This window comes from Oncorhynchus kisutch, linkage group LG4 (genome assembly GCF_002021735.2).
Source record: "Oncorhynchus kisutch isolate 150728-3 linkage group LG4, Okis_V2, whole genome shotgun sequence".
Classification (NCBI taxonomy): domain Eukaryota; kingdom Metazoa; phylum Chordata; class Actinopteri; order Salmoniformes; family Salmonidae; genus Oncorhynchus; species Oncorhynchus kisutch.
Genome location: NC_034177.2, coordinates 17,275,918 through 17,341,252, shown reverse-complemented (window position 1 = coordinate 17,341,252; position 65,335 = coordinate 17,275,918). Strand labels below are relative to the sequence as shown.

The window sequence follows — 65,335 nt, the reverse complement described above, 5'->3', positions numbered from 1 at the left end:
GCTGACGACCCTCCCAACTCCGCTCACCGGCATCCTAATAAGGAAACAAGAACAAAGAGAGAATACGGCAGACAGAGTGGGAGGGTCGTCACAGGAGCGAGAGATTCAGTGATGAGATTTCTTCCTCTTGCTTAGAAATCAAGATTTCCATCTTCATCACCTGAGTTCTCTCATCATTCATTTGGTCAGCGACTTCAATGAGTTCTGCTGATTTGTCATCCAACTTAGTCATTGTGTTCATCAATTGATTGTCTTTGGTCTGCAGCGTTTTGAGTAGAACCGTGTTACTCTGAGTAACGTTCAACAAAACTGCCTGCATGTTATCAAATTGCGCGCTCCTGTTTGTAGATAACTCAACAGATTTATCTAGTTTGGAGTGGACAACATCATATTTAGTTTTGGCTAAATCGAGTTGTTCCTGGAGACGACGATTTTGTTGAAGAGTTTGTGCTCGTTCATCGTCATAAGTATTTGCAATTACTTTTAATTGTTCAGATTTCAAACGCAGTTCCTCAACTAGCAGAATGTTTTCATTTCCAGCTTTTGTCAGTAGTTGCTCAGTTCTCTCCACCTGTCCCCTCATGTTAGCCATGTCTGGCACGTGCTTCAGCTGTGCACTGTGGTATTGGACCGATGCCACATTTTTATGGCGATACATCGGTGCAAAAGTGGGGAGAACCGTCACAAAGCCTGTGTTTGATGGTTGATTTTGGAGAGCGTTCGCAATTTCGGCTGTTTTTTTCGCTAACGGTATAATTAGGGTTGGTATCGCTGCTGAGGTCAGAGATCAATCCTTTTATGGGTGGAGGTTCACTAATTAGCGGAGGAGTGGTGACCACCTCCTTTGATAGTTTGCTAACTCAACGGCTAGGAGCTATCACTTCTGTAGTGAATAAGAGTTCAAAGTTCATACCATTCGCAACCAAAGCTCACGCTGATGTTGGCTACGTTCTGTAGTTATTATCTGAACCATTCTGACATCGGACCGTCGTCCTCACATCCTCGGAACAGGAAGTTCTATTGTCATCAAGGGCTTATATAGGAAGGGAGAGGAGGGCGTGTTTGAAAAGTTTTATAGCCCATGTCCCTTCACAGAGCGGGCCACTGATTGAGCAGCCCTATCTTATGAAAATCCAAATCTCTCATTTTAGAAGCTAAAATCACATTTCATCCCATCACAAATAATTTCATATTCAAACATTTAAATTGAACAACAATTCCATATGTGAATCCGATAACTCTGATGTGTAGACTTTCCACTGTAGAGTTTGTCATCTTATCATTGATGAGAATGTCTTAGATGACAACGGAACTGACATTATATTCATTAAGTACCACCGCATATGTTCAATTGTTCGGATTACCAGAATATAGTTAATTTCCCCCCACCTACTGATGTTCCCAGTGTTCTCTATGTTAACCAAGGGTGTTGCAAATGTAACCTCAGTAGGGTAGAGAGAGGAAAATGGGGGAAGAGGTATTTATGACTGTCATAAACCTAACCCCCAGGCCAACGTCATGACACCACCTTTGGCCTATGATTAAAAACAATATATGCCTTTGGGGACAGAATGACCTCCGTCGGTAGTATGAAGGTTAATGAACAACAGTAAATGTCCTGTTTAATGAGTTCTTGGAAAGCCTTAGAGAGCACTATGACCATCAAGGCATTTAGAAAACAAAGGACTTAAAAAAACATGTTTGTTTCCAACAAACTCTACAACACATACAGATGGTAAAAGTTTTTTGATTGATGTCTGGACTGGAACATGACTTGAGTGAGTCACCTACATACTTGTGGTTTGAAAATGCAAATTACATTTACAAAAGTAGTGTAAGAGAAGCAGTGGTGGAAAAAGCACTCAATTGTCATTCTTGAGTAAAAGTAAAGATACCTTAATAGAAAATGACTCAAGTAAAAGTGAAAGTCACCCAGTAAAATATTACTTGAGTAAAAGTCTAAAAGTATTTGTATTTTAAATATACTTAACTGTCAAAAGTAAATGGAATTGCTAAAATGTACTTAAGTATCAAAAGTAAAAGTATAAACAATTTCAAATTCCTTATATTAAGCAAACCAGGCAGCACAATTGATTTATTTATATTTTTATTGATGGATAGCCGGGGGCACATTCCAAAACTCAGACATAATTTACAAACAAAGCATTTGTGTTTAGTGAGTCCGTCAGATCAGAGGCAGTAGGGATGACCAGGGATGTTCTCTTGATAATTGTGTGAATTGGACTGTCAAAATTTTCCTGTCAAAATGTAACGAGTACTTTAGGGTGTCAGGGAAAATGTAAGAATTAAATAATGTGGAAGGACCACCAGAGGGCAGGCTGGGCTCACGGATAGTAGCCCAGGTTCACGGATAGTAGCCGAGCCAGAAATGTGAGTCAAGGTGATCAGAGGCAATTAAGCACAGCTGACGGCACTTGTTATGTTCTGTTAATTACTGATGTCCCCTTTAAGGCGGGAGCACCCTTGGTCATGCGCAGTGTTGTTCTATGTTATTCTGGTACTAACTAGTTTGAGTAAATGTGAAGCTCCAGTTCAATTACTTGTATTCAGAGTCTTTCTTATTACATAAATAAGTACTAAGTGTTAAGACACTACAATGGCGACGAGGATGATTACCTGCAGTGTGCATCACGAATACAGATGGAGTTCGTAGGAAGAGAGGAAGATTTTGACCCTGTAGCACAACAGCTAGCAAGCAGTGAAGACGAGGGGAGAGCTGACGAGAACGAGGCGGCAGATCAAAGACCCGTGGAGCCGGAGGTAAAGAGAATGGCTAGCATCGGGAAAATCGATGTGTTTGATGACACGCAAGAAAACTGGGAAACTTACATTGAACGACTGGAACAGTACTTCATTGCAAACGACATTGCTGATAACAAAAGAGTACCAGCGTTGTTGAGTTTAATTGGCCCAAAAACATACAGTTTGCTAAGAGATCTGGCTGTCCCTCTGAAGCCCTCAAATAAAACATTCACAGAGATTGTGGAGATATTGCAAAATCACCTATCACCTAAACCACTCCTCATCGCGGAACGTTTTCGGTTCCACAAGAGAGATCAGAATGAGGGGGAGGGTGTTAGTACATATGTAGCAGTGTTGAAGAAACTGTCTGAACATTGCCAGTTGGGAGAGAACCTAAATGACACATTAAGGGATAGATTTGTTTGTGGACTGAAACATGAACACATTCAAAAACGTTTGCTCACAGAATCAGAGCTCACGTTTGCAAAGGCTGTTGAAATTGCTGTGGCTATGGAAATCGCGACTAAAGATGCAATTGAGTTGCAAAGTAAAAGAAGTACTGACCTGTCACAAATTTCCCTGCACAAGTTTTCACGCAGTCGACAGCGCCCCCGTGTGGCCGAAAAATGCAACAGGTGTGACAGAGATGGTCACAGACCAGAGGACTGCCGTTTCAAAGACGAAATATGTCACAAATGCAGTAGAAGGGGGCACATTCAAAGAGCATGCAAAGCTAAATTCAGTCACAACAGGAAAATTAAAGGGTCTGTGAAATTAAAGGGTCTCTCATCCAAGGTGGCATAGCAGTTCAGATGTCTTTTGTCCTCGTCTTGTCGTGTCCTGTATATATATATATTAACAACTTTTTCACATACATTTTATTTTTATTTTCCATCAACTCATCTTCAAAACACTCTCCTGCAACCCGCCTCACCAATGTATATTTATAAAAAAGTATTATTTACCTCAGATCTGTAATCCTCCAAGAAGCTAGCCAGAAACTCCAAGAAGCTAGCCTGAAACTAGCCAGAAGCTAATCCAGAAGCTAGTTCAGAAGCTAGTTAGCTCCTTTACTGGCAAATCGTTAATATTCAGCTAACCACGGTTTGTGGTCATCAGCTATCCTTTAGCTCGAAAATCTATCGCCAGTTCTGTACGGCGCAGCGCGGCTCGGAACGGAACATACCGGACCAATTTTTCTCTCCATGTCCCTGGACATTCATACCCGGATCTCACAGCTAGCTAGCTGCTATCCGTGTGACCATCGGCCTTCGTCGATTCCGGAGCAAACATCAATTATTCCGGAGCTAGCAAGCTCCGTCAATCACTCCTGAGTTCCATCAATCACACCTGGGCTGCAGTCACCTATCCGGACCCGTTTTACTGCCTTCGCGGAGCCCCACCGGGCCTTCACAACTGGACTGCCGACGTTATCTACCCGAAGGAGTTATTCGGCCGGCTCCTCCGTCGCGACGTTACCTGAACGCCCATCTGCGGCCTGCTAACCGTTAGCTGTCTTACCGGCTGCTATCTGAATAGACAATCGGACAATTTTTTTATTATTATTTTTTTTAAATTATTTTTTAAATTATTATTATTATCTTTTCTTCTTGGGCCTCTATAACTATATCTATTGTTTTTATTTTTGTTGTTGTTGTGTGATTTGGATTAATCCCCTCTACCACACGGAACCCCACTAATCTACTGACGGAACGTAAGGGGTGGCTAACAGACCTCCATCCTATGCTAGCTTGCTACCGATGCCCTGGCTAGCTGTCTAAATCACCAACCAACCTCTCCACTCACCGGACCCTTTTGATCACTCGACTAAGCATGCCTATCCTTAATGTCAATATGTCTTGTCCATTTCTGTTCTGGTTAGTGTTTATTGGCTTATTTCACTGTAGAGCCTCTAGTCCTGCTCACTATACCTTATCCAACCTATTAGTTCCACCACCCACACATGCAATGACATCTCCTGGTTTCAACGATGTTTCTAGAGACAATATCTCTCTCTTCATCACTCAATACCTAGGTTTACCTCCACTGTATTCACATCCTACCATACATTTGTCTGTACATTATACCTTGATGCTATTTTATCGCCCCCAGAAACCTCCTTTTACTCTATGTTCCAGACGTTCTAGACGACCAATTCTCATAGCTTTTAGCCGTACCCTTATTCTACTCCTCCTATGTTCCTCTGGCGATGTAGAGGTGAATCCAGGCCCTGCAGTGCCTAGCTCCACTCCTATTCCCCAGGCGCTCTCTTTTGACGACTTCTGTAACCGTAATAGCCTTGGTTTCATGCATGTTAACATTAGAAGCCTCCTCCCTAAGTTTGTTCTATTCACTGCTTTAGCACACTCTGCCAACCCGGATGTTCTAGCTGTGTCTGAATCCTGGCTTAGGAAGACCACCAAAAATTCTGAAGTTTTAATTCCAAACTACAACATTTTCAGACAAGATAGAACTGCCAAAGGGGGCGGTGTTGCAATCTACTGCAAAGATAGCCTGCAGAGTTCTGTCCTACTATCCAGGTCTGTACCCAAACAATTTGAACTTCTACTTTTAAAAATCCACCTCTCTAAAAACAAGTCTCTCACCGTTGCCGCCTGCTATAGACCACCCTCTGCCCCCAGCTGTGCTCTGGACACCATATGTGAACTGATTGCCCCCCATCTATCTTCAGAGTTCGTGCTGCTAGGCGACCTAAACTGGAACATGCTTAACACCCCAGCCATCCTACAATCTAAACTTGATGCCCTCAATCTCACACAAATAATCAATGAACCTACCAGGTACCTCCCCAAAACCTTAAACACGGGCACCCTCATAGATATCATCCTAACCAACTTCCCCTCTAAATACACCTCTGCTGTCTTCAACCAAGATCTCAGCGATCACTGCCTCATTGCCTGCATCCGTAATGGGTCAGCGGTCAAACGACCTCCACTCATCACTGTAAAACGCTCCCTGAAACACTTCTGCGAGCAGGCCTTTCTAATCGACCTGGCCGGGGTATCCTGGAAGGATATTGATCTCATCCCGTCAGTAGAGGATGCCTGGATATTTTTTTTAACCATCTTAAATAAACATGCCCCATTCAAGAAATTTAGAACCAGGAACAGATATAGCCCTTGGTTCTCCCCAGACCTGACTGCCCTTAACCAACACAAAAACATCCTATGGCGTTCTGCATTAGCATCGAACAGCCCCCGTGATATGCAGCTGTTCAGGGAAGCTAGAAATCATTATACACAGGCAGTTAGAAAAGCCAAGGCTAGCTTTTTCAAGCAGAAATTTGCTTCCTGCAACACTAACTCAAAAAAGTTCTGGGACACTGTAAAGTCCATGGAGAATAAGAACACCTCCTCCCAGCTGCCCACTGCACTGAAGATAGGAAACACTGTCACCACTGATAAATCCACCATAATTGAGAATTTCAATAAGCATTTTTCTACGGCTGGCCATGCTTTCCACCTGGCTACTCCTACCCCGGACAACAGCACTGCACCCCCAACAGCAACTCGCCCAAGCCTTCCCCATTTCTCCTTCTCCCAAATCCATTCAGCTGATGTTCTGAAAGAGCTGCAAAATCTGGACCCCTACAAATCAGCCGGGCTAGACAATCTGGACCCTTTCTTTCTAAAATTATCTGCCGAAATTGTTGCCACCCCTATTACTAGCCTGTTCAACCTCTCTTTCGTGTCGTCTGAGATTCCCAAAGATTGGAAAGCAGCTGCGGTCATCCCCCTCTTCAAAGGGGGGGACACTCTTGACCCAAACTGCTACAGACCTATATCTATCCTACCGTGCCTTTCTAAGGTCTTCGAAAGCCAAGTCAACAAACAGATTACCGACCATTTCGAATCTCACCATACCTTCTCTGCTATGCAATCTGGTTTCAGAGCTGGTCATGGGTGCACCTCAGCCACGCTCAAGGTCCTAAACGATATCTTAACCGCCATCGATAAGAAACATTACTGTGCAGCCGTATTCATTGATCTGGCCAAGGCTTTCGACTCTGTCAATCACCATATCCTCATCGGCAGACTCGACAGCCTTGGTTTCTCAAATGATTGCCTCGCCTGGTTCACCAACTACTTCTCTGATAGAGTTCAGTGTGTCAAGTCGGAGGGTCTGCTGTCCGGACCTCTGGCAGTCTCTATGGGGGTGCCACAGGGTTCAATTCTTGGACCGACTCTCTTCTCTGTATACATCAATGAGGTCGCTCTTGCTGCTGGTGAGTCCCTGAACCACCTCTACGCAGACGACACCATTCTGTATACTTCCGGCCCTTCTTTGGACACTGTGTTAACAACCCTCCAGGCAAGCTTCAATGCCATACAACTCTCCTTCCGTGGCCTCCAATTGCTCTTAAATACAAGTAAAACTAAATGCATGCTCTTCAACCGATCGCTACCTGCACCTACCCGCCTGTCCAACATCACTACTCTGGACGGCTCTGACTTAGAATACGTGGACAACTACAAATACTTAGGTGTCTGGTTAGACTGTAAACTCTCCTTCCAGACCCATATCAAACATCTCCAATCCAAAGTTAAATCTAGAATTGGCTTCCTATTTCGCAACAAAGCATCCTTCACTCATGCTGCCAAACATACCCTTGTAAAACTGACCATCCTACCAATCCTCGACTTTGGCGATGTCATTTACAAAATAGCCTCCAATACCCTACTCAACAAATTGGATGCAGTCTATCACAGTGCAATCCGTTTTATCACCAAAGCCCCATATACTACCCACCATTGCGACCTGTACGCTCTCGTTGGCTGGCCCTCGCTTCATACTCGTCGCCAAACCCACTGGCTCCATGTCATCTACAAGACCCTGCTAGGTAAAGTCCCCCCTTATCTCAGCTCGCTGGTCACCATAGCATCTCCCACCTGTAGCACACGCTCCAGCAGGTATATCTCTCTAGTCACCCCCAAGACCAATTCTTTCTTTGGCCGCCTCTCCTTCCAGTTCTCTGCTGCCAATGACTGGAACGAACTACAAAAATCTCTGAAACTGGAAACACTTATCTCCCTCACTAGCTTTAAGCACCAACTGTCAGAGCAGCTCACAGATTACTGCACCTGTACATAGCCCACCTATAATTTAGCCCAAACAACTACCTCTTTCCCAACTGTATTTAATTTTTATTTATTTATTTATTTTGCTCCTTTGCACCCCATTATTTTTTTATTTCTACTTTGCACATTCTTCCATTGCAAAACTACCATTCCAGTATTTTACTTGCTATATTGTATTTACTTTGCCATCATGGCCTTTTTTTGCCTTTACCTCCCTTCTCACCTCATTTGCTCACATTGTATATAGACTTGTTTATACTGCATTATTGACTGTATGTTTGTTTTTACTCCATGTGTAACTCTGTGTCGTTTTATCTGTCGAACTGCTTTGCTTTATCTTGGCCAGGTCGCAATTGTAAATGAGAACTTGTTCTCAACTTGCCTACCTGGTTAAATAAAGGTAAAATAAATAAAATAAATAAAATGCACTAGCAGAGAACAGTGGCAGTGATTCAGATGAACGATTAATTGGTACAATGGAGTTAAACACAGTGACTTCTCCCAGCAGTAGCATAATATGGGTGACACCAGATATCGAAGGCAAACCCCTCAAAATGGAGCTGGACACAGGATCTGCAGTGTCTATAATTTCCACTACTGTCTACAATGAGCACTTTAAGGCTATCAAGCTGAAGAACACAAATGTGTTGCTGAAGACATACTCAGGAGAGAGATTGAGCCCAATGGGGGCGTTGCAAGTCAGAGTGCATTATGGGGGGCAAACACAGCAGTTACAGCTGTATGTGGTGCCTGGAACTGGCCCCCCATTATTTGGCAGGGAATGGCTTTCAAAAATAAAGCTGAATTGGTGTGATTTGAAAATGCTCCACACGTTCCAGTCCAAAGAGAAAGGCACAGACCAAACACTGGAACACTTGCGGAAGAAATACAACACAGTTTTCAGTGATCAGATGGGAACAGTAAAAGGCTTCACAGCAAAACTTGTACTAAGAGATGACGCAACCCCAAAATTCTGCAAAGACAGATCTGTTCCATACTCCCTGAGACCAAAGGTGGATGCGGAAATCGATCGCTTGCAGGATACAGGGATCCTGACGAAAGTGGACAGAAGCAAATGGGCCACACCCATAGTTCCTATTGTGAAGAAAGACAGGTCTGGTAGAATGTGTGGGGACTTCAAGGTAACTGTGAATCCAATGTTGCATGTGGACTAATACCCCCTACCACGTCTGGATGACATCTTTGCTGCACTAGCTGGTGGGAAACACTTCAGTAAAATCGATCTGAAACAGGCTTACCTGCAGCTACCGGTTGAAGAGAGTTCCAAACAGTACCTGACAATAAACACACAAAAAGGTCTATACAGGTATAACCGCCTGGTTTTTGGCATTGCATCAGCCCCAGCCATTTGGCAACGAACTATTGACCAGATTTTGCAAGGAATCCCAGGAACCCAGTGTATCCTGGATGACATGATCATAACAGGACGCACCGACAAAGAGCACCTGGCTAACCTGGAAGAGGTCCTGAAAAGACTGAAAGAGTATGGTCTACAGGCAAACTTAAAGAAGTGTGAGTTCTTCAAAGACAAGATTGTCTTCTGTGGACATGAGATTGACTGCAATGGATTGCACAAAACACAGGACAAAATCGAGGCAGTGGTACAGGCACCACGACCACAAAATATCACAGAAGTGAGATCTTTCACGGGACTGATCAATTACTACAGAAGATTCCTCCCAAACCTTTCAGCAGTACTCCAGCCTCTAAATCATCTCCTGGAAAAGAATAGGACATGGCGGTGGACAGAGCAGTGTGAAAATGCATTTCTGGAGGCAAAACGGCTCATAACATCTGAACAGGTCCTGATGCATTACGACCCGGAAATGCCAGTGAAGTTGGCTTGTGATGCGTCCCCTTATGGATTAGGGGCGGTCCTTTCACACACACTGAAAGATGGGTCAGAGAGGCCAGTTGCATTTGCGTCACGAACATTGAATGATGCAGAGAAAAACTACTCACAAATCGACAAAGAAGCACTGGCACTAGTGTGGGGCGTCAAGAAATTCCACCCATACCTATATGGCAAGCGTTTCACACTGGTTACAGATCACCAGCCATTGCTTTCCATTTTCAGTCCAAAGAAAGGCATTCCGGCAATGACAGCAGCCAGGTTACAGCGATATGCCCTGTTCCTTGCCAGTCATATGTATGACATTGAGTTTAAGCCGTCATCCCTCCACACAAATGCAGATGGATTATCCAGACTGCCGTGTACAAGAGAAAGACAAAGGAGGGTGGATGCAGTGGACATGTTCCATACCGCTCAGCTTGAGGCCCTACCAGTCACAAGCACAATTATCAAACAGGAGACAAGGAAAGATGTGACCTTGTCAAAAGTGTACACCTACACCATGTCAGGATGGCCAGCTACTGGCAGAAAGGAGCTGACTCCGTATTTCCAGCGGAGAAATGAAATTACAACGTACCAAGGATGTTTGATGTGGGGAATGAGAGTCATGATACCCCAGAAATGCCAGCATCTAGTCTTGCAGCAACTACATGAAGGTCATGTTGGAATTGTCAAAATGAAGCTGCTCGCAAGGAGCCACTTCTGGTGGAACTGTAGTGGATGTTTGGAAACCCTTCACATGCCTGCTCCTGTCCCAGTCCACCCATGGGAATGGCCCACAGAGCCATGGCAGAGAATTCATGTGGACTACGCTGGTCCCTTTGAAAAGCACATGTTTCTGGTTATAGTTGATGCCCATTCCAAATGGCCAGAGGTGTTTTGCACTGACTCCTCCACCTCAGCTCAGACGATAGAGTGTCTCAGAACAACGTTTGCACGCTTCGGTTTGCCACTGCAGCTGGTAAGTGACAACGCGCAAGCTTTTGTAAGTGACGAGTTTACAAGATTCATGTCAGTAAATGGAATCAAACACTCAACCTCAGCTCCGTACCACCCTGCCACCAATGGGCTGGCAGAGCGCTTTGTGCAAACCCTAAAGCAAGGACTCCGTGCAGCAAAACAAGACGAAGGGACTTTGCAAACAAAACTGGCCAAGTTCCTGGCCTCCTACCGAAACACCCCACATGCCACGAAAAATGAAAGCCCAGCCGCACTGATGTTCGGGAGGCCTCTCCGCACACAGCTGGACATCATGAAGCCAAACAGGCGTAATGAAGTCCTGGACAAACAAGCCAAGATGCTCTCCGGTGGCCGGGAGCGCCATCTCCAAACAGGACAGGAAGTGATGGTGCGAGACTACAGAAGAGGAGGGAAATGGACAAGAGGGACCGTACACACACAAACGGGACCCAGAACTTACCAGGTTCAAGTGAGCCCAGACATAATGTGGCGGCATCACATTAACCAAATGCATTCCAAGGAAAACAGCACAACAATCGAGAGAGAACAGGCACAGATGTAGAGATCCTGAGAGTGACACACAGGGAACTGTAGAGGACGGTGGGGCAGTAGAGAGACCCCAGGCTGAAAGAAGGGAACGTGTTGATGAAGGTGCTGCTATAGCAGACGCTATAATGGAACAAGCACACACTGAGGATGTTCAGGAGCCTCCAGACAATCTGAGGCGCTACCCAGAACGAAGGCACCGTCCACCAGACAGACTAGACTTATAAACAAACAAACAAAAACGAACTGTTCAAGTTCAAATTAAAACATGCAAAATAACTACAACAAGTTCTGGGAAATGTTTCAGTTGTGGTTTGGTAAAAGTAACTCTGATTGTATAATAGAAGGAATGTTATGTTCTGTTAATTACTGATGTCCCCTTTAAGGCGGGAGCACCCTTGGTCATGCGCAGTGTTGTTCTATGTTATTCTGGTACTAACTAGTTTGAGTAAATGTGAAGCTCCAGTTCAATTACTTGTATTCAGAGTCTTTCTTATTACATAAATAAGTACTAAGTGTTAAGACACTACAGCACTAATGACCGATTCTCTTTCCCCTACAAGAGAGAGGAGGGAACCGTCAGTGAAGGAGGAAAAAGAAAGAAAAGAGTGTTTGCTCCTCTAAAGGGGAAGACGTACCTTTCGGAAGGAGAAAAGAAGACAAACTACCTCTGGGGGATGGCCACTACGAGAGGGGAGCTATCCACGAGCTAACCATTAAGACAGTGACAAATCCGTGATTTATGTCCTAGTTTAAAGACACTCGTCTTGTGTTCCTTTTTGCGTGTAAAGAAGAAGATTTATGTTTTCCGTGGGAGATCATCATTGATTGTGTTGGAGTGTTTGAGTTGAAAGAAATCCCTCAATAGAGAACTTTGTTCAATTAAAACCTGACAAAGATGTTGGTTCCCAAATGAGGAACAGCCCCCCCACCGTCAGCTGGAACGGTGGCGCACGGAATGCAAAAATATTCTTAGAAATATTTTACCTCCACACATTAACATGTCCAATAGCTCAAATGAAAGATAAACAACTTGTTTATCTATCCAGCAAGTCAGATTTCTAAAATGTTTTGCGGTGAAAACATAGCACATATTTATGTCAAACCACCACCGAATACACACCGAAGACACAGCTAATTTCCATAGCCAAATTGAACAAAATATGCAATCACCAAACGCAGGATTAAAAGAAAAATAATTTCACTAACCTTTTGAAATCTTCATCAGATGACAGTAATATAACATGTTACACAGTACATTTGTTTTTTTCAATAATATGCCATAAATATCCATAAATCTCTGTTTACAATGACGCATTGTTAAAAAAATGTTACTCAAATGTCTGGAGAAATGACGATGGCTTCTGCACACGCCGTCAGCTAACATGGAATACACAACATAAACTTTGACTAAATATGCATGTTCTACATATATATAGAAAGATACACTTCTTCTAAATGCAATCGCTGTGTTACATTTATTTTTAACTTTACAGATTTCGTTCACTAGGCTATAATGTGAGTCGGCGCTCAGGAATGAGCATTTTGGCTCCTCTATCTCGGAGTCCACAGAAACCCAAATTTAACACATAAATGTTCCCTTACCTTTGCTGTTCTTCCATCAGAAGACCTGGAAGGGTTTATACTTACCAAAAATAGCTTTAGTTTTGAAGTCTGTGTCTTTCGGTTATCAAACACGACATATTTTGGTTGAAATGCAGCCAAAAAGTAAAGTTAGTTCGCACCAAAACGTCAAAATTACATATTATATGTCGACTAAACTTGTCAAACTTGGTTCAGAACACAGCGTTAGCATGCTATATAGCTTCACCGCAATTCTCAGGACAAAGAGAAACACACGCATCGTTTAATCAATCTTGAAAGAAAGACACCACAGGAGCAGAATGCGCGTGAGAGTAACCTGTTTTCCCCGCGCGACCGAAAGGTTTCGGCCTGTCATTACTCTCGTGAGCGTGCCATTCACACAATGAGAAGCCCCATTGAAAGCGGACACCGCGCTGAAGGCATAGGAACTGTTCCCAGGACTGTAGGTGCTTGGGAAGGGTGGGGGCGATGACGTCAAAGTTGGGCCAACTTTTTGGATGACAAGAGAGAGTTTGGGAGAATGAGTGCCCTGAGAGTTCTGCTTTACTTACAGACATAATTTAAACGGTTTTAGAAGCATTAGAGTGTTTTCTATTCAATAATAATTTTTAATTGCATATATTAGCAATTTTTGACAGATTTTTTTTCTGTTTACCATGGGCACGCAATCACCCCAAAGGGGGCAGCAATCAGCCCTATCCCCAACAGGTTTTAAGAAAACCTACTCCTGACTCATTTATTCCACCTTTCCGCTTTAGAGTAACACCAAATTACTTGGTCCGCTCACAATAAGTACATTATTTTCTTCAGGAATGTAGTGAAGTAAAAGTTGGCAAAAATATAAATAGTCAAGTAAAGTACACATACCCCAAAAAACTACATAAGTACAGTGGTGGAAAAAGTACCCAACTGTCATACTTGAGTAAAAGTAAAGATACCTTATTAGAAAATGACTCAAGTAAAAGTGAGTCACCCAGGAAATGACTACTTGAGTAAAAGTCTAAAAGCATTTGGTTTTAAATATACCTAAGTATCACGAGTAAAAGTATGAATAATTAAAAATTCCTTGTATTAATAAGCAAACCAGACGGTACAATTTTCTTGTTTTTTAAATTTCCGGATAGCAAGGGGCATGCTCCAACAGTCAGACATTATTTACAAATGATGAATTTGTGTTTAGTGAGTGCACCAGATCAGAGGCAGTAAGAATGACCATGGAGGTTCAGTTGATAAGTGTGTGAATTGGACCATTTTCTGTCCTGCTAAGCATTCAAAACGTAACTTTTAGATGTCAGGGAAAATGTAAGGAGTAAAAATGTCATTAGTTTCTTTAGGAATGAAGTAAAATTAAAATTTGTCAAAAATATAAATAGTAAAGTGAAGTACAGAAACCCCCAAAAACTACTTTATTTTTACTTAAGTACAAATACTTTAAAGTACTACTTAAGCAGTTGTGTAAAATATTTTACACTTTACACCACTGAAGGGAAGTCCTTTATAAAAGGCTTATTTGTTTTGATTTTCACATCTTGCGTATGCTGTTGACTGTCCAAGTTGTGCTGCATTTAATATCCTAATGATCTATGACTATCAATAAGTGAATTAGGCCATTACATAGAACACAGTATCTGATAAATTGCTCCATATCAGTGTGAGAGTGCTTTGTACTTGGACATCAATAACGGAACAGGAACAATGATTAGTAAGGGAACAGGAATATATACATTCTTTACAACAATTATTAAAAATAAATCAATACCACCAATTCAATTTGCAACAAAAACATTGTTACACAGGAGCTAATCCTGGCCTACGTGAAAAGTAGGGCCGAGCACATTGACGTGGCTGTAGTGAAGCAGGTCGAGAGTTCCTTGGTGTCCACATCACCTACGATCTATCATGGTCCAAACACACCAAGACAGTCGTGAAGAGGGCACGACAAAAGCTTTTCCCCCTCAGGAGACTGAAAAGATTTGGCATGGGTCCCCAGATCCTCAAAAGGTTCTACAGCTGCACCATCAAGAGCATCCTGCCAGTTGCATCACCGCCTGGTATGGCAACTGCTCGGCATCTGACAGTAAGGCGCTACAGAGCGTAATGCATAAGGCCCAGTACATCACTGGGGCCAAGCTTCCTGCAATCCAGGACCTATATAATAGGCAGTGTCAGAGGAAAGCCCATAAAATTGTCAGTGACTCCAGTCATCCAAGTCATAGACTGTTTTCTCTACTGCCGCACGGCAAGCGTACCGGAGCACCAAGTCTAGGACCAAAAGGCTCCTTAACAGCTTCTACCCCCAAGCCATAAGACTGCTGGCCATTGACCCCCCCCCCCCCAGCTATCTGTTTTGCAGATAGCTGCTACTCGCTGTTTATTATCTATGCATAGTGACTTCACCCTTACCTACATGTACAAATTACCTCTAACCTGTACCCCCACACACTGACTCGGTACCGGTACCCCCTGTATATAGCCTCGTTATTGTTATGTTATTGTGTTACTTTTTATTATTTTTTACTATAGTTTATTTGTTAAGTATTTTTCTTAACTCTTCTTGAACTGCACTGTTGGTTAAGGGCTCGTAAGTATGCATTTCACAGTAAGGTCTATACTTGTATTCGGCGCATGTGACAAATAAAGTTTGATTTGATTGATTTGATTTGACAAATAATTCCTTGTCTAACGTTTTTATTTTGAAGTCGACCACAAACATTTCCTGCCCAATCGTCACACAGCTAGCAATGAGGAAGCGGCCCAGAAGTGGCCGGAACATTGAATCGGCTCGGAATCGGGTGTTGGACTCGGCGCGGAATCAAAATGAATGATTGCCCAGAATTGGCCCAAGTACATCGGGCCGTTTCCGTTTACTGGAATTCAGCTGATTTTGCCGGCATCTTACCAGAATCCCCCCAGAAGCGGCCCGATGCAAAGTTAAATAAATGTATTCAAAATTACACGATTTAGTAAAATATACATACAAATTATACCGATCCACAAAAAAAAACATTTTGTGTCAGAGGAAACACCATACACTTGATGGGACAAGGACATCCCGGCCGGCCAAACCCTCCCCTAACTCGGACGACACCGGGGAAGTTTTCCGTCATCTCATGGATCTCCCGGTCACGACCGGCACGAGTCTCGAACCAGCATCTGTGATACATTGTCTTAGACCGCTCCGCCACTCAGGAGGCTCCATCCACAAAGTTTTTAATGCTTATCAATTTCCTTGCACAAAGTATCAAAATATTAAAATACTACACAGGACATTTAAATGTTAATTGTATTTTTTGATCACAGAAACAATGAGAAAATATGGAAAATAAATAATGAAATGTTAATTATATAAAGCCGCCCATGTAATCATCCACTGTGCAAGTTGGGCAGGATTGTTCTGAGTTTAGCGGGTGGTGGGGGATTCCTGAGGCATTGTAGTTACACAAGTGAAAAATGTTAAGAAAATTATTAATCAAGAATGTGTTGTGTATCGTTTACTTTAATAATAATGCCAGCTGTCAAATATAGATAGATCCTGTCGTGGAAATTTCCTCTATTTACCAAATCATGAGCGCAAACCACACACAAGTCAGAGTTAGTTATCAAAGTCCATCTTTAATTATATCAGCTCTATCACAATCCTGTGACTCTCAGATAAATTCAGTGTCTCTCAAATGAATTCTCTGAGAGCCCCCTTACAATGCAACTGAGTTCCTTTAATAGCAAAGAACACACATAGTCAGACAGCATAGACATAATTCATCGTTCAGCTTTGTCTTCTTTCCCAAACCCCAGAACCATAAACCAATCCTCCAAATCAACAGGCATATATCAAATTGTCATTTATATACAACCCACTCAAAATACAACCTCCTGGACAAACTCACAGAGAGGAGAATGAGGATATAGGTTAAGATAGAAACAACATAAAAGGGAGCATAGAATGATTCCAGACACTGCAACCCTTCTTTCTCCACTGGGAAAAGGGTAGGGAGTGAAAGATATGTTTACACATGATGATACTTTGACCTCTCCCCTCTCAGCGGCCCATGCAACTTAGTTTTGACATAGAACAGATAACTGCAACCTCACCACAGAATTACACAAAAATACCATTCTGATGAGAAGTAACTTACACACATTTGATGAATATTAAACATCTTACAAATGTTACCAACAAATTCTGATCCTTCCACGACAATCCATCATTGTCCAAACATCCACAGAAATACAGAACTTGGAAAGATACCGCCTACTGTACGTCAGTTCCCTTTCTACACTTATAGTACACTTAATCTATTCTCAATATGGGGAGGTACATTATGTAGCCTAGTGGTTAGAGCGTTGGGCCAGTAACCAAATGGTTGCTGAATCAAATCCCTGTGCTGACAAAAATCTGTCGTTCTACCCCTGAGCAGAATGACAGTTAACCCACTTCCCCGGGCACTGCCGATTAAGGCAGCCCCCCGCACCTCTCTGATTCAGAGGGGTTGGGGTAAATGTGGAAGACACATTTCAGTTGAACAAATCAAATCAAATTTGTCACATACACATGGTTAGCAGATGTTAATGCGAGTGTAGCGAAATGCTTGTGCTTCTAGTTCTGACAATGCAGTAATAACCAACAAGTAATCTAACTGACTAAGTATCCCCCTTTGCCAATACAGTATCAGGCACTTGTAATAACAGAATGTTGTTTGTATGCTTCCAAAAGTTATTTTATTTAACTAGGCAAGTGCGTTAAGAACAGATTTTTATTTACAATGACAGCCTACCGGGGAACAGTGGGTTAACTGCCTTGTTCAGGGGCAGAACAACAGATTCTTACCTCGTCAGCTCAGGGATTCAATCCAGCAACCTTTCGTTTACTGGCCCAATGCTCTAACCACTAGGTTACCTGCTGTCCCATGTCTCTACTTGGTTTATGTAATAATAGTATTACTTTCATACTATAAATGTTAAAATGTGTGGCTACAGCTGAAGTACTGAAGAGAAAAGGATGACAGATTCTGAGTAGGCTCCCGAGTGGCGCAGCGGTATCACATCCAGCCTTGAGTCCTATAGGGCAGCGCATAATTTGCCCAGCGTCATCTGGGTTTGGCTGGGGTAGGCTGTCATTGTAAATAAGAACTGACTTGCCTGGTTAAATAAAATATGAATTCATGAAATCCATTGTTTATGGTGATCTGCAGTGGAAATTATTGTGAAATATGGCTTATTTGTGGTCCGGTGGGTTTATGAACAATAAAAATATATACTTTATAAACATATACATATACTCAATAATATTTACCTCAATTACTTAACAACAATCGCCAGAATGAGCTAAAGCCATACACATGGCAAAAATCAAAGATGCATTTTATTTTATTAGCGTTTGATATAGAATCAATATCATATATATTTTTTCATATGCATGTTTTCATTTATTAAATAGAAAGAAGTGATACTGACTTAAAACAGTACATTATATAAACTTTGATCATTTCTATGTACATACACAGAAGAAGCAATCAATCCCATAATTTACATCTTAAAATGAGTCTGTATTTACAAAAACAAAAACAACTTTCAGACATCACACATGTTTGAAAAAAAAGACTGGAAAAACAAACCTCAACAGGCAACTGATTTCAACAGGACAGATGGCTAAAGAGAACCTTGCGAATTACTACATCTCAAGTTAGGTTCATGTATTCCGTGCCACATAATATATATCTGATGAGGCAGAAATCTGTGTACTAAAATGATTTCCCTGTAATAACAAGGATCGTAAGTGTCCACGTTTTGGGAGGGGACATGAAGTCCAGCAGTCCTGACTCCGAAATGGGACTCTGGCCCAAGACCAGCCTTTTCCAGACACATTCCCATGTAGACATCATCAATTGGCAAAATGGGAATGGTATGGGTCATTTTGTAAATGACCATAGCTGTGTTTCCAGAGAGCAGGAAGCCCCCTCCCCCACAGTAAGGGGGATATGAGTCTGACTCTTGAACCTGGACTGGGACATAGTATTTGCTCCCTGACTCTCTAATGGGTCCTACATAGCGGATTAGATGACCTGCAAAAAGGTGCTTGTCACCATCATTGTCTTTTAGACTCTGAAGGTATTCCACCATGTTATCTGTGTTGGCGAAGATATCATCGTCACCGTTGAGGAGAAATCGGGCCTGGCGGCAGTTCTTGTCCATCCATTCTAAGAACAAAATCTGCTTCAGGGTGAGGTTGAAGAAGGAGTCGTTGAAGTCCCACTGTAAGATGTCATTATGCTCACGGTTCTCCAGTCGTAGAAGCTTATTTAGCTTGCGCTTCTCAAAGCCTGTGCCTGTTGTTCCCGAGAGAAAAATCCTGTGAATCCAGACTCCATTCTGCAGTCTCTCCTTGGCCCAGGTTTTCCGTAGTACCTCACGGCGGTCATAATTCGCAGGTGAGCTTTTTATGACCAGCAGAAGAAAGACGTCACCAGACTTGTGAGGGCCTCCACATTTATCAGGTACATCCAGCAGCATTGGGAAGTGGCGGCAGTGACGATAGAAAAGGAAGTCTTGGATGTGAACTGGCAGAGAGGAAAATCCTGACACATTGGCCGCAGACTCATTCCGTTCACAATGGCCCCAGGTAGAAACACCTGCGCTCTCACTGGTTGGTTTCTGAGGTCTGTTTTGATAGGTTGATTCCCTCCTGTTTATCTGGAAATGGTTTGAGGGTTTTTTAGGACGAATGTCCTCTTTAATAAAAATTATGACCAAGCACAGAATGCTGATCACAAGTAAAGCTGTTGACTCAAGCAAACGAGACGACCTTCTCATTTTTGTTGCTCTGTAATGAGAAAAACAAGGCATTAAAGGTACAAAATGGGCCAGAGATTAAGTGCCCTCTGTAATTACTGGAACAGTGACACATTTTGTTGTTGTTTTGGCTCAGTACTCCAGCACTCTGACTATGAGGTTAAATTGCAGACTGGCAGAAAACTTGTTTAACAACATTTTAGCGTCCTGTAGTCACCTCTTCACTGTTGATGTTGAGACTGGTGTTTTGAAGGTACTATTTAATGAAGCTGCCAGTTGAGGAATTGTGAGGCGTCTGTTTCTCAAACTAGACACTATAATGTAGTTGTCCTCTTGCTCAATTGTGCACTGGGGCCTCCCACTCCTCTTTCTATGCTGGTTAGAGCCCGTTTGCGCTGTTCTGTGAAGGGAGTAGTACACATCATTGTATGTAATCTTCAGTGTCTTGACAATTTCTCGCATGGAATACCCTTCATTTCTCAGAACAAGAATAGACTGACGAGTTTCAGAAGAAAGTTATTTATTTCTGGCCATTTTGAGCCTGTAATCGAACCTACAAATGCTGATGCTGCAGATACTCAACTAGTCTAAAGGCCAGTTTTATTGCTTCTTTAATCAGACCGACAGATTTCAGCTGTGCTAACATAATTGCAAAAGGGTTGTCTAATCATCAATTAGCCTTTTAAAATTATAAACTTGGACTAGCTAACAATGTGGCATTGGAACAAAGGAGTGACGGTTGCTGATAATCGGACTCTGTACTCCTATGTAGATATTCCATAAAGAATGAGCCATTTCCAGCTACATTAGTCATTTACAACATTAACAATGTCTACACTGTATTTCTGATCAATATGATGTTATTTTAATGGACAAAAAAATGTGCTTTTTTTTTCAAAAACAAGGACATTTCTAAGTGATCCCAAACTTTTGAATGGTAGTGTATGTAAATTGTAAAGTATTTTTCGTTATGTGTCGGATCCCAGTGGCATCAGCTAATGGGGATATGTATACCCGTACATTTTCCCTGACACCAAAAAGTGTCAAATATCCACAGTAGCCTACATGACCACTGTTAAAACTATCTTAAAGTGGGTACAGCCTCAGTGTTCACAGTAAACGCACGCCGGAAGTTGCATTGAATTTTCACAACTTTCAAGTTTGCACTCCTCAGCCCCGAAATTTGCTCAGTGATAAAAAAATGTTAACCGAACCAAATCTAAACCAATCATTGACATCTAGGTTTCGCAAGATTGGACAGCACAGTACAGTAGCGCACACTAGAGTACAGTACCCTACTTAAGTTTTTTTATTTTACTAGGCAAGTCAGTTAAGAACAAATGTCTTATATGATGGCCTAGGAACAGTGGGTTAACTGCCTGTTCAGGGGCAGAATGACAGATTTGTACCTTGTCAGCTCGGGGGTTTGAACTTATATCCTTCCGTTTACTAGTCCAATGGTCTAACCACTAGGCTACGCTACCCCGTACTTTAAAGTACTCTACTGAACTGTACTCTACTGAATTAAACTATACTCCTCTACTGAATTAAACTCTACTGTATAGTACCGTACTGCACTATACTCTAAATTGAACTATTCTGTACCCTACTGTACTGTACTTTACTGTACTCTAATGAATTAAACTGTACTGTACCGTACTGTACTCTTCTGTGTTTTACTGTGCTGTACTAAACTGTGACGTGATGTTCAAACTTGTGAAACATAGCCTAGACTTCTATGATTCGTACAGATTTGGATATGGTCTGCACCGACCAAATTTGTACTTGTTTTGGGGCCGAGCTCATTGGAATAATACCCAGCATGCTTTGCAAGTGTTTGTTTTTACATTTACATCAGCAGACACTTTTATCCAGAGTGACTTAAAGTCAATGCATTCAACTTAGGTAGATAAACCACAACATATCGCAGTCATAGTTGAAGTGGTCTGCTGGTTTATTCTGTACATTAAAAGTATTTTAAACATCATTGCTGCTAGTTTCAAAGCAATTCAAAAATCTAGCATAAGTGCATGTAATAGGAGAAATAACAAATATTTTGTTGCAATCTTCAGTTGGCTATTCTTTCATATTAAGAGGCGTGAAAAAGTATGCTTGTGATATAATGCTTACTTCATTGAGAATATATAGCAGTTGAAATTTGGCCATACAATCAATGGCTGAAAAATACGTATTTTCAATATCCGGGAAAATAAATATTTTCAATGTACAGAAAATAGTTCATTTTGTATGTCCATATAAGACATATTTACGACTTCCAGAAAATATGTCTTCTAACCTTTCATTCAGCACCTGAGACACAATTGATGTCAACGTCCGGAAAATACGTATAAAAGTCATTACATGCATACTTTGTGCTGTTGAAATAGGTCTGGGATTTCAAAGACTAGATGTTGACAGACAAAATAAGTCTACACACCCACTGTTCAAGTACTTGTAGAACTACAATTATTACAAATACATAATAAGCTACTGACCAATTTGAGTGAGTCAGAGTTCCTGTTTTGGTGAAGGTTTTTCCTTCATTGACAATAACAGGATAAGAGTGTCCCAGTAGATAATGCACAATCTGAAAATACGCCCGTTTTAAGACCACCAGAGACTGTGGTAATTCGCTGTTATAATACATTTTAGTGAATTTATAGGTTAACACTTTCTTATAATAACCACATTTGCCTTTGCCACAGTAATAAAACAAACGTCTCATACACGAGTAGCTATTGCGCTGTTAATTCATCAAGTTTTCTCTGGGTAGCCTAAGGATCTGCATGACTTATTATAATTGTATTGGACCGTCCAAAAGCAGTTTATTTGTTTGTTCGCATGTATAATTTTGAACTGGCACAAATAATTACTTTTTCGAGATTATTAGGCTATTAGACGAATATAAAATATGCCTACAAACGAACAAATATGGAATCTGTATTTCTAGTATGATAAACTTACAGTATAAAACCCATTCATAGTCATAGAAAAGCATATCTCCATATTTCCAGTGCACATTAAAGTCGTTGTCTATTACCTTTTCTGCCTGCGTCCTATTGTCAGAACGGCTGGAACATGTGTGTCCTTTGCTCAGGAAATCAGTTTAAAAATACACTTGCTCGTGAGCGCTAGGTGTTATAAGTGCACTTGCTCCTGAGCATTGGCCTCTATCTGCCAGTTAGATTTTATGTTGCTGCTTTGAGCGCTTTCGTCAACCAAAGTCCCAACCTATGAGAAATGTTGTGTATTAATTAATTAACATCAATTTGTGATAAACTGAATAATGATATACATCAATTAATGATATACTGTGTAACGTAAACTCACGTAAACTCGTACATCGCCTTGGTCCGTACAATTGCCCTTATTTTAGTGCCACAAAAACGTAATACCTCCAGATCAACTGTAATGTCAATACCATTGTAAAGGACAATTTCTCCCCTTTCCAACAGAATGAATTACATGACCTAAACGCTGCCCGTTTCTGCATAATTTAAGCATGCAATGAGCCCCGTCTGGTCGGGTGGGGAATGTCTTGTTTTGCACACTTTGTACAAAATAATAAAATGCAGTACTATAGGATATTTCTTAACGTAGGTGTTTATTAGCTAGCTATAACTGGCATGTTCACGTATCGCCAACCAGGATCAAACTGACCATGACCATGTGTCCAGCATGGATCTTTGTCAAAATCTCTTCTCTGAGACTGGTAGGAATAATGATTTCCTCTCCTTTGAAAATTATTCCGTTGATCTGTGATAGTTCATCACGATGGTTCCGGGATTCTGAGACGCTCTGAGGGCATTTTCTCCTCTCCTCAGGCCATCCATCCTGTATGACTTTCCTCAGCTGTGCGAGTTGCGAATCCTTTTCTGTTTCTGCTTGGATCTCCTTCAGTTTTGTGTCACTAACTGGTAAGTTGCTATACACAGTGTGCACTTGCATGTCCATGCCTTCACTGAGGCTGCTGTCCTTATAGGTAAGAAACTTCCTGGGGAGTGTGTCTGCAACAGGGATGTCTTTGCCTGGACAGTGAGTGATTGTGAAGTCGTATTTATGTAGTTGAAGGATCATTCTCTGTAGCCTTGGCAGGGCTGCGGCCTGTGGTTTCCTCATAATTGACTCAAGGGGCTTGTGGTCGGATTCCACGATGACTTGTCATCCATATATGTACTGATGGAAACGTTTACATCCGAACAGAATGGCGTAGAGCTCCTTTTCGATTTGAGCGTAGTTGATTTCACAGTCTGTGAGAGATTTGGAAGCGTAGCCGATGGGCTTTCCTTCTTGCAGTAGCACTGCACCTAGTCCATACTTCGACGTGTCCACTTGTAGTTCTGAGCTCTTTGTTGGGATCGTAGTAGGCAAGGATTGGTCCTGGTTCTCTCGTGATCAAGTCTTTCACATTCTGGAAAACAATGTCGTGTTGCTTGTCCCAGAGAAACTCACTGGACTGCTTTAGCAGTTGGCGCAGGGGTGCATTAGCATTGGAGAGGCTGGGTGCAAACTTGGCCAAGTAGTTGACTATGCCAAGCACTGTTTCCAGCTTTGCACGGTTCTTTGGTGGCTCCATTTCTTTTATGGCTAAGATCTTCTGTGCATCTGGCTTGATTCCAGTCGCTGTGAGAAGATGTCCGAAGTAGCTGACCTCTGTAGCACCGACTGTGCTCTTCTCGGGGTTGAGCCGGACTCCTCTCTCGCGGGACCTTTGCAGCATCGCGCAGAGGTTTTTGTCGTGCTCCTCTTTGGTTCGACCATAGACAAGGATGTCGTCCACAATTGCCACAACTCCGTCGAGGCCTTCGTACACTTCGTCAATCTTTCGCTGAAACTGGTCTTGGGCTGAGATAATCCCAAAAGGCAGGTGACATGTAGCGTCCAAACAGTGTGTTGAATGTTGTGAGCTTAGATGACTCTTCTGTGAGCTTGATAGCCCAGTAGCCTGATAGCCCAGTAGTCCATGACACTGAAGTAGTGTGCTCCCTCTAGCTTGTGTGTGATGCCATCTAGCATCGGTGAAGGATAATGGGGGCTTTTGATAGCCTTGTTCAAGTCTCTTGGGTCTAGACATACTCGGAGCTTGCCTGTGCGTGGTTTCTCCACCACCACTAACGCGTTTACCCAGTCAGTCGGTTCTGTAACCTTGGTGACTATGTCAGATTGCTCCATGCTCTCCAACTCTTTCTTCAGACAGGCACTGAGAGCAAGGGGAATCTTTCTTGGTGGTTAGACCACAGGGGTTGCGTCTGGGTCAAGGTGAATGGTACATTCTCCTGGGAATAATCCTATTCCTGTAAAAACATCAGCAAACTCCTCCAGTACATTGTCTGTCTCTACTGGTGCTGTCACTGATAAAACTAGCTTGATGAGGTCCATGTCTAAACATGCTTTAAGACCTAGCACTGCAGGTGCTCTAGTGTCAACAACATAAAAGTCCAACATCATGTCACTTTCTTTGTATTTGCATTTGAAAGTGCATGTGCCTTTTACTGGGAGCTGTCCAACACCATAATCAGTCAGTCTGCACGTGGTCGGCTGTAGCTCGCATTCAGATGTCAAGCTGTGGTACTTATTCAGAGGAATAATGTTTACTTGTGCACCAGTGTCTAGTTTGAACTTTAGCTTTGTGCCTTGTGTTTCTATCTCAATGTCAGCAAAGGCTTGCTCTGTCTCTGATATTTGACTTTTCTGCGTCACTGAATTAATAAACAGTTCATCAGCGTTTGACTCTTTGATTGACCATTTCATCTTCACTCACGGTGTGTACTGTTTTTCCACAGTAAGCTCTGCACACTTTTGCAAAGTGATTCAATTTTTGTGAGGATTGAAAATATGCTTGGCCTATCATGAGGGTGTCTGTGTATGTTAAAAGCAACATTTTGCAACATGGTGTAACTAGCGGAAAGGCTGTGGCTGGCCTTGGGTGTAGGCAGCTATCATGAATTGTTGGGGGCACATACAGAACGTAGGGTAGGGAACAAACAGTATTTTGTTAGATAACAGGAGCCAGGTGTGTGATAACTGTATTGAGTGCATGAGCGCATAGATATTCTACACAACTACAACGACTGACCGCTGAAGTGTCTAGGGGGCTGGGACCAGCTTGTGTGCCAACAATCAATGATAGGCTGATTGTAGTCTCTAATCTGTGACAGGCCGGCTCGGAAGCAAGAACTACTTCTGTCAGAGTATATTATAATATCTTTGTCAGGAACAAGTCAGTTCTCTGTTCTACCCTGCGTGGTGTTACAGCGAACCCGTATATACAAATATTGCATTTACTACGTATTGCTTAGCTAATAAAAGGTACATAGTATACAATCGGTGACTCAATGTCATATTTATCCTGATACCAGATTCGATTGACGCAACACTTAACATTTTCCACATTTAGTACACTGTTTTCCCTTAGCTGGGCAATTTCCTTGTTCGCCATGCACTTTGTATCCACAATATCCACATGTTTTGGGGCATTTTGAGTCTGTGTCGCAAAATGCGCTCTCTGTGCACCAGAGGTGTGCTATGATGTCTGCCTGACTGCGCACTGCTTGTTCACATGATGCGCACGTGCTGCCTCGCAAAATGTTTTTCATCTAAGCCTGTGCTAGCTCGTGAGATCTGGCTATGTCGATAGCTTTGTCCAGCGTTACCTCAGACCCAACATTCAAAAGTTTCTCTCTCACTCGCGGTGAGTGTATTCCAAATACAATACGGTCCCTGACCATCTCATCCTTGTTTGCATAATCACAGTCTTTCACGAGCAAACGCAGCTCTGTCACAAACTGTTCAAAAGACTCGCTAGCTCCCTGTACTTTCTCATGGAATTTGTACCTAACGAAAATCGTTTTGCTCTTCGGAGCAACATATGCTTCAAAATGATCGTAGTATATTTTCAGTACCTTTGATTCAGCCTCGGTAAGTGTCCATGCGTTGTAAATATCTTACCCTTTTTCACCGATCCAGAGGAGCAGGTAGCTGCACTTTTCCTCTTCTCCTCTGTCCTTCAGAGTACCCGTGAAATATGCTGTTTGTACTTACTCCATGCATCGGGTAAGTTTGCAGACTCCCAGTCCATTCGAGGTGACCTTAGTTCCTTTGTTTTGTTTTTGTTTTAGTATGGTCAGGGCGTGAGTTGGGGTGGGCAGTCTGTTCTTTTTTCGATAATTTGGGATTTCTGTGTGTCGCCTGGTATGGTTCTCAATCAGAGGCAGCTGTCAATCGTTGTTCCTGATTGAGAACCATACTTAGGTAGCCTGGTTTCACCTTTGAGATGTGGGTGATTTATTTTCTGTTCTGTGTTTTGTGTATTCACCGTACAGGACTGTTTCGTTCATTGACGCTTTATTTGCTTTGTTCTTTAGTGTTCTGAGTTAAAGACAACTGTTACAGAATCACCCACCACAACCGGACCAAGCAGCGTGGTACCCAGGAGCAGCGGGTTCAAGACTCTTGGACTTGGGAGGAGATCTTGGATGGCAAGGGACCCTGGGTACAGCCGGGAGAATATCGGCACCCCAAGGCAGAGCGGCATTATGAGGAGCTAGCAAGGCAGCGCGGCTGGGAAGAGAGGCAGCCCCAAAACTTTATTGGGGCGGGGGCACACAGGGAGTGTGGCGAAGTCAGGTAGGAGACCTGCGCCAACTCCCTGTGCTACTCCACCGTGGAGAGAGGTGGACCGGGCAGGCACCGTGTTATGCCGTGAGGCGCACGGTGTCCCCAGTGCGCAGGCATAGCCCGGTGCGTTACATCGCAGCGCCTCGTATCGGCCGGGCTAGAGTGGGCATCGAGCCAGGTAACATGAAGCCGGCTCAGCGCATCTGGTCTCCAGTGCGTCTCCTCGAGCCGGGGTACATGGCACCAGCCCTATGCATGGTGTCCCCGGTTCGCCAGCACAGCCCAGTGCAGTCTATTCCACCTCGCCGCACTGGCCTGGCTACGGGGAGTATCCAGCCAGGTAGGGTTGTGCAGGCTCAGTGCTCGAGACCTCCAGTGCGCCTCCACGGTCTGGTCTATCCGGTGCCTCTTCCACTCACCAGGCCTCCTGTGGCAGCCCCCCGCACCAGGCTGGCTCTCCGTCTCCTCCCTACAAGTGCTCCCGCCTGTCCTGAGCTGCCAGAGTCTCCCGTCTGTCCTGAGCTAGCAGAGTCTCCCGTCTGTCCTGAGCTGCCAGAGTCTCCCGTTCAGGACAGACGGAATCGCTTTTCACTCCGCAGCTGCCTCTTGTCCCTACAGGTGCTCCCGCCTATCCTGAGCTGCCAGAGTCTCCCGTCTGTCCTGAGCTGCCAGAGTCGCCCGTCTGTCCTGAGTTGCCAGAGACGCCCGTCAGTTAGAAGCTGCCAGAGCCGCCCGTCAGTCAGGAGCTGCCGGAATCAAGCGTCACTCCGGCGCTGCCGGAATCGCTTTTCACTCCGCAGCTGCCTCTCATCCCTACAGGTGCTCCCGTCTGTCCTGAGCTGCCAGAGTCGCCCGTCTGTCCTGAGCTGCCAGAGTCGCCCGTCTGTCCTGAGCTGCCAGAGTCGCCCGTCTTTACTGAGCTGCCAGAGTCGCCCGTCTGTCCTGAGCTGCCAGAGTCGCTCGTCTGTCCTGAGCTGCCAGAGTCGCCCGTCTGTCCTGAGCTGCCAGAGTCGCCCGTCTGTCCTGAGCTGGCAGAGTCGCCCGTCTGTCCTGAGCTGCCAGAGTCGCCCGTCTGTCCTGAGCTGCCAGAGTCGCCCGTCTGTCCTGAGCTGCCAGAGTCTCCCGTCTGTCCTGAGCTGCCAGAGTCTCCCATCTGTCCTGAGCTGCCTGAATCACCCTTCACTCCGGAGCTGCCCGAGTCTCCCGTCTGTCCGGTGCTGCCGGAATCTCCCGTCCATTCGGGACCCGTTGCTAGGGTGCCCAGTCCGAGGTCGGCGGCGAAGGTCGCCGCTCTAAAGAGGCCACAGAGGCGGGTTAAGAGGCGGACAAAGACTATGGTGGAGTGGGGTCCACATACTTAGGTAGCCTGGTTTCTCCTTTGAGTTGTGGGTGATTATTTTCTGTTCTGTGTTTTGTGTATTCACCGTACAGGACTGTTTCGTTTCGTTCGTTGTCGCTTTATTGTTTTGTTCTTTAGTGTTCTGAGTTATAATAAATATCATGACCACGAGACCAAGTTGAGACTCTGGACAAGGCGGATAAGGTATAGTAAAGGCCGTTTATTCAAGAGTAATGATATCTGGCAAAGCGTGCTGCACGGCCCCGTTCGTCTAGCTCTTAGGGAACTATCGGAAGAAGAGGCCTGAAACATGATGTGCAGTTCATTTTATACATTGAAATGACGTAGGTAGATTCTGGTAGTCCTGGCTTCTGGTAGGTTGCTTGTAGGTGATAGACAGTCCCCTCCAGCCTGGTGTCAGTATCCCATTGGTTCTCGACAGAGTTCTTTGTCTTTGGAGCCCATCCCGAAGGGGGTTTGAGTGTGTATGTGTTTAGGAGTTTCAGTGTGTATGTTATCTTATTACACGCTGCCCATTGGTCCTCCGATCCTTCCTACTACTCCTCCTCGTCAAAGGGGAGGAAGACAACCGTTACAGACACCATGTCTTGTTTTGCACAATTTGTACAAAATAATAAAATGCAGTACTACAGTATATTTCTTAACGTAGCTCTTTATTAGCTAGCTATAACTGGCATATTCACGTATCGCCAACCAGGATCAAACTGACCATGACCTAACCATTTGGGTGGTCTTAACTAATCATAGCACAGTATTATATGACGGTAAAATGCATCCAATTACAATTCAGTATGTTTACAGTATGAGTATTAAAGGGAAGCGAAACTAATGCGTGATAGTAAACAGCGGCGAAGTAAACAGCGGCTTTGAGAATGATGATGGCATGCAATGATGATGGAAAAAAATGACTAGGTCACCCCCCCTTACCCCCGTCACTGTCCATTTCTTGTTTTTAAAGGATGATAGAATTGCTACACCTGGTGGAGAGAGATTGTAAGACAGAAATAGTTGCTTTATGCTTGCTGTACGTTACGACATGACACGTCAAGATGTAACGGAGGGTCAGTTTTTTTAACTTTTCTCCAATACTATAGAGCCATTACCATGTCGATCAACGCTTGAATAGAAACCTAGTTCACACCCCCGATTTTGATGTCAACACAGTCGCTACAGTCCCATTAGTTTTCTTTGTAGCCTCGTTTGAATGTTGCGGTTGCGCACATTTGTAAGGAATGGGGTGAGTTTACGTTATTTTATATAATTATATAATTTATAAAATATCCCATGAGCTTAGTTTAACTGTTGTACCCCATCAGAACACAAAATATAAGCTTGTTTTACTGTCGATGATTTAGAGTATATGAGAATGCATATTAATTTATTGAATATAATACGTGTTTAGCCATGTCCACTAGTCTAGGTACGACAAAACAAGGGCCTGTAGGACCTGTCTTGTTGATTGTGTTGTGAAGAAGGCAGAGCAGCGTTTTTTATGGACTGACTTCTCCCCATTTTAGCTAATAGGTAACGTACACATTCATTACAATCTGGGATACCACCAGTATTGGTAGTTACCCAGTCAGTGAGGTTGACCTACAGTATATCTGTAAACTCAACCAAGTTAACACAGATGGTACACTTTTTGGGGGCAAGTGCTAGCAAAAACAGTAGGCAGGTTTCCATTGACCCAGGTTTTTTTTTTTTAACCTGTCTAGGACACAGGTTCCGCTAACGGAACCCCCCCCAACATTGCGCTGAAAAGGCAGCGCGGGAAATTCAAAAATGTTTTTTTTTTTTATATTCAACTTTCACACATGAACTTTTTATGGCTGGGGGGCAGTATTGAGTAGCTTGGATGAATAAGGTTCCCAATGTAAACGGCCTACTCCTCAGTCTCAGTTGCTAATATATGTATATTGTTATTAGTGTTGGATAGAAAACACTCTAAAGTTTCTAAAACTGTTTGAATGATGTATGTGAGTATAACAGAACTCTTATGACAAGCAAAATCCCGAGGAGAAATCAAAACAGGAATTGAGATATCTGGGCTTTGTATGTATTCACCAGAGTCCCCAATGAAATCCCCTTGAGATATGATGTTGCACTGACTAGGGGTTCCACTAATGTCAACCATCAATAGAAATTATAATGAGGCTTCTATGTTGTTGTGGGAGTGAATGAGAGCAGAATATATCAGCTGTCCATCAAGCAGCCATTTTGTGATTGCGCTTTTTCCTCATGGTACCCACTTGCGTTCCATGGCTCATGAAGATGAGAAGGAATACTCCGGTTGGAACTTTATTGAAGCTATATGTTAATAACATCCTAATGATTGATTCTGGTTTCTTCAACCGGTAATATCACTTTTTGAAGTTTTTGTCCGATATAACGCTGACCAGAATTAGCGTTTGGATATGTATACCAAACGCTCTAACAAAAGAAGATATTTGGACATAAATAACGGACCTTTTCGAACAAAACAAACATTTATTGTGGACCTGGGATTCCTGGAGTGCTTTCTGATATAGATCATCAAAGGTAAGGGAATTTTTATCATGTAATTTCTTGTTTATGTTGAAGCCATCTTTGCAGCTGTGGTGTTTTTAAATTGAGCTCCGTCTCAGGTTATTGCATGCATTTCTTTTTCCGTAAAGTTTTTTTTAAATCTGACGCAGCGGTTGCATTAAGGAGAGGGATATCTATAATTCCATGTGTATAACTATATTATCATCTACATTTATGATGAGTATTTCTGTTGAATGATGTGGCTATGCAAAATCACTTGATGTTTTTGGAACTGGTGACTCTAACGCGCCAATGTAAACTCAGATTTTTTAAATATAAATATGAACTTTATCAAACAAAACATGCATGTATTGTGTAACATGAAGTCATATGAGTGTCATCTGATGAAGATAATTCAAGGTTAGTGACTAATTCTATCTTTATTTCTGTTTTCTGTGAATGCTATATTTTGCTGGAAAATGGTTGTGCTTATTGTGGTTTGGTGGAGACCTAACATAATCGTTTGTAGTACTTTCGCTGAAAAGCCTATTTGAAATCGGACACTTTGGTGGGATTAACAACGAAAATGGATTTAAAATTATATAAGACATGTATGTTTTAGGAATTGTAATTATGAGATTTCTGTGGTTTGAATTTTGGCGCCCTCTATTTTCACTGGTAGTTATCATATTGATCCTGGTACCGGGATTGCAGCCATAACAAGTTAACAAGTCCAATACAGCAAATTAAATATAAACATCTTGTTAATCTATACATCGTGTCCAATTTTTTAAATGTTTTACAGCGAAAACACAACATATATTTATGTTTGATCACCACCAAATCCCAAAAAACACAGCCATTTTTCCCAGCCAAATATGGTCACAAAAGCAGAATTAGAGATAAAATGAATCACTAACCTTTGATAATCTTCATCAGATGACACTCATATGACATCATGTTACACGATACATTTATGTTGTGTTCGGTAATATGCATATTTATATCCACAAATCTCGGTTTACATTGGCGCCATGTTCAGAAATGCCTCCAAAATATCCGGAGTAATTACAGAGAGCTACATCAGATAACAGAAATACTCATCATAAACTTTGACGAAAGATACATGTTTTACATATAATTAAAGATACACTGGTTCTTAATAAAACCGCTGTCTCAGATTTTTTATGAAAAAAGCATACCATGCAATTATCTGAGACAGCGCTCAGACGTAAATATATTTCTCCGCCATGTTGGAGTCAACAGAAATACGAAATTACATCATAAATATTCCCTTACCTTTGATCTTTCATCAGAATGCAGTGCAAGGAATCCTAGTTCCGCAATAAATCGTTGTTTTGTTCCATAATGTCCATTACTAGTGTCCAATTAGCTACTTTTGCTAGCACGTTTAGTTCACATTTCCAAAAGCTGGCGCTGGTCCAGGCAAACTCGGATGAAAACTTCAAAAAGTTATATTCCAGGTCGAATAAACTGGTCAAACTAAGTAGAGAATCAATCTCCAGGATGTTATTATCATATGTCCAATAACGTTCCAACCGGAGCATTCGTTTTTGTCTACAGAGTAATGGAACGTAAGGCGATATAATGACTAATGACTACTATGGGCACGCAATTCATCCAAAGTGAAAATGCTGCCCCTATCCCTAAAAGGTTGCCTAGTTAAATAAAGGTATAAATACAAATTGAATCTGCAAAATCGGCCCCAAAAAATACCAATTTCCATTTAAACTTGAAATCGGCCCTAATTAATCGGCCATTCCGATTAATCGGTCGACCTCTAGTGAGTACTTTATGACCTGAGAGCATTGACGAGGCAAATGGGTAAAGCAGATTTAATTTCTGACAAATGGTGCTTTTTTGTTGTTGTAAAACATCTTGTAAGAATAGGAAAAACCCTACCCAAAAGAGTACCTTGTGCATCCAGTTTCCTTTCAACCAACACCACCTCCACCCCACACACACACAATGGCTCCGGAGGAGATGGCTGACGTCTTTACAGCCTCCTAACCAATTGTGCTATTGAATGTGTGTGTGTGTTCGCGTTATTTGTATCTTATTTTGTGCATAATGTTTCTGTCACTGTCTCTTATGACCCGAAGAGCTTCTGGATATCAGGACAGCGATTTACTCACCTCGTACTGGACAAAGATTTTTTTCTTTAATGAGTCGGACTTGAAGGATTTACTTCAGACACCCGACAAGGCCCTAATCCCCGTCATTCACATGAGAAAGAGACAGTGATATTGGGGACGTAGGTCGAGGTGCCTTGTATGGATCTGACAGCAAGTGTGTAATTTGCCTCCACCATCAGTCCTATTAGCCAACATACAATCATTGGATAACAAAATAGACAAGCTATGATCACCCTACCAACTGGACATTAAAAACGATAATGCTGTGGCTGAACGATGATATGGATAACATACAGCTGGCAGGGTTTTACGCTGCATTTGCAAGATAGAACGGCTGCCTCAGGTAAGACAAGGGGTGGCGGTCTGTGTATATTTGTAAACAGCTGGTTAAGGAGGTCTCAAGGTTTTGCTCGCCTGAGGTTAGAGGTCTACCGATTATGATTTTTCAACGCCGATACAGATTTAATGCTTGAAGCATTGCGAAGAGCTGCTGGCAAAAATACGGAAGTGCTGTTTGAATGAATGCTTACGAGACTGCTGCTGCTCAGTCAGACTGCTCTATCAAATATAATTATAACCTAATAACACAAAGAAATACGAGCCTTAGGTCATTAATATGGTAAAATCCGGAAACTATAATTTCGAAAATAAGACGTATTCTTTCAGTGAAATATGGAACCGTTCCGTATTTCATCTAACGGATGGCATCCCTAAGTCTAAATATTGCTGTTACATTGTACAACCTTCAATGTTATGTCATAATTATGTACAATTCTGGCAAATTAATTACGGCCTTTGTTAGGAATAAATGGACGCAAGTTCGCAATGAGCCATGCGGCCAAACTGCTGCATATACCCTGACTGCTTCCACAGAACGCAAGAGAAGTGACAATTTCCCTAGTTATAAGAAATTAATGTAAGCAGGCAATATTAACTAAATATGCAGGTTTAAAAATATATACTTGTGTATTGATTTTAAAGAAAGGCATTGTTTATGGATCCCTCTGCCCCCAGCTGTGCTCTGGACACCATATGTGAACTGATTGCCCCCCATTTATCTTCAGAGCTCGTGCTGCTAGGTGACCTAAACTGGAACATACTTTTAACACCCCAGCCATCCTACAATCTAAGCTTGATGCCCTCAATCTCACACAAATGATCAATGAACCTACAAGGAACCACCCCAAAGCCGTAAACACGGGCAGCCTCATAGATATCATCCTAACCAACTTGCCATCTAAATACACCTCTGCTGTTTTCAACCAAGATCTCAGCGATCACTGCCTCATTGCCTGCATACGTAATTGGTCAGCGGTCAAACAACCTCCACTCATCACTGTCAAACGCTCTCTGAATCACTTCAGCGAGCAGGCCTTTCTAATCGACCTGGCCGGGGTATCCTGGAAGGATCCTGGAAGGATATTGATCTAAAAAAATGCCTTCCTCATCATCTTAAATAAGCATGCCCCAGTCAAGAAATGTAGAACCAGGAACAGATATAGCCCTTGGTTCTCTCCAGACCTGACTGCCCTTAACCAACACAAAAACATCCTATGGCGTTCTGCATTAGCATCGAACGGAAGCTAGAAACCAATATACACAGGCAGTTAGAAAAGCGAAGGCTAGCTTTTTCAAGCAAAAATTTGCTTCCTGCAACACTAACTCAAAAACGGTCTGGGACACTGTAAAGTTAATGGAGAATAAGACCACCTCCTCCCAGCTGCCCTCTGCACTGAGAATAGGAAACACTGTCACCACCGATAAATCCACTATAATTGAGAATTTCAATAAGCATTTTTTCTACGGCTGGCCATGCTTTCCACCTGGCTATCCCTACCCCGGTCAACAGCACTGCACCCCCCACAGCAACTCGCCCAAGCCTTCCCCATTTCTCCTTCTCCCAAATCCAGTCAGCTGATGTTCTGAAAGAGCTGCAAAATCTGGACCCCTACAAATCAGCCGGGCTAGACAATCTGGACCCTTTCTTTCTAAAAGATCTGCCAAAATTGTTGCCACCCCTTTTACTAGCCTGTTCAACCTCTCTTTCGTGTCGTCTGAGATTCCCAAAGATCGGAAAGCAGCTGCGGTCATCCCCCTCTTCAAAGGGGGACACACTCTATACCCAAACTGCTACAGACCTATATCTATCCTACCCTGCCTTTCTAAGGTCTTCGAAAGCCAAGTCAACAAACAGATTACCGACCATTTCGAATCCCACTATACCTTCTCCGCTATGCAATCTGGTATCAGAGCTGGTCATGGCTGCACCTCAGCCACGCTCAAGGTCCTAAACGATATCTTAACTGCCATCGATAAGAAACGATACTGCAGCCGTATTCATTGACCTGGCCAAGGCTTTCGACTCTGTCAATCACCACATCCTCATCGGCAGACTCGACAGCCTTGGTTTCTCAAATGATTGCCTCGCCTGGTTCACCAACTACTTCTCTGAGTTCAGCGTGTCAAATCGGAGGGCCTGTTGTCCGGGCCTCTGGCGGTTCCTATGGGGGTGCCACAGGGTTCAATTCTTGGACCGACTCTCTTCTCTGTATACATCAATGATGTTGCTCTTGCTGCTGGTGATTCTCTGATCCACCTCTACGCAGACGACACCATTCTGTATACTTCTGGCCCTTCTTTGGCCACTGTGTTAACAATCCTCCAGACGAGCTTCAATGCCATACAACTCTCCTTCCGTGGCCTCCAATTACTCTTAAACACAAGTAAAACTAAATGCATGCTCTTCAACCGATCGCTGCCGGCCCGTCTAACATCACTACTCTGGATGGTTCTGACTTAGAATATGTGGACAACTACAAATACCCAGGTGTCTGGTTAGACTGTAAACTCTCCTTCCAGACTCGCATCAAACATCTCCAATCCAAAGTTAAATCTAGAATTGGCTTCCTATTTCACAACAAAGCATCCTTCACTCATGCTGCCAAACATACCCTTGTAAAACTGACTATCCTACCGATCCTCGACTTCGGCGATGTTATTTACAAAATAGCCTCCAACACTCTCCTCAGCAAATTGGATGCAGTCTATCACAGATGGCACATCTGTTTTGTCACCAAAGCCCCATATACTACCCACCACTGCGACCTGTACGCCTTCTTTGGCTGGCCCTCGCTTCATACTCATCGCCAAACCCACTGGCTCCAGGTCATCTACAAGACCCTGCTAGGTAAAGTCCCACCTTATCTCAGCTTGCTGGTCACCATAGCAGCACCCACCTGTAGCACGCGCTCCAGCGGGTATATCTCTATGGTCACCCCCAAAACCAATTCTTCCTTTTGCCGCCTCTCCTTCCAGTTCTCTGCTGCCAATGACTGGAACGAACTACAAAAATCTCTGAAACTGTAAACACTTATCTCCCTCACTAGCTTTAAGCACCAGCTGTCAGAGCAGCTCACAGATTACTGCACCTGTACCTATTCCCATCTATAATTTACCAATGCTGGCACGAAGACCGCACTCAATGAGCTGTTTAAGGACATAAGCAAACAGGAAACGCTCATCCTGAGACTGCGCTCCTAGTGGCCAGGGACTTTAATGCAGGGTAACTTACATCCGTTTTACCTCATTTCTTCATTTCTGCATGTAACTATGCAACCAAAGGAAGAAAAAAAAAATCAACCACCTTTGCTCCACACACAGAGACTCGTACAAAGCTCTCCCTCGCCCTCCATTTGCCAAATCTGACCATAATTCTATCTTCCTGTTTACAAGCATATACTAAAGCAGGAAGCACCAGTGACTCCGGTCAATAAAGAAGTGATCAGATGACGCAGGTGCTAAGCTACAGGACTGTTTTGCTAGCACAGACTGGAATATGTTCCGGGATTCTTCCGATGGCATTGAGGAGTACACCACATCAGTCACTGGCTTCATCAATAAGTACATCGATGACGTCGTCCCCACAGTGACCGTACATACATACCCATAAGCCATGGATTACAGGCTACTGAGCTAAAGGGTAGAGCTGACACTTTCAAGGAGCGGGACGCTAACCCGGAAGCCTAAAAGAATGCCCGCTATGCCCTCCGACGAACCATCAAAGAGTCAATACTGAACTAAGATTGAATTGTACTACACCGGCTCTGATGCTCGTCGGATGTGGCAGGGCTGGCAAACCATAAGACTTCCAAGGGAAGCACAGCCACGAGCTGCCCAGTGATACGAGCCAAATGACTTATGTGCTCGCCTCGAGGCTAGCAACACTGAAGCATGCACATGAGTGTCAGCTGTTCCCGACCCGTAGCACTCACGCCTGTAGCCACTAAGAGCTCTGAAAGGTTGGTCATGGCTCACGTCAACATCATTATCCCAGAAACCCTAGACCCACTCCAATTTGCATACCGCCCCAACAGATCCACAGATGATGCAATCTCTATTCCACTCCACACTGCCCTTCACCACCTGGACAAAAGGAATACCTATGTGAGAATGCTATTCATTGACTACAGCTCAGTATTCAACACCATAGTGCTCTCAAAGCTTCTCACTAAGCTAAGGATCCTGGGACTAAACACCTCCCTCTGCAATTGAATCCTGGACTTCCTGATGGGCCGCCCCCAGGTGGTAAGGTTAGGCAACAACACGTCTGCCACGCTGATTCTCAACACGGGGGCCCCTCAGGGATGCATGCTCAGTCCCCTCCTGTACTCCGTTCACTCACGACTGCATGGCCTGGCACGACTCCAACACCAAGTTTGCCGATGACACAACAGTGGTAGGCCTGATCACTGACAACAATGATATAGCCAGTAGGGAGGAGGTCAGAGACCTGGCAGGATAACAACCTCTCCCTGAACGTGATCAAGACAAAAGGGATGATTGTGGACTACAGGGAAAGAGCACGAGCACGCCCCCATTCTCATCAACGGGTCTGTTGTGGAGCAGGCTGAGAGCTTCAAGTTCCTTGAGGTGTCCACATCACCAGCAAACTATCATGGTCCAAATACACCAAGACAGTTGTGAAGAGGGCACAACAAAGCCTATCCCCCCCTCAGATCCTCAAAGTTCTACAGCTGCACCATCGAGAGACTGGTTACATCACCGACTGGTATGGTAACTGCTCGGCCTCTGACCGCAGGGCACTACAGAGGGCATTCACATAGGAATGTTATTTATGGATCTTTCATTCTCGTGGTAAACAAGTCTGTGCGCTATTTCTTTTTTCCCCCCTTTTGCTCCCCAATTTCGTGGTATCCAATTGTTTTAGTAGCTACAACTACGGGCTCGGGAGGGACAAAGGTTGAAAGTCATGCATCCTCTGATACACAACCCAACCAAGCCGCACTGCTTCTTTACACAGCGCCATCTAACCCGGAAGCCAGTCGCACCAATGTGTCAGAGGAAGCACAACCAACCTTGGCCCGGCCCGCCACAGGAGTCGCTGGTGCACGATGAGACAAGGATTTCCCTACCAGCCAAGCCCTCCATAACCCGGACGACGCTAGGCCAATTGTGCGTCACCCCACGGACCTCCCGGTCGCGGCCGGTTACGACAGAGCCTGGGCGCGAACCCAGAGCCTCTGCTGGCGCTGCAGTACAGCGCCCTTAACCACTGCGCCACCCGAGGGGCCCCTTCTGTGCGCTATTTCTATGCTTCCTGTTCCTTTATATTCAATTTTGTTGACCAGCTGAAAATACAGTAATTTTGGTTATGGAAAAGATTTCAGTGGCTTAGATGTTACATTGATTCTCTACACAATGAATGCTTGTTTTGTCACAAACTGAAATTAGGTGAACTTTTGTTATTGACCAAATACTTATTTTCCACCATAATTTGCTGATAAATTCATAAAAAATCCTACAATGTGATTTTCTGGATTTTTTTTCCCTCATTTTGTCTGTCATAGTTGAAGTGTAAAATGTAAAATGTATATATATATGTGTATGTTTTTTTTTTAGATTAGAAAAAATGTAGAGGGGTGAGGAGGGTCTATGTTGTACACTGCTTTATGGCAAAGCTCCAGATCCCTATCAATGTGTGAAAGACAGGGTGCAGGACAGGAGCCAGTGCGCCCCCCCCCCTCCCATGGCAAGAACTGAAAATGTTTTGTCTAGCAATAATCAACAACCACAGAGGGAAAAATGACTTACTACGACTGATGTGGTTGTCTCCCCTAGCTTTTTAAGAGTGTCTGCTAAATAACTGAAATGTAAACGTTAATACACTCTGAAGTGTGGTATTCTGGATGTTGCCAAATGTTTGTTCACTGCTCTCTCACTTCTCTATCAGGGACATGTATACTGGAGTGAACAGGCCACCCACTCAATCTGTAGTGCTGACAAGCACAATGGCAGCCTCTTCAGAGTCATCCTGCCCAATAATGCTTTCCCTGGTGCCTTGGTTCTCGTTCACCCAGTTCTTCAACCAAAAGGTTTGTCTTTCAGCCCATGGAGTGAACTGTGTGATGTTTCCAAGCCACAAATGCTTAGTCAACCGCAGTTTGTCATGTTATTTGACTGCTTGTATATCACTTATGTTTCCAGGCTCTGCTGTATGTGGAAATACCAGTAGAGTTTGTCCATATGAGTGTGTGCCATACCTTTTCTCTGGAACAGGCTCTCCCAGCTTCACCTGCGTTTCTCCAACAGGTGATGGTGAGTATGCGGAAGTGGAATGAAGGGTGGTTATTAACTAAAGGTTCAGTGCAGCAGTTTTTATCCCAATAAAATCATTTTTGGGTAACAATTAAGTTCCTTACTGTGTTTTTTGTTTTTAATAAATGGTCAAAAAGAAACATGGCTTATTAGCAAAGGGCAATTTCTCAATCCAGAATGTTTCTATGACTGTCTGGCAGTGGTCTAAGTCAGGTGGGGAAAACTGAAAATTAGCTGTGGATCATAGCTTTCACCTAGAGCAGGTGGGAAGAGCAGGTGCTCCAAATGTTTTGTACACTCTGCGCATATTGCTTATGAAGCGCTTTGAGATTTATTTTATAAAGGCACTAATTTACTTTATTATTGTGTGTACAACATCTAGTATAACAATTGGCTCTTGTTCGAGGTTAGTAACAATGGCAAAACATGAGCAGTACAAAACATTTTCCATTTAGTATATTTTATACAATATATTTCATTGCAGAATTGTTATTTTTCGTGTTTATGTAGATGTTTCTCACCCACTTCCAGACCCAGCGGTGTCTGATACAACCTATGCTGGAATCCTTTCACTTATAGGTGGGTTTTTAGCAATTAATCCAACATATTTAGATCTCTTATGGTGTATGTATATATCTCATCTGTGGAACTGTACAAAAGATCATATCGATCAGATGTAAGGAAAGATTCAAATGATATGTGATATAAATGTGTCAGTGCCTTATGGTTTATATAGACACAGCAGCTGTTTATATGCAAAACAACTGTAACCCTTTATTTTAATTTTAAGGTACACATTGGCCACTCATTTGTAGTTTATCAGTCTATATAAGTAGCTAATACACATTTTACAGTGCCTTTGTAAATTATTCAGACTCCTGACTTTTTCCACATTTTGTTACATTACAGCCTTATTCTATAATTGATTAAATCGTTTTTTTCTCAATTTATTCTTTAAAATATATATATATATTTTTTACAAATGTAATTCAAATAAACTGATATCCCATTTACATAGATATTCAGACCCTTCACTCAGTACTTTGTTGGCACACCTGTATTTGGGGAGTTTCTCCCATTCTTCTCTGCAGATCATCTCAAGCTTAGGGTCGTTGTTCTATTGGAAGGTGAACCTTCGCCCCAGTCTGAGGTCCTGAGCGCTCTGAAGCAGGTTTTAATCAAGGATCTCTCTGTACTTTGCTCTGTTCATCTTTGCTTCGATCCTGACTAGTCTCTCAGTCCCTGCCGCTGAAAAACATCCCCACAGCATGATGCTACCACCACCATGCTTCACTGTCGTGACGCTTGGCATTCAGGCCAAAGACTTCAATCTTGGTTTCATCAGACCAGAGAATCTTGTTTCTCATGGTCTGAGAGTCTTTCGGTTCCTTTTGGCAAACTCCAAGCGTCTGCCATGTGCCTTTTACTGAGGAGTGGCTTCTGTCTGGCCACTACTATAAAGGCCTGATTGGTGGAGTGCTGCTGAGATGGTAGTCCTTCTGGAAGTTTCACCCATCTCCACAGAGGAGCTCTGTCAGTGACATACCACTGCCAAAGGCTGTAATTGCTGCCAAAGGTGCTTCAACAAAGTACTGAGTAAAGTGTCTGAATACTTATATAAATGTGATTTCAATTTTTCATTCTTAATAAATTTGCCAAAATCTCTGAACTAGTTTTGTCTTTGTCATTATGGGGTATTGTGTGTAGATTGAGGGGGGGGGAGGACGACGACTATTTAATCAATTTTAGAATAAGGCTTTAATATAACAAAATGTGGAAAAAGTAAAGGTCTGAATACTTTCCGATTGCACTGTACACATTTTGTATCTGAACTTTTTGACAACCAAGGTAACATTTTCTGAAGGCTACATCATTGACCCTTTGAACCGAAACTGCCGTTAGTGCCGTTAGTGACATGATACAGCGCACTGGCTGGCTCGTGTGTGTGTGTGGTGTGGCAATGCACTACCATTTTGAGTGCAGCACGTTGGCAGTACTTGCTGTGACTTGTTGTGCAATGCAGCGCATCATGGGCCAAAAATGAATTTACAATACAAATCATTGCGTGGCCAGATAGAAATGTCACGGGCCGAGTTCTACATTGAGACAGCATACTTAGTCTGTTTCTTATAATAAAGAAATGTACACACCAAACAAAAATATAAACGCAACATGTAAAGTGTTGGTCACATGTTTCATAAGCTGAAATAAAATATCCCAGAAAATATCCCAGAAATGTTTCAGAAATGTTTATGCATGTTTCATATGCATAAAAAGCTTATTTGTCTTCACAAATTTATTTACATCCCTGTTAGTGAGAATTTCTCCTTTGCCAAGATAATTCATCCACCTGCCAGGTGTGGCATATGAAGAAGCTTATTAAATAGCATGATCATTACTCAATACACCTTGTGCTGGGGACAATGAAAGGCCACTCTAAAATATGCAGTTTTGTCACACAATGCCACAGATGTCTCAAATTTTGAGTGAGCATGCATTTGGCATGCTGACTGCAGAAATGTCCACCAGAGCATTTTCCAGAGAATTGAATGTTCATTTCTCTAGCATAAGCCGCCTCAAGTCATTTCAGAGAATTTGGCAGTACGTCCAACCGCAGACCGCGTGTATAGTATCGCCTGGAAGAGCGGTTTGCTGATGTCAAAGATGTGAGCACAGTGCCACATGGTGGCGGTGGGGTTATGGTATCGGCAGGCATCAGCTACAGACAACAATTGTATTTTATCAATGTCAATTTGAATGCACAGGGATACGGTGACCAGATCCTGAGGCCCATTGTTGTGCCATTCATCCGCCGCCATTCAATATAATAATGCACAGCCCCATGTCGCAAGGATCTGTACACATTTCCCGGAAGCTGAACATTTTCCAGTTCTTCTATGGCCTGCGTACTCACCAGACATGTCACCCATTGAGCATGTTTGGAATGCTCTGGATTGACATGTACGACAGCGTGTTCCAGTTCCTGCCCATATCCAGCAACTTCACACAGCCATTAAAGAGCGGGACAACATTCCACCGGCCACAACAGCCTGATCAACACTATGCGAAGGAGATGTGGTGCTGCATGAAGTAAATGGTGGTCACACCAGATACTGACTGGTTTTCTTATCCACGGCCCAATTTCTTGGGGGGGGTTGAGGGGTCCATAGATCAGGGCCTAATTTATTTATTTCAATCGACTGATTTCCTTATGAACTGTAACTCATTATAGTCTTTGAAATTCTTGCGTTATATTTTTGTTCAGTATAAATGTCTAAATTAAGGATTGGCCAGTAAATCATGATTTTGAATATGAACACAATTAAGGCCTAATATATCGATCGCTTGGGACTGACTATGTTCTATCTGCATTTTGGTCAGAATTTCATTATCGACAGCCTTGTTCTGTTAAATTTTCTCTACCAATATAGTACTCAAAATACCCCTGTTAATGTTCAAAAGAATACAAGATAAAAATCAGACAATATTTAAACCAACAAAGGTTTCTGAACTTTAAAGCCAATTATCTCAGAATCATCTTTTTGCAGATAGTACCTTAAAATCCAAAGCTCTCGATGGCTAATAAGACATATGTATTAACATATTTAAACGCACATTTAAACTATACATTAGTGGTAGTACTTTATTATTGTTTAATACAAAATCTTACCTCAAACTAACCGCTCTATATTCTGCCCAGTGGTGGTGGTGGAGAGATGCGTTCAAGCCCTCCAGGACACTCGCCTTCCAAGATTTCTCCCTGAAAGAGTCCCAGGATCCACTCATACATGGCCCCTGAGACTTGTCCTGTCAGGGTAAGCCCTGCCATTGAACAGGATGAGTCAGTGGGCTTATTCACGACAGTATCAAGGGGGGACAATTTCCTCAGTGAAGCATCTAATATGGTTAATTTTTACTTTTAATTGATGTAGCACGTGAAGGAATTTTAATATAATTTATTACTTGACATTATGCGCAATGTCTCAGTTTTAATGACATTCCATCAAGTTGAGTTTTAACTTCTATTTAAGGGATTCTTGTTAAAACCGATATAGATCTCAATGGGAATGAAGAATAAATGAAATAATTTGATATTAATTTAAGGAAACCCAATTTTAAAGGATGAATTAAATGAATGTAATCTAATTGACTCCAAGGCCCCTGGTGTCTCGTAACCGTGCCTCACCTGACAGACTGCCCTCTGTTAAAGGGCTTAAGTGAAGAATGTGATCTATATGCTTAGTATACAGCCATCTCCTCCCTCAGGACACTCTGCTAAAGCTGGACTTGGACTGCAACTGAGTGTCCCAAGCCACTTGCGTAAGAGAGACCGGTGTCTAGCAGTGCTCCCGCTTGACTGTGGCTTTCCACTTCAGTTTCAATGAAGGCTAGAAAATGACTTGTACAATTGACTTGAACAATATTTTCTGCGAATTTTTTTCCAAGCTATTGATTTTCCTGACTTGACTGTAATTTAATTAGAATTGTCCCTAGCCTTGGCGGTCCTCATGCATATCAGTTATTTAGCTACAGATTGACACCTCCGCCTATCTGGGGTACTGTATCCCTTATGCATACAGTTTCATTGTGACATCTCAATGTCCCTTTGCACTCAGTTGACTACTCTGTCCAAAGAAAGTTTTGTAATTCATATTTGGACTAATATGTAGATACATTGTGTGTGTATCTATCACTCCACATTTGATAGTGTATGCAAAACAATGTACCAGCCTTACAGCTGAACCAGCCATACACAGAGACATGGGTTGTACATTCTGCTCCCAGTTACATGCCTCTCTGCTCTTATCTGGTGTTTGGGGATCAACTGAAGTTGAGGTGTGTTTTAATATAAAATGACAACAAGGGGGTAGAATGTGGCTCTGACGTTGAAGTAGAGTATTCACTTAACACTGTAATCGAGTCATTTTTTGTACTGGTCTGCGTTGTTTAGATGAGTTGCTATGCCTTCATTGAAAAACAATTGTTTGCCTTTTGATTATTGTAAATGATTTGTTGTCCTGTGTTTAATGTTAGGCATTCTTCTTTGTTTTTTCTTTAGATTCTTAACTACTGAGTGAGCTGTATTTATGTTTTGAATGGAGGTTCTATTTATGTTTTGAATGAAGGACTGCCGTTATTGAAACCTGACCATTTTTGTGGTTACTTTTGAATAGTCTTTCAGTTCATCTTCACTTGTTGACAATTGAGTTTATTTAATTGAAATGAAATAAAATAGTTTTCTCCATGAAAGGTGATTTCATGAACTAATATGCTATCTTTCATAGTTGGCAAATAATATATCTTATCACCTTAATTGATAAAAGGCTTGATCCTGCAATTGAAATAATGACGATACATTTTGAATGTACAACTGCTTTGTACAGTGAGTAATGTGGTTGCCTTTAAACCAGACATGACAAGAATTATGAGCAGAGAGGAGAGCTGCGCCTTAATTCCCTTCCTGCCTTATTAGTTCAGATCAAGGAAATGAACAAGGTAATAAACCAGCTTTGGATTACTATTGTGATCGATGTCGTCGGAAACAAGATACAGAAGCATTGTAAAGCTATCACTTAGAGTAATACTTTTTATTATCACAGAGCAGTTGAACATCAACCTGACAAACTTTACCATAGTTAAGCCCATTTGTGCATGGCTGTCTTCTAAATGTATAGCCTTAGGTGACTGTTGGACTTTTGACCTCAAGTCTTCTGAGGCGAAAGGGTATCCAGGTTAAGTAGTTTTCTGATGATGCACAATCAGGTCCAGTAGAGTGGATTACGGTGGCGGGGATTACTGAATGATTGAATGAATTATTGACCTCATTGTTCTTAATTGATTTACCTGTATAAATAAAGGTGAAATAATAAACAAGTAACAAATTGGCACCAATGACTGCTATGCTATCTATGGCTGCATTCTGCCCCTCATCTTGCCACAAACGGAAACTGTCAACTACAATGTTCCCAGTAAGAATTAAATTAGAGCCATGATTATACGATTTCCATAATTCAAATCTGAATAAAGAAAATTCATCGGCCATTGTTTGAGGAAGATTGGTTAACTGGTTCAGGATGTGAAATGTAATCGGTGAGATAACAATACAGTGAGTGTAAGAGAAATGTCAGTTTAGTAACTGAGCTAAACGACTACCGCCCCGTAGCACTCACATCCGTCATCATGAAGTGCTTTGAGAGACTAGTCAAGGACCATATCACCTCCACCCTACCTGACACCCTTGACCCACTCCAATTTGCTTACCGCCCAAATAGGTCCACAGACGATGCAATCTCAACCACACTGCACACTGCCCTAACCCATCTGGACAAGAGGAATACCTATGTGAGAATGCTGTTCATCGACTACAGCTCGGCATTCAACACCATAGTACCCTCCAAGCTCGTCATCAAGCTCGAGACCCTGGGTCTCGACCCCGCCCTGTGCAACTGGGTACTGGACTTCCTGACGGGCCGCCCCCAGGTGGTGAGGGTAGGCAACAACATCTCCTCCCCGCTGATCCTCAACACTGGGGCCCCACAAGGGTGCGTTCTGAGCCCTCTCCTGTACTCCCTGTTCACCCACGACTGCGTGGCCACGCACGCCTCCAACTCAATCATCAAGTTTGCGGACGACACAACAGTGGTAGGCTTGATTACCAACAACGACGAGACGGCCTACAGGGAGGAGGTGAGGGCCCTCGGAGTGTGGTGTCAGGAAAATAACCTCACACTCAACGTCAACAAAACTAAGGAGATGATTGTGGACTTCAGGAAACAGCAGAGGGAACACCCCCCCATCCACATCGATGGAACAGTAGTGGAGAGGGTAGCAAGTTTTAAGTTCCTCGGCATACACATCACAGACAAACTGAATTGGTCCACTCACACAGACAGCATCGTGAGGAAGGCGCAGCAGCGCCTCTTCAACCTCAGGAGGCTGAAGAAATTCGGCTTGTTACCAAAAGCACTCACAAACTTCTACAGATGCACAATCGAGAGCATCCTGGCGGGCTGTATCACCGCCTGGTATGGCAACTGCACCGCGCTCAACCGTAAGGCTCTCCAGAGGGTAGTGAGGTCTGCACAACGCATCACCGGGGGCAAACTACCTGCCCTCCAGGACACCTACACCACCCGATGCTACAGGAAGGCCATAAAGATCATCAAGGACATCAACCACCCGAGCCACTGTCTGTTCACCCCGCTGTCATCCAGAAGGCGAGGTCAGTACAGGTGCATCAAAGCTGGGACCGAGAGACTGAAAAACAGCTTCTATCTCAAGGCCATCAGACTGTTAAACAGCCACCACTAACATTGAGTGGCTACTGCCAACACACTGTCAATGCCACTGACTCTACTCCAGCCACTTTAATCATGGGAATTGATGGGAAATGATGTAAATATATCACTAGCCACTTTAAACAATGCTACCTTATATAATGTTACCCTACATTATTCATCTCATATGCATACGTAGATACTGTACTCTATATCATCGACTGCATCCTTATGTAATACATGTATCACTAGCCACTTTAACTATGCCACTTTGTTTACATACTCATCTCATTTGCATATACTGTACTCGATACCATCTACTGTATCTTGCCTATGCTCCTCTGTACCATCACTCATTCATATATCCTTATGTACATATTCTTTATCCCCTTACACTGTGTATAAGACAGTAGTTTTGGAATTGTTAGTTAGATTACTTGTTGGTTATTACTGCATTGTCGGAACTAGAAGCACAAGCATTTCGCTACACTCGCATTAACATCTGCTAACCATGTGTATGTGACAAATAAAATTTGATTTGATTTGATTTGATTTGAAATGACTTGTGGCCCCGTTCAGACACAAACCCTAGCCCCTACACTAGGCTCTGGGATCTGACTAGCCCTGTTCAGATACAACTCCTAGTTCCTACACTAAGAACTTGTGTAGATCTGAAAGGAATGGATATGTTTCAGCAAGAAGGCACATTCCTCCTTAGCCTAATCAGAGGGCAAAGTGGATCTGGCATCTACCATGTTCTGTACATGTGTATTTTATGACCTGTAATGAGTTTCTAATGACAATTTCTGTGGAAACAGACAAACTTATCTTCTCACTACCAAATTGCTTAACCCTATCCACTTTTGGATCAACATGAAGTGTCTAGGAAGTAGAGACGACATGGGTTGGTTCTGGATGGAAACCACGTTTTTTTAGAAAGAGCAGTTGACAAAGTGTTAGTGACAGCCTTGTGCAAGTGTTGAAGCCAGCGTCCTCTTCCAAGTTCAAAATCTCCACATGAACGTGTGCACTAATCTCCCCCTGTCCCTCCTATTTATAACTGCTTTAAGAAAGAGGAAGGGCAGCAATGAGATTAGATCAGAGCCGCATGGATCTTCTGCTCAAATGACTTTTACTCTTCTTCCCCACATAACGGTCCTCATCAGGAGAAGAAAAGGAGGCTTTGTTCTTCCCCTTGTTGCCCTTTGGACTTACAGGACCACAACTGAGAAGTACTGCACGAAGTAATGCCACTGAATGGGATAACTGGGCCTAGATGATTTTTATAAGACGCTTCAGGTAGCTCGGCAAGGTGCACTGAGTCGATGGAGCTTTTTTTCCGGCAGTGTTTCCTCCCCTGTTCTTCTGTTAACGTCTGATGAAGACTGCACCCTGGTTGATACGACTCGCACTTCTGAGTGTTGAAACTGCGTAAATTCCCTTTGTGTCTTCTAATATTCTTGTGCGCTATTGTTATACCATTTGGGACTGGTTGGTTTCTATGCACAATTAACAGCCAGCACTCACAGAAAACCTAACAAAAGTGTCTTGAAAGTGCATCATGGATGCTAATAGTGCTCAGCTAAAGACTAAGCTGAAAGAGCGACGCTCTACCATCAATGTGCTGGGAGCCAGTTTCTCACAGTCCATTGAGGAAGAAAAGGCGTTCTATTTCTCCCAGGGCAGTTCTGTTAAGCCATGGAACTCTTTGGAACACCTGGACAGCCCTGCTCCTGAGGGCCAGATCCCAAGACACCAAAAAGAGACGTTGAGACCACAACAGAACATTAACATCAACGTAGGGGGAAAAGTCTTTCACATTCCCAAGAAGATGGCCGTCAGATTCCCTCGCACACGGATAGGCTCCTTGGCCCTGTGCACAGACCGCGTCAAACAGCTCACTCTGTGCGATGACTACTCGGTGCTCAGCAACGAGTTCTTCTTCGATCGCGACCCAACATTCTTTTACTACATCTTTCATTTCTACAGCAGTGGCGTTCTGTGGGTGATGCAGGAACTGTGCCCTATCAACTTCGAGGAGGAGATGCAGTACTGGGGCCTGAGCTGGAATGACACCCAGCGCTGTTGCCGTATCCTGTTTGAGGAGAAGGTGGATGAACTCCGGGACAATCTGAAGGTGGAAAAGGAACTCTTAGCGGAGATCGAGATAAAGCATGATGAGGAAGGCTACAAGACCATGTTCCTGGGTGGAATTCGCAAAGACCTCTGGGACCTGATGGAAAATCCTTACTCCTCGCTGTCGGCCAAATCCTTTGCAGTTTTCTCTAGCCTCCTGGTGCTCATCTCCATCGTGGCTATGACCCTCAACACTGTGAAGGAACTGAGGACCCACACCCTCTCTGGCAAGACCTACCTGGAATGGGTAGAGATTTTCTCTATTCTCTTCTTCACAATCGAGTACTTCATGCGGCTTGTTACAACTTGTGACATAAAGCACTTCGTCAAAAGCTCCCTGAACTTGGTGGACCTGGTGGCCGTCATGCCCTACTTTATCCAGCTGATATTTGAAGCGTTTGCCAACGTGGAGGACCTCAGTGCCCAGGAAGATCTCAAAACCCTGGCTCGTGTCAGCAAGGTCAGCAAAGTGCTCAAAGTTGTCAAGCTGATGCGCATCTTTCGCATCCTGAAGCTGGCCCGTCACTCCACCGGCATGAGGGCGTTTGGGTTCACCCTGCGCCAGTGCTACCAGCAGGTGTGTTGCCTTTTCCTCTTCATCGCCATGGGCATTTTCATGTTCTCTGCCCTCCTGCATTCGGTAGAACGGGATGTCGAAGGCTCTCCATTCAGGAGTATTCCTGATACCTGGTGGTGGGCGACTGTGAGTACCCAAACTTGTACTCAGACTTTAATGTAAATTATACTATGTATGTAGCTTTTGGTTGACTTACTTGACTTTGTCCTTGATGCTACATCTAACCTTAAAATATGTTGTTTGAAAAGTACAACATAAATACCGTTTTTCATATTGTTGAGAAATAACCAACACTCCCTCTGTAGTTACATACTCAGCATAGGGGTGTTATTTCCTCCCCTAATCATCTCTTCCCCCTATATAAAACCCATGAGAACTAATTTCAAACCAGCATTTCTCTTGTGTGACAACAGAGAAGCATATCATGTTTGTGTGCGGCCCAATGTACTGTATATCAAGTTTAGATTCAGATTAAATACTTAAAGGATTAGTACTCTCTGATGTAATCCTAGTACATGTGAAATACAAACTGAATTGCAATTATACTGTTCTTGTCACGGCATTTTGGACTTGTGGGGAAAGTTGAAGGGCAGTATTTTGTTGCAGATCCTCATGGATCATTTGATATGTATTACACAATTGTGCAACTTCCCAATTTTTACATTCACTTCCTTAGTCTCTATTGTATTGAATCTGACATTCCATACCATTTCCACCTCCTATATGCTAACAGTGATTTTTCAGGGACAAGTTTAATTTTACCATTACCTCTAAGGGACAAAACAAAAGGTTAAAACAAGATATCAAATAACACAACCAAGGTAAATGACAATAATGTTAATACTACAATTTTGAGACTTCTTTCCAAACTATCTTCACTACATACTACTGTTATAACCATAGTGTCATATTAACATAAAACATGTTGACAATGACAGAGGAAGGCAAGCTCTGAGAGTGTGTCCCTCTAACCCCGCATTACAGGTGAGCATCTCCCAAGTGGGTTATGGGGACGTGGTGCCCGTATCCCTTCCTGGCCGCGTGGTGGCATTCTCCTGCATCTTCTTCGGCATCATTCTCAATGGCATGCCCATCTCTCTCCTCTTCAACAAGTTCTCAGACTACTATGCCAAGCTCAAGTACCAAGAGTCCACCTCAACCGGTGTGAAACGCCGCTTGATGCTCAAGGCCCGTCTCCGTCGCAAACTGGACGTGTGCTTCAATCCCTCTATGGGCGACCTGGAGGAAGGCAGGAGCCACTGAGCTCTAGACAGGATGTACTTTTTTGACATTGCAGGGGGTATTTCAAGACTTCTCTACCAAATCACCAGTGGGGAGGTGGGGTATGGTCTGGACTAATAGGAGTGAGATGGAGCTAATGATAAGGACAGGGGACACACAAAGCAGACTCATAGAGAGGATGTACAAGGGAGGATGTGGGTGTCACCTTATGTCTGGAACTGATACTGCGATCTTGAGAAAATTCCTGATACTGTAGAGCAGTTCCTGTAAAGTCAATGGTATGTGGTGTATTGTGCATAGTGTGTTTAAGCGTGCAGACCAGAGTGTTGTAAGTTACAGTATATTTTAAATGCAGTATACCATGTTGCAATCTTTGCTCTATTTACTTGCACAAATTAAATCTGATTCTTGTCATAGTCTATCATGTCATGACTCTTATCATTGCTTATCATAAGCGTGTGTAATCTTTATGAATGTATTTTTTTGTGTGACTTTTCTATTTAAACACTTCATTGCACACAGTCAAATCACAAGTTAATTTACCTCATATGGTGTCAAATGTAACACTATGGTCCCACCCTCATTTTGTGTTAAAACTACTCTGGTCATGGTGTTATTTTTGGAGTTAAAACGACACAATTGTGTAAATATCCAACTCTCAGAGTTGCTTAAATTTAACTCCAATGGCCATTTTCCTCTTCAGTATAATTTTTACATTTTTTATCATATCCCTATTTTACAATTTTCTGTGTTTGGAATTAACAATCAACTACAGCAGAGTACATTTCTCTTTCAGTTTACTTCCTTTTAGTTATAAGGGTTTGAAGCCTTATTTGAATATTTCTTAGTGTCACATTATATGCTGGTTTGTAATGTGATATCCAATCTCTGTTGGAAGCCCACTTACAGGAAGATGTCCTGCACTTTTAAATCACTCAACTTGCATTTAGAATGCCTGACGGAGTAGAGAAGAAAATCAGGATATAAAGACTAGCGATGGGTTCTTTTGCCAACGAACGGCTCTTTTTGTCCGAACTCAACGTTTTTAACACCTGTAACTGCTATTTCCTGCAACCTAGAGCAAAAAATGGCCCTATGTGATAACAAATAGTTATTTTAAGAAGGTTGTGTTGAGGTGGTGGGGCTCAGTTATCAAGTTAGCTAAGCAGTTGTGTTGTCAAATATGATCATTATTGGCCTCATTCCACTTTTTAGAACAACCATTCATGACAAATTGTTCACCTATATTTGAACATTGTCTACAATTAGTGTCATCTTCAATTAAAATATTAACTTCCCCGGTAAACCTATAATGCCTTAGGCTCTTTTCCCTCTAAGTCTCGACTGTAACCCCAGACCCGTTCTCTATAACATTAGCGGCGGGCTCATTCTCCGGTGGTGCTGACAAAGGTCCAGCAGCAGCAGCTGATAATTGTAGTTAGCTGCGTTTTACACTTAGCTAGCTAACCAACTAGGCAGTTATCAGACACTCACTCGGTCAGAGAAGTATGGCTAAGTTACAAACTAGACATTGCGTTAGCCAACGTCGGCTGACTCCATCTACTCCTGTCTATAGGTCTTCTTCTAGGTTCAAAACAATATGGCTATAGTCAGGTACTTCATTGTCAGAAGAAACCCACTCACACACTAGTGCAATCTAGTGCAGTCAAAAAGTATTCCATAAGCTCATCGTTCCAAAAGTATTCACCTGAATCCTCGTCAAGCATGGACAACGTTCTAATTCATATTATTATGGTGCACGTGCAGCCCAGAAGTATATCATCGATTTATATCCCCAATTCACAATGTCAGATTGAAAATATAAGTGACATAACAGATTCATACATATATATGCACTACTCATTGTTTTTTAGGGGGGGTTATATTGAAACATGTACTTTAAGTCTGTTCTCAGGTGGTGAGTCAGGTAGTCCTGGGGGGCGGGGGGCAGATGAAGGGTGAGACTGTTGCAGCTATTGGTAGATGGCCTTCACTCTGTTTTGAAAGGAGGCCAGAAAACTGTCAGAGGTCGGTGTTGATTGTGAGAGAGGGTTTGTCCAGTGGGTGGAGAAGTTTGTTGTTGGTTGAGAAGAGCAGTATTGGGTTTCCTTGTTCATTCCTTGTGATGTTGGAGAAATAGGCAGATTTTATTGTGGCAAGTGAGTCCTTGTGTACGTGTTTTTTTTGTAGGCCTCCTTATGGACGATGAGCCCTGTCTGTTTGTAGCACTGTTCTAGTTGTCATCCTTTGGCTTTCATGGCAGGAGTGTACCCTGGCATTGGGATGTTGGAGACCACCCTTATTTTAAGGGGGGCCAGAACATCCAGGTGGGAGGAGAGCTTGCTCACTGTTGTAATGAGCCAGCAGGTCAGTCACTGAGGATACATTAGGGTCAGTGGTGTCATGTGATTGCAGTAGATCCATTAGGTCAGCAGTGTGGATCCTTTTTGCTATTTCTGTAGTAAATTGTGCACTTGTTGGTAGGCTTGGGCATGGGGGCGGACACACTGAACAGTATGGCCTTGTGGTCAGAGATGAGTATTTCCAGACCTGAGAGGTTGGAGGGAGCCGTGGCAGTTGTGCACACAAGGGAAAGTACATTGGTGGGGTAGTTGACATGCTGTGTGAAGTTGAAGCAATTCAACAGGGCCATAAAGTTTCTGTCAAAAGCACAGCCATCAGTCCACATGAATGTTAAAGTCCCCTAGCAATTGTGTGGCAGGACACAAGGAGCAGACCGATGTTAGGCACTCAGCTAACTCAGAGAGGAAGACTAGAGGTTTTAGGTGGCCGGTAAATTGGTACTATAAACATTTATTGAGGGCCAGATAATGTACAGGCTATGCATTGAAATGTTACCTGCAATACAGGTGTGACTTTGATCTTCAAGTCAGACTGATGAAGGACAGCAAGCCCACCTACGACCCACAGCATGAGGTTTGTCAAGGTAAACAGACAGATGTTGCTTGGTTAAGCAGGTAATAGCAATTGGTTGGTGGCATGTCTATTAGGCACAGAACATCAATACATTTGTCCACAATGTCACTGATGAGTAGGGCTTAGTTGTTCAGGGATTGAGTATTAAAACCAACAAAATTGCCAGGTGACTGGCAAATGAAGTGGGGACTGGCGAGTGGAGTGGGCATGGATGGCTCGGCATTTGGGCAATGTTATTAAATTGCTGAGGTCAACACCACAACATTCAGCTGTGGTAGGGGAAGACAGGGAGACAGTTCTGTGTGGACTCTTTTGGCTTATGAGTGGATTTAGTACCATCTTGCAGTCTTCTGTTGGATTCCAAGTTGAGGACCCGTTTTGAGTTCCTTACTAAGGGTTTGTTTAATCCTCTTGAAACCACGACAGAATCCCGAGTAAAAGATGTGTGTCCCCCATTCCTGTACTTTGTAGTCCTCCAGAAGATAATAGGTTCATCACTTCAATGCAGGTGTCCAAAGCAGGTATTCAATGCAGGAATTCAAATGAAAACTTAAAATGAAAATCAGCTGGCTCTAGATTTTGTTGATGGCAAAAAGTCAAATTTCTCATCCACTTTCAATATTGAAGATGACTAGATTAAAACGATCAGTAATTGATGAGCTAATCTAAAACAAAAGGTTATTTAAGAAAAATGCACCTTAACTCAACTATAAATTGCTAATACAATTAACTCAGTGTGCTTCATTCTGTAGCTAGAAGACTCCTGATATCTCCAGGCAGTGGGAACACTGAGGGCCTTCAGAGAAGGCCTAATGATTTATAAAGCATTTACCAGTCAAGTTTGGACACATACTCATTCCAGGGTTTTATTTGTATTTTCTTTATTGTACAATAATAGTGAAGACTTCAAAACTATGAAATAACATATGGAATTATGTAGTAACCAAAAAAGTGTAAAACAAATCTAAATATATTTGAGATTCTTCAACGTAGCCACCCTTTGCCAATAGTGTACAAAGCTATGAAAGATTCTCTCAACCAGCTTCATGAGGTAGTCACCTGGAATGCATTTCAATTAAAAGGTGTCCCTTGTTAAAAGTGAATTTGTGGAATTTCTTTCCTTCTTAATGTGTTGGAGGATTGTGTTGCGACAAAGTAGGGTTGGTATACAGAATAGAAGTCCATATTATGGCAAGAACAGCTCAAATAAGCAAAGAGAAACAACAGTCTGGAAAATGTCAAGACCTTTTAAAGTTTCTTCAGTCACAGTGCAATCACAAAAACCAGCAAGAGCTATGATGAAACTGGCTCTCATGAGGACCGCCACAGGAAAGGAAGACCGAGTTACCTGCTGCGGAGGATAAGATCATTAGAGTTACCAGCTTCAGAAATTGCTAAATAAATGCTTCAGAGTTCAAGTAAGACACATCTCAACATCAACTGTTCAGAGGAGACTGTGTGAATCAGACCTTCATGGTTGAATTTTTGCAAAGAAACCCCTACCAAAGGACACCAATAAGAGGCGTGATGGTTTGGGGGTGCTATGCTGGTGACGATGTCAGTAGAGGAAGAGCGGAGAGAGACTGCAATTCGATTGGAAGGGAATAAGCAAACAATCAAACTTTTAATTGGTGTGGCTGCGGTTCGGCACGGCTGTACTGTGACTGGGTCAGAGATGGTAGGAGATAGTGATAGAGAAGAAAGCGAAGCAAATCTGGAGCATAGCGGTACAAGCGGGAGAGATCTATGGAGGCGGAGAGGAAGAAAAGGAAGTTTGAGGAGAGCAACATAGTTTCCAACACCAACAGCATTTTGGCGGTAGAGAGTTCTAAGGAGTAAGGGCAAGATACCTCGTGAGGGGATCATGGAAGTGAGAGGAGCATAAAGGAATTCTGAAGTTGGAGTTGGGATGATGAGCCCAATAAGGTTGACGGCTGTGATTGGGGAAGTTGCCAATTCTAAAGTGTTCAGAGATGGGAGCTTGTTGGTGTTCTAAATTAGATAGCTATCTAGGCTACTCACCATACTATAGGCTACAGATCTGAACCATCACTAGAATAGTTATTTATATGTTATTGAGTAGGCATGTATCTTTGTTGAATCTAATTATTAATCTAACAATACAAATCCTTATTGTTTTGTAAGATATGTAAGGTATTTTATATGTTGCAATAAAGTTGACTAAAGTAGTAGCATTTTTTTAAACGTATTTTCACTTGGTAATGAGTAATAAGTAATTATAGAAATTGCTTATAGGTAACTATAAAGTTACACTTCACTTTAAATAGCTAAATCATGTGTAACAACTAGCATAAACCTTGTACTTATGCAGGTATGTACTCTGTGTATCACTGTTTATTTTCTCACTTGGATGGCGGCACTTTCAGAAGCTGATGATTAGATTGTCAGAATGGTTAACGTACTTTGTAGGTACACTTCAAGTAAGTACACGTCAAGATACACTTAATTATAAATAGATAAATCCTGTGTAACCCCTATTAATTACATTGTACTCATGCAGATATTACACATACTCTGTAGTGTACTTGTGGGTTTATCCTCTCACTTGGATTGTGCTTCCAGAAGCTATACAATTAGGGTCAGGTTGTCAGGATGGCTAATGTACTATATAAGTACACATACGTACACATGGGCTACCGAGTAGTGCAGTGCAAGAGGCGTCACTACAGTTCCTGGTTTGAATCCAGGCTGTATCACATCCGGCCGTGATTGGGAGTGTCATAGGGCTGCGCACAATTGGCCCAGCGTCGTCCAGGTTTGGTCAGGGGGCAGGCTGTCATTGTAATTAAGAATTTGTTCTTAAATGACTTGCCTAGTTAAACAAAGGTAAAATTAAAAGCTGGACGTAATGACATCACAACTTTAAACAAAAAACATAGAATGTCGAAATAAAATGAAGTGGTTGAAGTGTTTATATGACCCATTTAGTCAAAATCAAATAAAATTGTATTAGTCGTGGGGACGAACTCATCGATGCACTTATTGATGAAGCCAATGACTGATGTGGTGTACTCCTCAATGTCATCGGAGGAATCCCGGAACATATTCCAGTCTGTGCTAGAAAAACAGTCCTGTAGCTTAGCATCTGCTTCATCTGACCACTTTTTTTTATTGATCGAGTCACTGGTGCTTCCTGCTTTAATTTGGCTTGTAAGCAGGAATCAGGAGGATAGAATTATTGTCAGATTTGCCAAATGGAGGGCGAGGTAGAGCTTTGTACGTGTCTCTGTGTGTAGACTAAAGGTGGTCCAGACTTTTTTTCCCTCTGGTTGCACATTTAACATTCTGATAGAAATTTGGTAAGACTGCATTAAAGTTCCTGGCCACTAGGAGTGAGCGTTTTCCTGTTTGCTTATGGCGGAATACATTGATTGCGGTCTGAGTGCCAGCATCAGTCTGTGGTGGTATGTAAACAGCTATGAAAAATATAGATGAAAATTCTCTATGCAGATAGTGTGGTCTACAGCTTATCATGAGATACTCTACCTCAGGCGAGCAAAACCTCAAGACTTCCTTAGATATCGTGCACCAGCTGTTATTTACACAAATACATAGGCCGCAGCCCCTTGTCTTACCAGACACCGCTGTTCTATCCTGCCGATACAGCGTAAAACCAGCCAGCTGTATGTTGATAATGTCGTCATCGTTCAGCCACGACTCCGTGAAACATAAGATGTTACAGTTTGGAATGTCCCGTTGGTAGTTTACTCTTCCACGTAGGTCATCAATTTTATTTTCCAAAGATTGCACGTTTGCTAGCAGAATGGAAAGCAGGGGGGTTTATTCGATTGCCTATGAATTCTCAGAAGGCAGCCCGCCCTCCGGACCCTTTTTTTCCGCCTTCTCTTCACGCAAATGACGGGGTTCTGGGCCTGTTCCCGGGAAAGCAGTATATCATTCACATCGGGCTAGTCAGACTAGTTAAAGGATAAAAAGGATTCTGCCAGTTTGTGGTGAGTAATCGCAGTCCTGATGTCCAGAAGTTATTTTTGGTCATAAGAGACGGTAGCAGCAACATTATGTACAAAATAAGTTTAAAAATAAGTTACAAACAATGCAAAGAAACAAACAAAAAAACACAATTGGATAGGAACGTCAGCCTTCTTCTCCGGTGCCATCTGTATTCACAAATTGCACATTAATAAATTGACAACAGCCTGTATGCCATGCCCACCTATCTGTTTCATGTCTCAGGTAGCCCGCAATAGCCCGTGGATAGAATGCAATAACTGAATAATATTTGTCATAATCTTAACATGCTGACCAGACCGGACACATTGCATGCGCAAGCGACGCAAAATAAATTTAGAAATCCATGTTATTCAATTATTGCACCCACACTGCTCGCGCACGCCAACGAGCATCTGCGATGCCGAGGGCTAACATGCTGACCAGACCGGACACGTCGCATGCGCGAGCGTCACAAAATACATTTGGAAATCCATGTTATTCAATTATTGCACCCACACTGCTCGCGCCCGCCAACGAGCGTCTGCGATGCAAAGGGCTAAAATAGAACTCCTTTCTATTTCTGATGCAGATCGCGCTGAAAGTCCTGTCTCTCCCATCTCCTCACTGTTTTATAGAAGCAGGTACCCACGTGCGATCTCCTCATTGGTTAAACAAACGTGGGTGATTGAAAGACGGACTGTTTTGCCGGTGGTCCTGGTAATACTATGAAAGCAGTAGGCATTTTCGTGATGCCATCACTTGCCCCGCATCTTCTAAATTATACATTTTGAAAAACACTGTTTTCATCATCAATTTTCACAATAAAGGAAGTTCGACAAAAGAAAATCCATCCCTGCCGAATGGATAAAATGTTAGTTGATCTTTAGAAAATGTATCTTACATCTGCTGTTTTTATTAAGTCGAAATGATTTTTTTTGCCACATTGCTTAACCCACCGTTCCTAGGCCGTCATTGAAAATAAGAATGTGTTCTTAATTAACTGCCTTGTTCAGATTTTCACCTTGTCAGCTCGGGGGATCCAATCTTGCAACCTTACAGTTAACTAGTCCAACGCTCTAACCACCTGCCTCTCATTGCACGAGCCTGCCTGTTACGCGAATGCAGTAGAAGCCACAGTAAGTTGCTAGCTAGCATTAACCTTATCTTATTAAAAACAATCAATCATAATCACTAGTTATAACTACACATGGTTGATGATATTACTAGTTTATCTAACGTGTCCTGGGTTGCATATAATCGATGAAATGCAGGGGGATGATTTAACAAAAGCACATTTGCGAAAAAAGCACAATCATTGGACGACTGTACCTAGCCATAAACACCAATGCCTTTCTTAAAATCAATACACAGAAATATATATTTTTAAACCTGCATAATTAGCTAAAAGAAATCCAGGTTAGCAGGCAATATTAACCTGCTTGTGTCATTTCTCTTGTGTTCATTGCACGCAGTCAGGGTATATGCAACAGTTTGGGCAGCCTGGCTCATTGCGAAATAATTTGCCAGAATTTTACGTAATTATGACATAACATTGAAGGTTGTGCACTGTAACAAGAATATTTAGACTTAGGGATGCCACCCGTTAGATAAAATACCGAACGGTTCCGTATTTCACTGAAATAATAAACATTTTGTTTCGAAATTATAGTTTCCGGATTCGACCATATTAATGACCAAAAGCTTGTATTTCTGTGTGTTATTATGTTATAATTAAGTCTATGATTTAATAGAGCAGTCTGACTGAGCGATGGTAGGCAGCAGCAGGCTCGTAAGCATTCATTCAAACAGCACTTTCGTGCATTTTGCCAGCTGCTCTTCGCAAGCACAGCGCTGTTTATGACTTCAAGCCTATCAGCCTAATGGCTGGTGTAACCGATGTGAAATGGCTAGCTAGTTAGCTGGGTGTGCGCTAATAGCGTTTCAAACGTCACTCGCTCTGAGACTTGGAGTAGTTGTTCCCCTTGCTCTGCAAGGGCTGCGGCTTTTGTGGAGCGATGGGTAACGCTGCCACGAGTGTGGCTGTTGTCGATGTGTTCCTGGTTCGAGCCCAGGCAGGGGCGAGGAGAGGGACGGAAGCTATACTGTTACACTGGCAATACTATTGTGCCTATAAGAACATCCAATAGTCAGTCAAAGGTATATGAAATACAAATGGTATAAAGAGAAATAGTCCTATAAATACTATATTAACTACAACCTAAAACCTCTTACCTTGGAATATTGAAGTCTCATGTTAAAAGGAACCACCAACTTTCATGTTATCATGTTCTGAGCAAGGAACTCAAACGTTAGCTTTTTTACATGGCACTTATTGCACTTTTACTCACCCAAAACTTTGTTTTTGCATTATTTAAACCAAATTGAACATGCTTCATTATTTATTTGAGGCTAAACGGATTTTTATTGATGTATTATATGAAGTTAAAATAAGTGTTCATTCAGTATTGTTGTAATTATCATTATTACAAATCAATAAAAATCGGTATCAGCTTTTTTTAGTCCTCCAATAATCGGTATCGGCGTTGAAAAACCATAATCAGTCGACCTCTAGTACTCACGCCATTCATATCAGTCCTTGGGCTCATCAGGTAGCCCTCATGCTAGTCGCAGGAGAAAGTTCTGTTGACATGTACAGATAGTTGTTGCAGACGTCAGTGTCGAGGCATGTGTCAATTTCTGAGAAAAGAGTGGGTATTTCTTAATCATTTTAATAGGATATGTCTGATTGGAAAACATCTACTTTTCACCCTCTATGCCTGCATCCGCACAGGCAGCCCAGTTCTGATATTGTTTCCACTAATAGGTCTTTTGACCAATCACATCAGATGTTTTTCAGAGCTGATCCGATTGGTACAAATACCAATTAGTGAAAAGAAAGTCAGAATTGGGCTGCCTGTCTAAACGCAGACATAGATAGAACACAAATGTAAATACAATGTCACATACTTTGAAGTACAGTCTATCACAAGCTTAATTTGAGACATTAAAATCAACCAATTATCACAGATTCATTGTAGTGCACTGGTGCGACCAATGACTTGGGCCATGAGTTTTTCAACAAACACATGACCTGGGACCAAATTTTGGTCTCTGAATTTAACTTGGTCACATCACATGGTCAGGAAAAACTCTGGGCCCTATCAATGACTCTCGGAGATGCCACTCACCCTCACATTTGGTGTCGTGCACCAACCTCATGCCAGCGGGACAGTCAGAGGAAGACAATCGGCAGGTCTACACACAGGTGAGAACAGCCGCCATTGCTCACCAGACATTCATTCTGATCTACATAGGGAGAGATAGGGTCAGTGACAGGGAAGAGTGAATACAGGACCAATCCATGTGTATTTATTCATTTTGCTCCTTTGCACCCCATTATTTCTACTTTGCACATTCTTCCACTGCAAATCTACCATTCCGGTGTTTTACTTGCTATATTGTATTTACTTTGCCACCATGGCCTTTTTTTGCCTTTACCTCCCTTATCTCACCTCATTTGCTCACATTGCACTTATTTTTCTACTGTATGTTTGTTTTACTCCATGTGTAACTCTGTTGTTGTATGTGTCTAACTGCTTTGCTTTATCTTGGCCAGGTCGCATTTGTAAATGAGAACTTGTTCTCAACTTGCCTACCTGGTTAAATAAAGGACTTAGTCTGTGTCCGGGACACAAGCCCTTATCAAAAGCATTACATTTTTATGGGCAACAAACCACCTCAAAAGACTATTAGTCGCAACAGTAAAGAGATCAGTGTTTACTATATACACACACACAACACACTGAATTCTTACTATTTATTTAATTACGGAAACCATAATTAAAGGAAATAATCATAGGTCCACTGTGTCTGTAAAAGGAACAAGTAGGAGTGAAGTTATTTTGCCCTCTGCTGGTCTATAAGGATGAGAGCAGCAGAGCATGGTTGTGTTCAAATTAGACAAGTCCAGGGGGTCCCTGTTTCAGTCTGTATTCTTCCGTTTTCTGCCTAATGATATAGATGTAACAAAGTGTCAATAGTTCTCACCAAAGTCGTCCTCATTGCTCGCGTCAGCACAGTCCGACGAGCGGTCACACCTCCAGGAATGAGGCATACATTGGCCGTCCCCACAGCTGAAGTCAGAGCTGAAGCAAGTGTGAGGGGCCTGGGTCTGGCCAGAGGGACATGCGTCGGCACCCACGTCCTGCCCAACGGGGCAGTTCAGCCAGCCGTCACACAGCTTGGCCCTGGCAACGCAGCTCCCTGTCCGCTCACAGAGGAAGGACTCGGCTGTACATTTCTTATGACAGGAGGCCTCGTCACTGCCATCTCCACAGTCGTCAGTGCCATCACAGCGGAAGAGGAGGGATACACATCGCCTACTGCCACAGGCAAACTCATCCTTCTTACATTGGAGCAAACCTGGGAAAGATGAAAGCCCAGAGGGCAATTAGTGGTCATGTACTTTAAATATAAAGGGACTTACTACATTTTTACAAAGTCTGCATCTATTATTTTCAGAGTGGAATAAAAATAAATGATCACATTAAACTGACTAACTTTCCGATGGAGTCATTTTTCCTTTTGTAAACTTTTCTGATTACTGTAATGCTTTAATCCCTCCGGAATTTAAGCAAATGTTTCATTTGTGCAACGGCTTATTGAATGTGGCCCTGTGTTTATGATTATGAAAGAGGCTCGTATAATTGGATTGATGAACGGAATGTGCACTTTGTTCATACACTGACGTTGAGCATGTGTTACTTGAGCCCAACCTAGGTTGATAAAATTGTCATACGCAATTATTACCTTCCCTCAATAAATTGTATATACATGTGATCTGGATCATAGTGCACGGTAGCAAAACGTTTTGGAATGGAAAACAAAAGATCATTTCTTATTTGACAAGTTCATGTAGTCTCTCCCCGTTTTGGTCTGTTTGGTGTCTAGTGAATCCAATCCAGATCGTACAGTGATGACACAGGTGTACAGCCCTACAGTATGCTCCAGCAGAAATGTCATAACTGATATGGCCAAGCACTAAAATCAGCAAACTCAAACCCTGGACTTTGACATCCCCGTTACTGGACAATATCAAGTTAGTACAGATACACGCTGTACTGGGGCATTCAGTCTCCCCTATGATCCACTGGTCTTTAACAAGGTAAACCCCCTCCACTGTCACTCCCTGCTAAGGAATTCATCACTGCCATCCTCACAATCACAGTCCCTGTCACACACCCAGAGGCCGAGGATACATCTTCCATTCCTGCACTTGAACTGGCACTTTTCACAGGTCGGCAGGGTGTTACCTAGTGCCTACAAATGGATAAATGCCTATAATGGGCCTCTGTACGCCTATGTAGAAATTCCATTAAATATAATTTAGAACATTAACAATGTCTACACCGTACTTCTGATCAATTTGATGTTATTTTAATGGACAAAAAACAAGTGCTTTTCTTTCAACAACAAGGACATTTCTAAGTGACCCCAAACTTTTGAACGGTAGTATATAACTGGAAATATCACATTTACATCAGTATTCAGACACTTTACTCAGTACTTTGTTAATTTAATCTATTTTAGAATAAGGCTGTAATGTAACAAAAATGAGGAAATAGTGAAGCGGTGTGAATACTTTCTGAATGCACTGTATGTACTGACATGTATTTGTAACTGATAGATGCACAAACACACTACATGTTAATGTTTTTAAATGTATGTCAAATGTAAAAGTATTTTGCTGTAATGTATGGTTCGTTATACAGTGGGGCAAAAAAAGTATTTAGTCAGCCACCAATTGTGCAAGTTCTCCCACTTAAAAAGATGAGAGAGGCTTGTAATTTTCATCATAGGTACACTTCAACTATGACAGACAAAATTGTCTGCATGTTCGGACGAATCGAGAATGACAATATTAAAGCCATGCTAAGGTTGTTCGAAAAAATCTCTACTATGCAAAACAATGCGTAATTGAGCATAACATGGCTAGCTTCAATGCAACCAAAATAGTTTTTACATCGACGCTAACCCGTTAATCTGCTAACTAGCTAATGCAACTGTAATAAATGTGGGCCTCACGTCATAAAACAGCTGCGAATCGGGCGATGGCAATAATGTTACACGCGCCACCAATGCAACATGACAAATACCAATAAAACACATGTGAAAATATGTAACTGGCAAGTTTATCTTACCCCAAATATAATGGAAGGTTAGTAACTGAGTAAGAAGTATTCTACGAAAGTTTCCCATACTCTGAGTCTGCAGTTAGAGGAGCGTGGAAATCACGTAATTGTGCTTTAATAAGGCGAGCTGTGTTCAAACGGAAGTGTTGCAATGTGTTCTGAAATCCAAACTAATCACGTCTGTGAAGCTCCCACGTCTGATCAAGACGTAAATCCCTTTCCCGGTGCTGATGCCGCGTTGAAAGCAACTGGGAACTCGGGAATCGCCGACTCCTGTCTTCAGTGTGCAAAACAACTGGGAACTTCAACTTGGAAAAGCGATAAAAATGTTCATCCAACTTGGAATTCCAACTCTGGAACATGGGCCTCATTCTAGAGATCCGCATTTCCAGGCTGAATATCCCTGACGTCATGATTTGACCTCATATTTTTCAGAGTTCCCAGTTGTGTTGAATGCAGCTTAAATCGCATGCATTAATGTCATTTCGAGGACTCATCTTTATTAATAAGTTGATTGAGGACCTTGTGATTGTGTGATGAAGGTGTTTGTTTTTTATGACTGGATTTCTTTCAGCTTACATTTTGTATTTAATATTTGTACGTGTGTATTTTCTGTCATGTAATTTAATTCAAGGGCTCATCAGTAAATTAGACCATCTCAGTTTGACTCTAAAATTAAATCTGTGCCATTATAGTGACTGTGACAGCGCCATTGAGGTTACAACTCATAGGAAATCCCACCCAGGTGACTAGTTTGCCTACTTTAAAATGGTGGAAGCCCTCAATGGCGCAGCCCATGCTAAAACGACCTTTTGGCCATTAGAGGCCTCTAATGGTGAAAGTGGATGTAGCCACTAGATGATCCAAATATACATTATATGTACAAATGTATGTGGAAACCCCTTTAAATTAGTGGATTCTGCTATTTCAGCCTCACCCGTTGCTCACAGGTGTATAACATTTAACACACAGCCATGCAATCTCCATTGGCAGTAGAATGGCCTTACTGAAGAGCTCAGTGACATTCAACGTGGCACCGTCATATGATGCCACCTTTCCAACAAGCCAGTTCATCAAATTTCTGCACGCTAGAGTTTCCCCTGTCAGCTGTAAGTGCT

At 42.6% G+C, this 65,335-nt stretch overlaps 2 protein-coding genes and 1 pseudogene across 4 annotated transcripts; 2 read left to right on the top strand and 1 right to left on the bottom strand.

Moving 5' to 3' along the window:
• The first annotated feature begins 8,293 nt into the window (after positions 1-8,293).
• LOC116373923 (uncharacterized protein K02A2.6-like) lies at positions 8,294-11,257 on the top strand (annotated as a pseudogene).
• A 6,814-nt stretch (positions 11,258-18,071) lies between these two features.
• Positions 18,072-22,826, bottom strand: LOC109889149 (N-acetyllactosaminide beta-1,3-N-acetylglucosaminyltransferase 3). 2 transcript variants are annotated; one of them, XM_020480365.2, is made up of 2 exons: positions 22,673-22,826; positions 18,072-19,663 (listed from the first exon to the last, which is right to left on the bottom strand). In XM_020480365.2, the coding sequence occupies exon 2, from the start codon at positions 19,651-19,653 to the stop codon at positions 18,493-18,495; it is 1,161 nt and encodes a 386-aa protein (XP_020335954.1). In that variant the 5' UTR covers positions 19,654-19,663; positions 22,673-22,826; the 3' UTR covers positions 18,072-18,492. The 2 variants fall into 2 exon arrangements, with proteins under 2 accessions (XP_020335954.1, XP_020335955.2); XM_020480366.2 differs by lacking the exon at positions 22,673-22,826 and adding an exon at positions 19,850-20,156.
• Positions 22,827-39,531: 16,705 nt separating this feature from the next.
• LOC109889148 (potassium voltage-gated channel subfamily V member 2-like) lies at positions 39,532-51,536 on the top strand. Of its 2 annotated transcripts, XR_002255234.2 has the most exons (4): positions 39,532-39,662; positions 39,775-39,885; positions 40,417-40,464; positions 50,860-50,966. XR_002255234.2 is itself a non-coding variant. In XM_020480364.2 (2 exons), the coding sequence occupies exons 1-2, from the start codon at positions 48,724-48,726 to the stop codon at positions 51,136-51,138; spliced, it is 1,557 nt and encodes a 518-aa protein (XP_020335953.1). In that variant the 5' UTR covers positions 48,183-48,723; the 3' UTR covers positions 51,139-51,536. The 2 variants fall into 2 exon arrangements, 1 of the variants encoding a protein (XP_020335953.1); XM_020480364.2 differs by lacking the exons at positions 39,532-39,662; positions 39,775-39,885; positions 40,417-40,464 and adding an exon at positions 48,183-50,001 and having other exon boundaries at positions 50,860-51,536.
• Positions 51,537-65,335: the final 13,799 nt, after the last annotated feature.

Excerpts from the sequence above, each read along its gene's own strand:
- LOC109889149 (XM_020480366.2), bottom strand. The coding sequence starts at position 20,094 with ATGCGAGAAATTGTCAAGACACTGAAGATTACATACAATGATGTGTAC. Across the intron at positions 19,664-19,849 it reads TCAACATCAACAGTGAAGAG|AGCAACAAAAATGAGAAGGT; the intron begins GTGACTACAGGA and ends TTCTCATTACAG.
- LOC109889148 (XM_020480364.2), top strand. The coding sequence starts at position 48,724 with ATGGATGCTAATAGTGCTCAGCTAAAGACTAAGCTGAAAGAGCGACGC. Across the intron at positions 50,002-50,859 it reads ATACCTGGTGGTGGGCGACT|GTGAGCATCTCCCAAGTGGG; the intron begins GTGAGTACCCAA and ends CCCGCATTACAG.